The sequence below is a fragment of the Amborella trichopoda genome, chromosome 1 (assembly GCF_054954075.1).
Source record: "Amborella trichopoda isolate Santa Cruz 75 chromosome 1, AtrichopodaSantaCruz75HAP2 v2.0, whole genome shotgun sequence".
NCBI lineage: Eukaryota > Viridiplantae > Streptophyta > Magnoliopsida > Amborellales > Amborellaceae > Amborella > Amborella trichopoda.
The window spans coordinates 43,898,471-43,970,559 of record NC_142336.1 but is presented as its reverse complement, the minus strand read 5'-3'; the positions used below and the strand labels follow the sequence as shown (position 1 = coordinate 43,970,559).

The 72,089-nt window shown below is 34.0% G+C and overlaps 1 protein-coding gene and 1 pseudogene across 2 annotated transcripts in view; both read left to right on the top strand.

Annotated features, from left to right (window-relative positions):
- LOC18442150 (ketol-acid reductoisomerase, chloroplastic) overlaps nt 1–1,718 on the top strand; it is an 8,838-nt gene extending 7,120 nt beyond the window's left edge. Inside the window, exons 9-11 of the mRNA XM_006852374.4 lie at nt 658–813; nt 918–1,109; nt 1,290–1,718. Of these exons, the coding sequence (XP_006852436.1) occupies nt 658–813; nt 918–1,109; nt 1,290–1,466 (525 nt within the window). The 3' untranslated portion in view covers nt 1,467–1,718. The remainder of the gene's footprint in view (nt 1–657; nt 814–917; nt 1,110–1,289) is intronic.
- A 43,386-nt stretch (nt 1,719–45,104) lies between these two features.
- On the top strand, nt 45,105–49,167 carry LOC105421270 (ketol-acid reductoisomerase, chloroplastic-like; annotated as a pseudogene). The gene is made up of 5 exons (XR_016055560.1): nt 45,105–45,240; nt 45,386–45,553; nt 47,899–48,054; nt 48,159–48,347; nt 48,535–49,167. The product of XR_016055560.1 is annotated as a ketol-acid reductoisomerase, chloroplastic-like (transcript).
- The last annotated feature ends 22,922 nt before the right edge of the window (nt 49,168–72,089 follow it).

Genomic DNA, 72,089 nt, shown 5'->3' with positions numbered 1-72,089 from the left:
TTTGGCCTTGAAGTTTGGTTTAGTGAAATTGGTTTGATTTCATTTAGTTAAAGTTTCATATTCTATTTTTTTTGGATCTTACAATGTTTCCTACTTTTTGGGGGTATCTCATGGGCATCTTGCCCAACTCAGACTGGAGCCGGGGAGTCCACTTAGGACTCACCCAGTCAATCCTTTTTGTGCCCTGGCTGAGTCACCAGGAGTAAATTTAGAAAATGAGCAAACTTTTAGTTTTGGGAAAGATCCAAGAAACTTCTTTTATATAATACAAGTACTTTTCTTGATAAAATATAATCAACATACTCGTACTTATGCAGTTAACAAGAAGGTACCTAGATATCCTAGATATAATCTATGAAGCATTTGCTTATTTCGAACAGTCCGCTTTTGCTTTGATGCAAGATTTCCATGCTATACCTGTATATGTTTCAAGAATGAACAAGTTGGCTTCTAGCTTATCTAAGTTGGATCATATAAGGTCTTTGATGTTATGTAGGAACCAAAATATAAGGGTTACAAAAAGAAAAATTTCGTCTATGATGAACTACACTGTTTGCTTCTCTTTAAAAAGAAGTTTCAAAAGCTGTGGAGTGTATCTGAGATCTGCAATGGGGTTGACATCTCAAGTGACTTGAATTTGTTGGGCTTTCTTATCAGGAAAAGGATGGACTACCAGCCTTCCCCATGGGTAAAATTGATCAAACTCGAATGTGGAAAGTCGGGGAACGAGTGCGATCAGCCCGGCCTGCAGGTGACTTGGGTGCCCTCTACCCCTTCACTGCAGGCGTTTATGTGGCATTAATGATGGCACAGGTGAGAACTCTTTGGGATGCCTCTTCACAAATTTAGGCAAATGCCAATGTATTATAATTTGGTCGAAAGCTATAATTGAGGCCACTGGCTGTTCTCTTCCTCAGATTGAAGTTCTGAGAAAGAAGGGGCACTCGTACTCGGAGATCATCAACGAGAGTGTTATTGAGGCAGTGGATTCTTTGAACCCTTTCATGCATGCACGTGGGGTCTCATTCATGGTTGATAACTGTTCAACAACAGCACGTTTGGGAGCTAGGAAGTGGGCTCCTCGCTTTGACTATATCCTCACTCAGCAGGTCTCCCACTCTCTCTCAAACACACACATTCTTGTTACCCATTGTCTTTTATATCCTCACATTCCTACCACCCACTTGTCTCTCTTTTGCATAATTTCCAATTACCCACGCATTCTCACATTCCACCCATCACCCAAAAAACCAATCATCTCTCATCTATATTGCAAATGTAATTTTCAGACTTTTGTGGCTGCGGACAAGGAAACTCCCATCAATCAAGATCTCATCAGCAATTTCTTGTCTGACCCTGTACATGGGGCCATTGATGCCTGTGCACAGTTGAGGCCCACTGTTGACATATCTGTGACAGCAGATGCAGATTTCGTGCGCCCTGAACTACGCCAGTCAGGTAACTAAGACTTGGGTGTCACCAGTCAGGTAATTAAGATTTGGGTATCTGTGGTGACAGAAGTGTGGAGAGGTACAGAGCATTTTGTGATGAAAAAGCCTCTCGTACGTTATAGAGTTTACTACGATCCGGTAATGTATGTGATGATTGGGTAGGTAGAAGAATTGATCCTAATGGGACAGATCTGTGTTGTTCCTTGAGCTATTTGTATTGATTGGAATTATCTATATGCAGTAACTATTAGTTCATTCGAAGCAAAACATATGCATGAGTTCGAATGTCGATAAAAGGGAAATGGAGATGCGAACCTTTCAATGACTAACAAGACCTTGTAATAAGTGCGGAAATGAGTTAGTTTTAAGAAGACAAGGATATTGAATAAATTATTGTATTATTCACGATAAGTACTAGTATTTTATTTTATTTTTCTGAATTAAGAGAACATGAAGCTTAAACCTTAGTTGGGGCACAAGTGCTGCTGCCACCACGACCCCCACCCCATTCTCGGTGGATCTTTGCTTGGGCAAGAATGATCACATGTTGATAGTTGCCTTCACAGAAAGGTGGGACTCTAAGACCAAAAGGCCCTACCCTCCCAATAACATTGGCCAAATGACACCCGCATTCTATGACTTGCAGAGGATTCTAGGTTTGAATGTGATGGGAGATCCTGCCACAATTGAAAATTGCCAGCCCTATCTATGAGTGGCAGAGAGATTATCCCTAGGGAGTCAATTACAAATGGTTGAAGAAGAAAATTTACCAAACAATGTTCAAAAAATTTACTCGGCCAAGGTACTCGGCTCTTGGAGGGCTCTTGGCCTAGCCGATCTACTCGGGTGAGTCCGAGTAGCTCGGGTGAGTCCGAGTAGCTCGCTTGAGTAGAGTTTGAGTTTTAAAAATACAAAATCAACATATAAATTAGATATATATAATATGGAAAAAGTTGACATAAGGATGTAGAACTATGGATGCTCCTAAAAAATCCGTCGGAAAAGGTGGTTTTAATGTTGAAAAACCCTTTAATTGTTCATCTTGACATCAAGATGTATGACTATGAAAAATAAAAAGATTTTAAGTTTCATAAATAATACATTTTACAACATATTATCTATGCTGTCTATGTTTTAGTTTTTCATAGGTTTATAAATCTATTTGATTTTTAACTATTTTTGAAATTTAAAATTTTATAATTAGATATAAAAATAGATTTTGAGATAATTCAAATAACATTTTACATCAAAGTTATATATCATGATAAAATTTAAATGTGTAACCGTACCTCTATACCTACATAGGCGTCCATATGCTACCTATATAATATATATTTCACTTTTTATAACACTAAACATCGAATGTCATGATGGTTAGTGCTCATGCATGATACGTCTTATGTTTAAATCCTTGTTTCATCTAATTTTTGTTTTTTGTTAAAGAAATAAGATAATGTAACAATACATATATGACTCGCCTTGCACTTTTGTTGATAAATTATTTGGTGATGTGTTGGGTATGGCACGTACTCATTGAGTAAAAGGTGTTGGGTATGGCACTTTTGCGCACTACTGGTTGTTTGAAGCAACCGAGAGTACCATCAGGATATTCAACTGTATTTTTGCTCCCATAAAAATTAGTGTGGAACCATTTTTTTATTTTTTGTGAGAGTCAGTGGGGAGAGGGTCCCGACCTTTAATAGGAATTGAATTTAGGATGTAGTGTTGTAAAAATATTATTTTGAAATATATTAATATGGTACTTGGAATTTATAAATTTAGTATTTAAATCATAATTTCTTGACCTACTCTACCAATTTGATTCGCTTAGCCGTGTTATCAACATATTGTTCATATTTCTGGATCCAGTTTTATAATAAGGAAATTCAATGTGATATGAAACATGAGATGGGAAAAGTATCAAAAGAAAAAAAAAAATAAAGTTCCCAATTTTTGGTTCAACAAAAGTGAAAGTCATTTATCCTTCAAGTGTTAATTAAAACACGCAAGCACCACTTTGGCCAAGCATTGGACCATAAAAAAAAAGCAAAAAAGATAGTATGAGGTCCCCTTTTTCTTGAGATTTTACTATTTTGATTTTACTCCATATTTTTATTTTTTCAATTTTATTATATTTTAGGGCTGCTCGAAGTACCGAACTGCCCAAATCCTAGGTTGGTCCGATGTTAGAAACATCGGACTATGGTAAAATTAGATATTGAGGTCACATTGGCCTAGTTAGATATTTCAAATATCGGATAGCTCCTCAGTACTAATTCCTTTTTGAAGTTCTAAGTAGTCAAATATTTGTGATACTGCACTGTATTAAGCACAATTTTTTCGACTTCTTACACGATCTAATATTGTCGATATTGAACTTCTTCATGTGATAAAAAGCCGGTCTTATATTTGAAGGGTTATGTTAGGGTTCTCACATTATGGAGTAATTTATCATTGTATTCAATAAATTTTGGACACGTCTACCCTTGTTTTGTACATGGAGCATGTTTTTAATAAGGGTATTTTTGGTAATTAGGAAGGATGTGACATCATCTACATGAAGTGCAATATCACCCATATAAAGTACACTAGTGGCATTTAATGCTTTATGTGGGTGATGATACAACCCATATAGATGACGTCACACGTCTCCTAATAACAAAAAATAACCCTACTACAAAAAGCTCTGTGTACAAAACAAAAGTATATAAGTGTCTAAATTTATTGAACACAATGATAAATTACTTCATAGTATCAATATCCTATCATAACCATATTTGAAACATCATATAAGTATTTTTTCAAAAAAAAGAACAATATGATGTGTCAATCATGGAAACAAAACAAAAACATAGTGCTTGTCTGATGTTTCAACCAGCGTTTTAAAAAACGCCGAGTCGAACCGGACTCGCCCGGTTCGACTCGGAAATAGTGAAAAGGGACCGGATCGCCCAAAAAATCGGAAATCGTCCGGTTCTAGAGAGAACCAGACGATTCTGTACAGTGAATCGCCGATTCACTGTACGGAATCGGCGAGTCCGAACAGTGAATCGGCGATTCCGTATGGAATATTTTTTTTTTTTTTTTTTTTTTTTTTTTCTTGTAATCCATGATAGATTTTTTTGTAATACTTGATCGATTTTTTTGTAATCCATGATCGAATTGTTTTTGTTTTTTTATAATCCATGATCGATTTTTTTGGTTTTTTGTAACCCATAATAGAATTTTTTGTAATCCATGATCGAAATGTTTGTTTTCTTTTCTTGTAATCCATGATCGATTTTTTTGTTTTTTTGTTTTTTTTTGTAACCCATGATAGAATTTTTTGGAATCCATGATCGAATGTTTTGTAATACATGATCGAAATGTTTGTTTTTTTTTGTAATCCATGATCGAAATGTTTGTTTTTTTTTTTGTAATCCATGATTGAATTTTTTGTTTTTTGCTTTTTTTGTAACCCATGATAGAGTTTTTTGTAATTCATGATTGAATTTTTTGTAATCCATGATCGAACTATTTTTTTCTTTTTTTGTAATCCACGATTGAATTTTTTGTTTTTTTTTGTTTGTTTTTTTTGTTTGTTTTTTTTTGTAATCCATGATCGAATTTTATGTAATCCATGATCGAATTTTATGTAATCCATGATTGAATTTTTTGAAAATTTGTGATTTTTTTTGTTTAATCCATGATCGAATTTTTTTTTGTAATCCATGATAGAATTTTTTGAAAATTTGTGACTTTTTTTTAATCCATGATCGATTTTTTTGAAAATTTGTTTTTTTTTTTTTTAATCCATATTATTCAAAGAGAAAACGAGAGAGATGATGATTCTGAGGCCACCCTATCCCAACCATATTATTCACATATCGAGTCCCAACAGCAACAGTGTAGGGATGAGCACGAAATACTGTAAATTAAATGCTGAATGGCGGTTCATGCAGGGAAAGAACATATCAATATTCGCATATTTATTCAAAAACATGAAAATTCTTAATGGAGTACCCTCATTTTTTTATTGAATTCCTAAAAAACAATATTTATAATGAATTTTAATAATTTTTTTGAATTTTTTTTAAGCTTTATTCTGACCGATTCACCCGATTCCCTATCCGAATCGCCGATTCGCCGATCCGGAATGATTTTTTGGAAGCCCGATCCGGGTCACCGATCCGTTTTTTAAACCATTGGTTTCAACTAGTTAACCCACCCAAATATTTAACCAACCCAATATTTAACCACCCCACGATGGGGATGTATGATGTTTGGGACATCAAAGAACCCGACTTTAGGACAGTCCCATCACATCTTGCCCATCGCTTTTTCTTTTTTTGGTCCCTCCTCCATGTAAATTTAGTAAAAATATAGCCCATGGTGCCAGAAAATTTTCTGGTCTGTACGTAAATTTCCCTACCACCAGAAGATCATTTTACAAACATAATGGTTCAGTAGGGCTAGACGTGAAACAGAATACGCAATAAAACGTTTGGAAGACCCCGCCAAAACCAGATTGAAACGAGCTGGTTGAAACAGTTCAACCGGTGAACAACCAGTTCCAATCAATTCTTTAAAATTTTCAGTTCGATGGCATTCAAGCAGTTGGATCGGCCAGTCCAGTCATGATGACATTGTTAACAAAACTTCCTTGGCCTAAGCCTCTAGAATCAGAGAGAGCATTATCAATTTCTGAAAGAACTCTGCAGTTCCCAACAGCAAAAAGTACAACCCTACTCTTGCAGGGTACCACCGTGTTTAGAAGCAATGTGGATGTCTCAAGTACATAATGCTTCTGCTGGAAATGCGAAAAATCAAGTAGAATGCTTCCCCCCCAAAAGGCCCATGAATATTGGGTCCACCTAAATCGCAACAGTGCGATACAGATGTATCAATTTTTTTGTGAGCAAAATTCTACTTATTTCTTCAGCTTTTCAGGAATTTTACATAATCCATAACACGATTGTTGAGACAACCTGAGAATGGAAAAATTTGTGTGAATAAATTCTAATCTATTCTTCTGAGGCCAGAGTTGGAGTCTCGATGGAGCTCTTCATGCTGTGTAGAGTCAACATTTTCTCCTCTGGTCTGCAGAGTCCTGCAAACAGATAACAACCATCAGTTTAAGCAATCAACCATTGTTTATTGAACATCATGTCAATTAAGGAAAAAAAAGAAGTTGACCAAGTTCGACGTCATAAGCGAGGATCTTTTTTCGTAATCAATGTAATAACCATGATTAAAACCTATTGTATAACTTATTGATAAAAATGACTAGTGAATACACCATTTGTAACCACTAACTATTAGATAGGGCCAGACCGGCTGGTTCGAGCAGGAAACTAGTGAACCGCCAACCGGTGGTATGTCAAGTCTAGTCTACCATGCTGGACTGGATGGTCAAATACCAAACTCGCAAAACCTAATGGGCCTTGAAAGGAAATGAAAATACCCATTTTTCAAACATAGGTTCTTTTAGCTATTATTTTTTTTAAAGTTGTCTAGGGGCATTTTGATCATTTTCATCATAAAAGAATGCTTTGGATTTGGGGGGCGGGGGAGGGGAAAGAGAGAGACCTTTGCCTGAATTAATCTGCCTCTTTTGAAGCCCAAGTAAGCATATTCAACCCTTTTTTTTATGGGTGCGGTTTGTATAGAGCCTAGGCCATAAACAATCAAATTAGAGCCTACCTTCAAATAGTGTCAAGAAATGTTGTTTCAATATTGGAAATCTTTGTGATAGCCTTAAAATATATTTTCATACTTATGTATAAAGTTTAAGGCATCAAAAATAGTGTAGATTGAGAAAATCTATGAAAACTTGCAAATCTTGAAAATTGACGGTACAAAAATGCATTACAAAATCCACTATTTCCAAAACATGAAATCCATTTTTTTCTCATGTTCATGCATCTTGATGTCGAGATGATCGATTTGAAGATATTTGGGTATCAAAACAACCTATTTTAGTTAAATTTTTGAGGTACGTTCAAATTTGACTGTTTAGAGCCTCGGCTCTATATAAACTTTTCCCTTTTTTAATTGTTTGATTTATTTTGGAAAAATTAAAAAAATTTTGGAATTTTAAAATTCATACAAGAAATTATATTTTACTTTGTTCTTTCAAAACAAAGAAATAGATTGTGTCTATTATTTATGTTAAGGGTTGCTTTTTACTTAATAAGTTCAATCATGTTAGTTTTGCTTCAATGGTAGCTTATTGCATTCTTTGTGTATAAAAATCAGCTTTTTCATGGTTTTGTGTGTTCATTTGCTTTTCTTTTTTTGACAAAATTATCAATAAATACCCAACAAGTTATGGTAGCTTTTGCTTATATAAGTTTAATCTATTGCTAATTTACATGGTATCTTATTGCATTAAATGCCAGTCTTTGCTAATATGGTAGCTTATTGTATTCTTTTGTGTATAAATGAAAACACAATGTTGTTTTCATTGTAGCTTTTGCTTATACGACCTAGAAGTTAGATACATTGTTTCAAAAAGCGCTAGGCGACACCCTAGTACCTAGGCAGGTGCCCAGAATTAGAGTGGCCTGGTAGAAAGAAAAATGTAGTTTAAGTATCTAAGTCTAACAATATAATTATATAAAACAATACATAATCCATCTTTCCGTGAATAAGGAGATTTAGATAGTCCATAATCCATATTTTCATACAATGCTAGAACCATACAAGCATTCACAAAAGAGTTAGATAATAGAATCTAGGATCTAAAAAAAAAAAAAAAAGAAAATACACAAAAATTCAAAAAGTATACAATCTAAGACTAAATAGTCCACACCAAGAGTCAAGCGTCTTCAACTCTTTATTCTTCAGTTATTATCATCCTCATCTGAAGGAGTAGGGTAAGCATCATCATATACATCAGATTTGAGATCATCATTATCAGATTCATCTCCCTCTTCAACATAACATTTGTCCTCCTCAGTTGCTTCTGAATCTGCCTCTTCTTCCTCTTCTTCTACCTCCCTCTTACACTGTGCAGATGAGGTCCTAGGAGTCTTGGATGCTTTACTTGGTGTCTCTTGACCATTTTCTTTCTTTATGTACTTCCTTGAATTCAAATATTGTATAATCTCCTCACTGATAGCCTCAGGAATATTTTTACACAGGGCAACATCCCTTTTAATACCGGCGAGGTGTTTTTGAACCGATAAATAGCCCTATTAGTATCATTTCCAGAATAATTACACCTAATATGATATTTGTTATTCGGATTCTGGTTATGACCATACTTCAAACCTGGATCACCACTTCTAGAAGAACCTGGAGAAGATATTTCCATAGAACAAGGCTCATTTTCATTATTTTCTGGATCTATTAAATTCAAACATCCCGAATAGCTTCAAGAATCTTTTTACAAGAAGCAGCATTCCCTTTAATACCGGTAATGTGTTTCTTGAATCGGTTAATACCCCCATTGGTATCTTTTTCACAAAAAGTACACTTTATACAATTTTTATTATTTGGTTTCGGGTTATAACTATACTTCCAACCCGGATCACTTCTTTTAGCAGAACCAGAAAGAGACCTATCCAAATGACAAGGATTTTGTTCCTGTTTGTGTTTTACTGAACTCATATATTAGTTAATCTCCTACTTGATAGCTTCACGAATATTTTTACAAGGGGCAACATTCCCCTTAATACTGACAAGATGTTTTTTAAACCAGTTTATGCCCCCTTTTCTATCTTTTTCACAATAATTATATCTTATATATTTTTTGTCATTCGGATTCAGGTTATATCCATATTTCCAGCCTAGATCACCACTTCGACTAGATTTTGAAAAAGACATCTCAAAATAATACAAGCAATCTAAAAGATAAAGTTTTACACTTACTTTGATTGCTCGAACTCCAAACTTCCACCTCTGAGATGTTTTATGGTGCTAAAATATTCATAAGCACCCTCTAATAGGCCTAAACATATTTCAAAACTAAATCTAATCTTAATGGGTGATGTTTGTATCAATTTCCCGTAAATTTGATAAACACTTCGATCCAATGAAAATAACAAATTCTATTTTTTTTTAGATTTCTCTCTCACTAAAATGGGATCTAGTGGGTTTAGATTTCAAATGAACTTAAAACCAACCTTTAAAAACAATTTTTTTTTCAAAAAAATCAACAAATGGTATTTCCGTTCCTGGGTGCTAGGCGGCTGCCTAGGCGGGCGCCATACCACCGGCGGCCGCCTAGGGACCACCCGCTTAGTTTGGCAGCCTAGGCCTGGGCACATTGCCCAGGGCTTCTGGACCGCCTAGGCAGAAGCCAAGGCGCTTGGTAGTCAGTTTTTTAAATCGTTGGTTAGATCAAGACTTATTTGATTTACCTTGATCATGTCGTTTTTACCAAATCATTGAAAACATATATGGAACTAAAAACAATTTTCATTTTAAGTTAAGAATATGAACGTGGTACATTATTCCAAAAGGTGGACCACCTAGCACCTAGGCGGCTGCTTGGGTGAGGAACCCTGCCCAGGGGCGGAATGCCCCTCATTGAGGGGTATTTTTGGGTTCTTTTAGAAAAATAAGAAGGGAAAACAGTAGGTTTTAGGTTCATTTTAAACCTAAACCCCATTAGATTGTAGGGGTTCTACTAGGCCGAGGTTCTGGGAGCCCGCTTAGACACGGGGCGGCCTAGACCCATAGGCCGCCTATGTACCACTCGACGGTTTTTTGAACATTGATAGGGTACTTTCAGTTTTTTTTTTATATGAGAAAAAACTCATATCATGATACTAGGTATTTTCATTTATTTTTTTGTGGATGTCGGATATTTTCATTCATTATTAGTTTTTTCTAGCAAATGAAAACATCGTACTTCTTAATTTGTAATGCATGCCAAATTCACACAACAAATTTCATGTCCAACGTTCATGTCTTTAGAGGCATTTTTGGGCCCCGAATGGTCAAGAAAATCACGAAACGGGTTTTCACCTCATGGGATTATGCCACGGTTTCCAAAAAGGGATAATAATAGCGATTTAAACATTAGAATGAAAAGTTACGTATATACAAAGTTGGGATATTGTTTTACAAATGTTTATGTAGGATGGTTTTGTCTTATTTTATTTTTCCAAGGTTAAAAGTGTCTAATATGGATTCTATTTTTAATTAGCAGTTTTAATTATACTAGAACTGGTATTAGGGGTCAAATAAAGTGTATAACTTAGGGGTTTCATTTAGAGTTGATTATTTCCTTCAACAACAATGTTTCTTTGGAGTTCTATTAAATTTGGAGAGCCATTGAAGCTAGACTTGTTAGCTTCCAGTTCTTTTTTTTCTTTTGGGAAGTAGTTAACTGTTAGCTTCCTATTCTTGTCAATCAAATTATCAGAGTTTCTTTTTTATTCTTCTTTGTTTATTCGAACTTCCACCAATCATCTCCAAAAGCATCATAAGATCTGCTACAAATTTGAGCAATGGCTAGAGGCGCTTGGACCAACACAGGAAGATGGCTAGAGGCGCTTGGACCAACACAGGAAGAATTCCAAGACTTGATGAGGAGATTTGAGGATTTGGTGCTAGAAGTGTGCCACGACTACTATGAATAACAATCTATCATTCATGACAATGAAGTGTCTGAAACTGAGGAGTTGAACCCATTCTATAACCAGGGGAGAAAAATCACGTTAGAAAATCTTACAGTTTGTGCTCTTTGAGGGTCAAAACAAGGAATTCGGTTTGATATTCCTAAATTTTCAGAAAGATTACATTAGCAGATTTCACAGATTGGATTGCCAGTGTAGAATATCTTCTACGAGTGGAAATAATTAACAGAAGAAGAGAAGGTAAAATTTGTGGAGTGCCATGCCCTAATCTGCTGGCAGTAGTTGCAAGCAAGTCAAGTTTGTAAAGTCAAGTCTAAAATTGTGACTTGGAGGAATATGAAATCATGAAAGGAGAAGGTTGTTCCCTCTAATAATGCAGAAGCCCTATATAAGAGATTCTATCATCTTCATCAAAAGTAGTTGATCATGCAAGAATACACATACGAGTTCTAGTTATTGATGATCGAAAACGAGATGAATGATAATAATGCTTAGCTCGTTGTAAGGTATGGAACTCGACCGAAAAGTTCAAATTCAAGACGAGTCAATTTTGCTTAGAACTTTAGTCTTAAGAAGGATATAAGAAAAAAGTTGAAACAAAGTTGAGGAGGGGCTCTGTAAATCATTCTTTTGATTGAAGGAACATCTTTGGTTAAAAAGGGTCGTGTTGCAAATCAAAACTCAGAGATGTCATTGGCTCAAGTTCAAGGACAAGTGGTGCATCTAAAGCAGTATTTTAAATGCGGCGAGCTTGGGCATTGATCCTTTTAAATGCCCCAAAAGGCAGTACACAGTTACATGACGGGGATGAAGGTTATAAAGGAGATATTGGTGCGAGGTCTATTCATGACAAGGAGCTCGATGAAGAACCTGAAGGCAGTGATGTTGTTATGTATCTAGATGAGAGAAAATTTATTGTCATCATGCATGCAGTTATTAATAGCCTTAAAGATGATTGAGGAGCCTTGACTTTACACCAATATCTGCACAAGGTGTACTGCCCAGGTCGCACCATCATTTTGATAGCAGGAGGTGGCAGCAAAATGGCATCACACAGGATTATGGACAAGTTATAAAGTATAAGAAGCATTCACGGCTATGTAAAATTTTATGGTTCAAATGAGGAAATGAAATCCATGTTAATTCTCATTGTTTCGTTGATATTTCAATTGGGAAAACCTATTCGGAATCTTTATGTTGTGATGTGTTGTCACTAGATGCGTGTCATATGTTATTGGGTCACCGATGGTAGTACGATTGTTTTGTTATACACCATAAGAAACACAATACATAATACAATCTGGACCAAAGTTCCAAAAAACACCGGGCGGCGTCTAAGCGGCTGAGGGGGTCCAGGCCTCCTAGGTTTCTAGGCGGCTCAGGTGGAAGAATAGGGGTGGGAGATGTTCAAAAAGACATTTTTAGGTCCAAATTGTATGTAAAAAATGCAAATTGACGCATTTTTAATGCAATTTTTTATGTTTAATCAATCCAAGTTCCAACAACTTTAAAAGGAATAAACTTTATTCTATTTGATGGATAGAACTATCAATTATCTTTTGTTTAGTCCTTATTTGTCCTATGTTTCTAAATAAAGGCAGTATTGTCCACAAATTGTTATTAGGGTTATTACTTAAGTTATAAGAGGGGTAGAGGTCACAAGTGGCTTCTAAGCAACCAACTTTCCCTTTCTACATGTGATCTCTAAGCTATTTACTTTCCCTCTTTCTCTCTACCTATAACACGTCTCTCTCTCTCTCTCTCTCTTTCTCTCTCTCTCCCTAGTTCTTCATCATCATATTTATTTTCTTTCCTCTCTTTCTCTCTAGATCCTACCAAACTCTTTTCTTCTCAACTTTAATTCAACTCGGTATCAGAGTCAAGCAATCAATAAAGATGGTACTATAGCACGGTGCTGTAGCAGGGGTCAATATTAACAAAGATGTATATGAATTGTGTCTAGGGCTGCCATCATCCTTTGGGTTAGATGACATCATCGTGCCTTAAAACCTCAACTTTTTTTTTCAACAATATCAGAGCCAAACGATCATTTTTTTTTTTTTTGTCTAACAATATTTCCTCTCTATAAATATTCTCTATAGGGGGTGTGCTCTCTACATTTGTGGACAAAGTTGACCTCCCTCTCCCTCATAGGCAGGTACACCCAATCTCTCTCTCTATCTTATTTATTTTATTTTATGGGTTTTGAATTATATAGAGCCTAAAGAAATCCTAAGGGGTACGCCCTAGCTTTGTGGTGGTACTTGTGCTTGTGTTTATGCATGGTATTTTGCTTGCATCTCATGTCATGTTCACAATAGGTTTTGCCTAGGCTTCTTGAATTAAGAGACAAGGTTAGGACCAAGATTTTGTGTGTTATTGGTGATGGCGATCCGATGTGGGCTGTATGAAGTCCTTGGGGGTAACCTAAGGTAAGGTATTTGGTAGTGTCTTCTTCCATGTTTTCTTGAACTCATTGAATGTCATATGCAATTTTCAGTTTAATGTATTGAATGAAATTGTGTTTTGATGGCATGCAAATGAGAATCCTTGACATCTTTGTTATTCTCTTGATTTAAAAGTTGTATTTGGACACGTGTAAGTAATCTGGGCGGTAGAATAAAAGAAAAGAAAGAAATTTTAATAGGCACATATTTGTCTAGCTCACATAATCGTACTTTTAACTCCTAGTATAAACTCTTACCAAGACACTTCTGCACTTGCGGCCAAGTTGAACGTTGTGAGCAACATTCTTTCACTAGCTGCGAATAAATCGTGGCTACTCCATCAGCTAGATGTTAAGAATGTATTCTTGCATGGAGACATCCAAGAAGAAATTTATATGACCATGCCCTCCTGGTTTTCAGATTAAAGGGGAGATAGGAAAGTTTTGCAAATTAAAGAAGACAATATGCGGACTTAAACAATCTCCTAGAACATGGTTTACATTTTTTTTGAGGAAAACATGGTTTAAAAAATTCAGTAAGGCACTGATGAAATTTGGGCTCAAAAGGAGTCAAGCTTATCATAAACTCTCTATGAAGAAGGATATCGCTGGAATTGCTGCCCTTATTGTGCATGTTGATGATATTGTTGTGACAGGGGATATTGTGAAGGGCATTGAGGATCTTAAATCTTATTTATCCACAGTGTTTGAGATCAAAGATTTGGGAAATAAAGTGGCAAGATTAATGAAAGGGATAGCCATCTCCCAAAGAAAATACATGTTGGACTTGTTACAACAAACATGGATGTTAGGATCTAGACTTGCAGATACTCTTCTAAAATTCAATCATATAAACTTCATGATAAAAGTGGAGAGTTACTTAAAGATCCTAATTAGTGTTAACGAATAGGGGGTAAGCTTATATATCTCACAATAACTCAACTAGACATTTCTGATGCAGTTAGCTTGGTCAGCCAATTTATGCATGCACCACTAAGACCCACTTCAATGTTGTGTACAAAATATTAAGATATCTCATGCACGAGGGAAATGAATATTTTTCTTAAATCAAGGACATCCTGCAATTTACATAGATGTTGATTAGATTGGTTGCCAAACTGATAGAAGATCCACAATGGCTATTGTAGCTTCGCTTTGGGAAACCTGATTACTTCAAAAAGCAAGAAGGAAAATGTAGTGGCAAGATCAAGTGTTGAAGCAAAATACAAAGCAATGGCTCATACAACATGTTAAGTAATGTGGATCAAAAGTGCTATTCTTTATTTGGGTCTCAGAGTTAAGGTTCCCATGCTGCCATTCATATTGCAAAAAATCTTACTTTTCATGAAAGGACAAAACACATTGAAGTAGATTGTCACTTTATCACAAAGAATGTTGCTGCCAAGATCATTCATACTCTTCATGTGAAGTTTAAAGATCAACTAGCAGATCTTTACCAATGCTGTTGGACTGGACATATTATATGACATCACAAGCAAGCTAGGCATTATTGATATCGATGCACCAACTTGGGACGAAGTGTTGGAAATAAAAAGAATAGGTTTTATGGTATTTAATGGACAGAACTGTCATTTGTCTTTTTTTAGTCCTTAACTGTCTTATGTCTTTAAATAAGCGCAATATTGTCCATAAGTTGTAATTAGGGTTACTTAATATTATAAGAGGGGTAGATGTCACATGTGACCTCTAAGCCACTCACTTTCCCTCCCTATCTCTCTATCTCTCACACGTCTCTCTCTGTCCCTCCGTCATCATCTTTATTTTCTTTCCTCTCTAGAACCAACCAAACTATTTTATTGGGAAATTATTGCTAATATACCTAAATTTTAATAAAATCAGAAAAAAAAAACCCAACTTCTCAAAACCTCGCCCACACCATTGTTTCCAATTTTTGGCTCTTTTTGGATGAAAATACCCTTTACGATAGTCTTTTTACAGTAAAAAATATTACAATAATTTAAATACTGTAATGTTTAGAAAAGTCGATGCAGTAATATATATACCGTAATAATAAGGAGCGTTTGTACGGTTATTTAATTGCCGTATTATGTTTACATGAAATTACGGTACTCGTAGTACCATAATACTTCCACAAATTATACGGTATTAAAATTACCACAATTATTTCCCGTTTTTTTTTTATACCAATTATTTCATAAAACCCTATTTTGACGATTTGTTTAGCACTTTCACCCATTTTTTATCTCTCTCATCCATTTTTTATCTCTCTCATTTATTTTCTATCATATCATCTATTATTTATCAATATTTGAACGAGGTCTCTGAAAGCATTAAATATGCATACCAACACTAATGTTTAGGTATGTCATCAAAATATTATGTTGTTTTTAGCATCTAAAAAAAAAATAATATGTTGTTTTTCTATAGTACTTGATGTAATTTGATTAAAATATTACATAAATAAGTTTTAGATTTATTTATATTATTGCATAAATAAGTTTTAGATTTTTTTAATGGTTGACTATGAAAATAGTGTTTTTCTATAATACTTGATGTAGTTGGGTTGGCCATTGTATATATATTTTTTATATTATGGCATATGTATTGCAATCTAATGTCCCTCATGCAACCTCCTCACTATTTGTAAGTATTTTGAACTTCTTATAAGTATTTTGTATATGTTTCCATTTGAAATTTCTATGCGGTGATTCAGCTTATACGCAACAATAATAGGCGAGAACAGAGTGAAAATCGTTTTACATTATGATGTTTTTTTTAAGAGGAAATCTAATGATGGAAGTATTTTTTATGATGGTGGGGATGTAAAGGTTATAGTTTTTAAGGGGATCCCATCATTTGAACAAGTCAATGATCACATGTCAAAAGTATCAAATTATGTCCCAAGTAGCATGAGTATTAGGTATATTGACCCAGGGTTACTAAGTAACAGTAATATGATACGCATTGATGATGATGACGACATTGCCAATATGATGGAAGGGTCTTCTCCCATCGCTATGTACATATCAAACAGACATATTGAGTTTGGCTGCACTGAATATCGACCACCAACAATGCCCGATAATGGTCTATCAAGATTGGTAATGTAATAAGTTTGCAATGAAAATCATTAATTTTCTTATTTGTCAATTTTTTGTTATGAGTTAGGATCATTCTGACTTGTCTTGATTTTTTTTTTCTTTCCACAACACATCCTGACAAGAGCAAATAGGTCACAGTGAATGTGCTGCTGGCATAAGCATACAAAATAAGCATGAATCAGAAATCGAGCGGCATATCAATGACATCGATCCGATAGAAAGCCCCTTACGGATTAACCGTTATGAAGTTGTACTTTGAGAGGGTCAGGAATTTGATGATGTACAGGCACGCCGTAATCACCTTATTGATTATGTCATATCACAAATTTCAATATGAAGTTTATAAAAAGCGAGTTGAGACGTGTATGAGTGAGGTGTACTGCAGATAGGTATTTATGGCTAATGCGTTGTTAGGGTTTAGTACAACAAACTTCTTCAGGGTGAAGAAGTTTGTAACGTGCACTCATGTGCCAGCGGAATAGATAGAGTTCATCAGCCACTTACTCGAAGCCATTGGGTGACAAGCAAAATCAAAGACCGGTTGAATGATATGCCCAATCTTGCACCTAGAGATGTGGTTAATGATATACAACGTGATCACAATATCATTTTATCTTACCAACAAGTATGGCGGGGCAAAGAGGTTGCACAACAGATAAATGAGGGTTCCTATGTAAAGTCATACGAGGATCTCGCTAAATATCTTCATAAGATCCGAGTCACTAACCCTGGAACCTTAACAATTATTCAAACAGATGATCATGATAGGTTTGACCGTGTGTTTATAGGCAATCGTCTATGTTTATATGGTTTTATGTTTGGTTGTAGGCTGCTAATAGGACTAGATGATACAGTTTTGAAGGGAAGATACAAAGGGATATTATTGGATGCAGTTGGTAGATGCGAATGAAAATATATTTCCTATAGCATATGCAGTGGTTGAGAATGAAAATACACCAAGTTGAACTTGGTTTCTAGAGCCTGAATGTGCAGTTTGTGAGAGGCCTGTTTTGCCAGCATTGACTATTATCTCAGAACGTTAGAAACGTTACAAGCCGCAATTGAAACAATAGTTTTAACCAGTGAACAAGGCTATTGTATAAATCACCTTGCTGATAACTTCATAAAGGCATATAGAAATTCGGCGCTCACAAAGCTTTATTGAAAAGCTGCACGTGTATTGACTATATCGTACTTCGATGAGTACATGACAAAGCTTAAGAGTACAAATGCTAAGACCTATGACTGGATCATGTTACATCATCCTAAATATTTGGCAAATGCATATTTTTAGGGGTGTAGATATAATCATTTGATATCGAATATCTCTGAATCATTTAACCGGTGGATATTACAGGCTCGAGAGAAGCCCCTTATTAAACTCTTTGAATGCCTAAGGGTTAAGCTCATGGCAGAACTTTCAAAAAAGATAGTCATGTCCCTAGAATGAAGCGGCGTGCTTACACCGAAGGCCCAAAAGGTAATATACCTGAGGAGGGATAAGTCCAGATTCCTTCATACAGTCACATGGGCACATGATGGTATGTATGAGATCAATGCGGATAAGAAATATGCTGTTAATTTAGCGATTCACACATGCAATTGTCAGGTGTGGCAGGTTAATGGGTTGCGGTGCAGTCATCCAATCGCCGCTATAGATCATAGGCATGAAGATGTTATAGAGTTTTGTGGCGTTTATTTCACAGTTCAAATGTACCGTAGAGCATATTCTCTTCCCTTTAACCTAATGCCTGATGTACTAAAGTTACCAGATATTGTCTATACAAAGTAATGCCGTCAGTTGCAAGGCGAACCGCGGGTCGGCCAAAGAAACGTCGCAGGTAAACAAAGTACAAAGAGATTAAGCCTCATAAGCGTAGCCGATGCAGGGTTGTGGGCCATAATCAGAAGATATGTAAATCAAGTATATAAAATGATGTAAAGAGGTCATTAGTGTCCGTTGATCTTTTATTGATATGTCATTTTGTTTATGAATTTGTAAAGAGGCCAGTGCCTTGTTGATTTTGATGAGTGCCTTGTTCAATTTTTATGGTATTATTTTAACCATCTTTATATCCCATATTTACGGTAATTTTATGGGAAATTTTACAATGGTAATTTTATAGACTTTTACAAACGTTCCAATGGACTTTCAAGCATTACGGTCTTTTGATGATCGTAATACTGTTAAGAGTATTTATGGTAATTTTATTACTGTATTACAGTAAGCGTAAAGGACTTTACAAACATAATGGTCATCAAAAGATTGTAATGCTCGAAAGTCCATTGGAATTCCAATGGACTTTTCAGCATTACGGTCTTTTGATGACCGTAATGCTGTTAAAAGTCTTTACGGTAATTTCATTATCGTAATGATCCGTAAAGGAATTTACGAACATTACGGTCATCAAAAGATCGTAATGCTCGAAAGTCCAATGGACTTTTCAGCATTACAGTCTTTTGATGACCGTAATGCTGTTAAAAGTCTTTACGGTAATTTTTTTACCGTAATAGCCATTACAGTTTAAAATTATTGTAAAGGTCTTTACGAACATTACGGTCATCAAAAGACTGTAATGTTTGAAAGTCCACTGGAATTCCAGTGGATTTTTCAGCATTACGGTCTTTTGATGACCGTAAAGCTGTTAAAAGGCTTTTCGATAATTTTTTTACTGTAATAGCCATTATGGTAATAAAATTACTGTAAAGGTCTTTACGAACATTACAGTCATCAAAAAACCGTAATGCTCGAGAGTCATTGGAATTTCAGTGGACTTTTCAGCATTACGGTCTTTTGATGACCGTAATGCTGTTAGAAGGCTTTACGGTAATTTTATTACCGTAATAACCACTACGGTCATAAAATTACTGTAAAGGTCTTTACGAACATTACGGTCATTAAAAGACCTTAATGCTCGAAAGTCTTTGTATGTTTTACCTCTGCATGTCTTAATTGTGACCTGTTGGAAAAAGAACTAGGAAGTTCAACCTATTGTGACCTGTTGGTCTTTGTATGTTAGTTTATCCTGATCATGTACAAAGAATATCTATATTTGAACTATTCAGTCATGCATCCATCCATGTACCAAAAAGTATTTATATATCAACTTCATAAAACAGTATAAGCTCTAGTGGCCTAATGGCACTAATGGTCTAATATTTGAACTTCTCAGCCATGTACAAAGAATATTGATATTTCAAATTTTCAGTCATGCATCTAGCCATGTACCAAAAGATATTTATATATCAACGTTTCATAAAACAGTATAGGCACTAATGGCCTAATATCACCTATATCACAAAAAAACAGTATAGGCACTAATGGCCTCTTTACAATAAATAAATATATGATCATGAACACTTTCATCGTACTGGCAATTTCTCAACCCATTGTAGTAACTGCAACTTTGTATTTGAACTGCTCTCCTCCCATCTTGCAACAAGAGGACATAACTGCCATCTGGGCTCCTCTGGTTGAATTGGTATGGGGATGGGTTGTGTATTTTTTGGCCGAACGTCTGGAGAAGGAAGCTATACTGGCACGTTGTCATCCATCTCATCAACCAACTCCAATTCTTCAGATTCTTCTTCCCCTTCAACTTTTGGGTCATAAATTTTAAGCACTTCTAATGCTTCCCCAATTAGGTCCCAATTTCTTGAATTGTAACCTTTACGTACAAGTTCAGTTCCATGGCTGATGACCCTAGGCTGCATCAAGTCATATGAAATTAGATTATTGAGACTTCTAAATTGCATCAAGTCATATGAAATATGAAAATAAATTATTATCATTCTATCTTCATTAGTTTAACCTCGAGGTACGCATTTGGAGAGACGTTTCTTAAATGGATTATGAATCAGGGATCTAGTCCTTAACCTGTACCACTCGATGTATTCTTGTTTTGGTTTCCCATTGAACATATCTTCATCTGCCTGATAAATATAATCTAACATATTCGTCCACATATCAATTTCTGCTTGAAGCTCATCTCCCCAGTTATCAGTCATCTTCCCATTTCTCTTCCTCCTCTCCCACTGTAAGGGATCTGCTGATATCCCTTAGTGAAGTCCAAATTGCTGAAGCATGCAATCTGACATATACCCCTCATAAATGTGTCCACATATGTGGTATATGCGAAACAAAGTTGTCTGACGGACAAGAAGCCCATAATCTCTATCCTCTACAATTTCATGTCCTATATTAGGATAATCATTTTATGGGGTCCATATGACCTATGACAAAAATAAGACAAATTTTTTAAATAACCTGCACCTAAAATTAATTAAATTATAAATAAGCAAAATAAATTATAAATATACTATACTAACATCATTTATAAGCGCGTTATCATTCTCTTGTCGTCCCACGAGATCGAAGTTGTGCACGTTATCACATTCTTTAGGAGCGGCCCACCTGAGGGATCTAGGTTGCCCTGCCTTTATTTCTTTGGGAATTGAGCGCAACAATTTGAAATGCTCGTACACACAACACTAAAATGCATGTATAAAAAAATAAAAATCACAACAACAAATATCTATCGCATTTTATAAAAAATATGAAAGCATTAATATACTAGCATTACCAACAAAAAGAGTGGATGATCCACTTAGGTGTTAATGATCCGGATGAACAACATTTGACAAGGCTCGAAACAAAAAAGCTAAGGCAGTTGCACCCCATGCATACTGACCAACTACATCTATATCCTTGAAAAACTGTAAATTGTAGGAACCGTTCCATCTGTGAAATCTGTAAATATTGTGCAGTCGACTAGATATAAGAGGTAGGCTCACGTGTATCGTAGAAGAGTGGTGCGGTTATAGTTATGTGGTAGCCTCTTAAATGTATTCCTCAGCCATGTCAGCCGGATCATGAAATGGCTACGACCAGGTGGCAGCTGTCCTTTCATACAGACTACATAATCCTCGTAGTTCTCCACTCTCCTCAAAGTTGCAGCTACACCAGTCACATTTAACCGGAGAATTTTCCATGTATCTCCAAGAGTACGCATCATCTCTCAGATGTCTACATTGAAGTGCCTCATGTTCGTCTATACGCTTTACCTCTCAATAATATTAGAAAATGTGTCACGATCATGGTGAGTCATCGGTACTATGGTCAGAGGATACAATCCTGATCTCTTGACCATATCAATTTGATCATTGTTTGTTAACGGCCATAAAGAATTTGCATTGAGTTTCTCATCAATCATGAGGGTATTTTCCCAATCCTGAAATAGAATTTGTGATTTCAGATACTAAAATAAATATATTGATTAACTAACATGATTAACAATAAATATATTTTTAAATACTTATACAAGTATTCCTTAAGTCCCTGATAAAAAACACAACACGATAATATCCTGATAAATCTCCAAACAATAATTCTCCATATGCTTGTGATAAACAAATTGGGGCACAAATGACTGAAAAACATAATTTTGCAATCATAAATTTACAGATGAGGAGACAGAAATCAATGATCAATGTTTTATACATTAGTTACTAAACATTGAATCCAACCTGATGGACTACTGTCTTCTAGGTGACACAAAGTAAAAGAGATCTCAACCATCACAAATCGACAAAAAAAAAACTTCAAATAAAATTTTGATGATACAACTTCAAATAAAATTTCACATATTCAAGAACAATTATCTGAATGTTGAAATCATGGCTAATACAATTTTCTGAATGTCCATTGAAATCATGGCTAATAAAATTATCTCAATTATTTGAACAACTTCAAATAAAATTTTGATACCTATTTGTAGATCGCTACCAATATAGTATAAAAGCGAATGTCCAATGAAATCATGGCTAAAAACTCAATAAATCCATACATTCAAGAACAATTTTTCCAAAAAAAAAAAAAAACCAAATCCAAATATCTCAATTTCATCCAAAATCTATTTAAATCGATTTTATATAACAGAACTAACAATTTTATATAACTCGGAATAATTCCATATTGTAAGAAATTCTATATAAAGAGTTATTTGGATGTAGTTCTTGTCACTGATAATTCATTAATAATTCATTGTTTCGTTTTTTTTTATGGCATTTATCATAAAGCCAAAAAAAATAAAAACAAACCCAAATTTTGATCTCTCAATTTCATCCAAAATCTATTTAAATCGATTTTATATCATAAAACTAACAATTTTATATAACTCGGAAACGTGGACTCCAAAACTAGCAATTTTATATAAATCCAGACAAATATTTCTTCCTCAAATATTTGATGACGGACAGACATTGAGCTCTATAACGGCAGAATGAAAACCATAATCAGCCTTCGACTCAAGTTTTCATGGCACAATAGAACCGTAATGGGGGTTCCACAGACCGTAATGAAAGAATGGGGTTTCGATTTAGGGTTATAGGTGCCAAACAATTACAACAATTCGATTGCTGTAGTGAAACTTGAAGACATTATATTAAGAATACCGTAAAAAGTAGATTAGTTATTATGGTACTCGATGTACCGTAATATAACTTCAAACTATTATGATATTTTTTATACCATAATACTATCTCAATTTGTAACGGTATTTAGATTACCGTAAAGATCAAAATATATTACGGTAGAAAGACTATCGTAAATGGTATTTTCATCCAAAAAAAGGAAAAAATTGGGGAAAAGGGTGTGATGAGGTTTTGGGAAGTTGCGTTATTTTTTTTTTTTTTTTTTTTTCAATTTTATTAAAATTTAGGTATATAAGTGATAATTTCCCTATTTTCTTCTCTACTTTAATATCAACTAAGACAAATCGAAGTATTTGAGATCTGGACAATTAGTTAATACCACATTAAGAAACACAAGAAATATAATCCAATACTCCATAATCTATAACAATGTTTAAAAAAACGAATCGGCGACCTAGATTGTCGACCATAGAAACCGTGTCGGATTGGTGAATTGGCGTGTAGGATTGGAGAATCGGCCGAATTGGTAAGTTTCATCCCAAATGTTTTTTAAAAAATCACTATAAATCTCTAAAAATAGCGTTATTTAGTTTCTAAAAGAAATTAGGAGTGAAGTATTATGTACTTTCATTATTTTGTAAAATAGGTGAATATTGCTATATTGTTTTTCTGTTTGGATGTCTGTATAATTATTAATTATAATATAATATTATATTATTGTAGCAAAAGAGTTTAAAAATATTAAAAAACACTTTCATATTATAAGATTAAAAAAAAAATCCCATATAAAGTGAAATCAGTACACATCAAATGTTTATTAATTCGCTTTACACGTCCATATCACAACCTAACTAATTACAATATTATACATTGAAATTGAAATTATTGGTTTGTATTTTATAATCATTTTACTATACAAAAAAATAAATTTGAAATTTGTCTTATAATATCATCTAATTTAAGAAAAATCTAATTTACAACTATAACAAAAAGTAATACATTATATACTTTATAATATAAATATATTGATAGATAACATATAAGATTGCTCATCAATGTAATTAGTATAGTTATTAATTATAATATTATAATAAACGTGAATCTAAAAACAAGATGGCTCTTGCATGTATATTTTGAATTGCTTGTATATTTTGCTAATAAACGTAATTAGTTTAAAAAGTACTTTAAATTGTTAGGATATTTTTTAAGCAATATTTGGTTTGCTAGTATACTTTAAAAAACAAGCAATGCTCTTGCATATATATTTTCAGTGGCCACCCAAATTAATTTTGTATTTTGGTTGAGCAGGACGCATGGTTCCTTTGCACGCATAAAGCAGTTGGAGAATTGTCCCACTTCGACAATTCTATGGAGCATCGAGTTTCATAAAGGCTTGAGGCATGTGCTTTTAATTGCTCTTGGTTGAGCGAGACACGTGATCAGCGTGCAGTTAGGCCTAATTATTGTTTGTGGGGCCTGTCTATTGAAACAAATTTTAGACAATAAAAAACGTCCGTCTATTGAAACAAATTTTAGACAATAAAAAAACATGACATATTTCAAAAATTAAAAACCCTTTCTATGAAACAAATTTTAGACAATAAAAAAACATGACATGTTTCAAAAATTTAAAACCAAAAAATTTTGGACAATAAAAAAACATGACATGTTTCAAAAATTAAAAACCAATAAAAAAACGTCTGTCTATTGAAACAAATTTTATACAATAAAAAAACATGACATGTTTCAAAAATTAAAAACCAATAAAAAGACATGTTTCAAAAATTAAAAACCAATAAAAAAACGTCCGTCTATTGAAATAAATTTTAGACAATAAAAAAACATGGCATGTTACAAAAATTAAAAACCAATAAAAAAACGTTCGTCTATTGAAACAAATTTTAGACAATAAAAAAACATCACATGTTTCAAAAATTAAAAACCAATAAAAAAAAACATGAAATGTTTCAAAAATTAAAAACCAATAAAAAAATTAAACAAATGTTAGACAATAAGAAAACATGACATGTTTCAAAAATTAAAAACCAATAAAAAAACATTCATCTATTGAAACAAATTTTAGAAAATAAAAAAACATGACATGTTTCAAAAATTAAAAACATCGAACATTAAAAGAAATTTGAAAAATAATTAAAGTATATTGGGCCATTACAAAGACTAGATTCGACTATTTCTAATAAAGAATCAGTGAATCTTTTGTGTCGGCTATCCCTTAAACAGAGCAGAACAAAACTAAACCACTCAAAAAGGTTTTTAGATGGATCAGATATCTGATCCCAAATAAAAGAGACCTTCTGGATAGACTGGCTAACGCCTGTATCTTCTTAAAATTTGATCTCAAATCAGGTTACTGGCAAATCCAGATTGCTGAAAAAGACAAATATAAAACTGCTTTTAAGGTCCCATTTGGACAATTTGAATGGAATGTCATGCTCTTTGGATTAAAAAATGCACCATCAGAATTTCAAAATATCATGAATGAAATTTGTAATCAATATACTAAATTTATGATTGTTTATATTGATGATGTACTTGTTTTTTTAGAATTTATTGATCAACATTGGAAACATTTAAGTACATTTATAAAAGCAATAAAAAATGCCGGCCTAGTAGTTTCAGCAAAAAAGATAAATCTATGCCAAACAAAAATAAGATTCTAGGACAATATTTTTCAAGGAAGAATCATTCACATTGATAGAGCAATAGAATTCGCATCTAAATTTCTAGATGTAATAAAAGGAAAAACTGAATTGCAAAGATTCTTTGGATGTTTAAATTATATTTCTGATTTTTATAAAGATCTGACCCTGGATGCAAAACCTTTATTTCAAAAACTGAAAAAGAATCCTCCAGAATGGAATAAGTCTTCTGGTATACCATAAAGCTTGTTTATTTGAAGATTGTTTTTTCAATCTTCTGGTATATCATAAAGCTTGTTTATTTGTAATGGCCTATTTTGCCACAATTATAACAAACATGAATTTTTCTTTTTCCCTTACTTGTAAAGGATGGTTTGTCTTGTAGAAATTTCATGGAAAATTTTTCTCTTTTCTTTGAAGATTGTTTAAATTTTTTTTTTCTAAAATTTCCATGCTTTTCTTTACGAAAGGGTTTTGATGGGGGTAGGATATTATAACCAAACTGTTCACAGAAATCTCCTCACTCCTTTCTCCCCGTTATTCTCTGTTTTTCCAATTGTCTTCGAAATTTAGGTCTGAACATAATGCTAGACCTTCAGCTCAGATTTCGGCTGATAGTTCTCCCAAGGTATACAGAGAATAAGGAATAATTCCACCATGCTTATTTTTAAGCCTTGTTTTTATCTTTTCTGCAAAAAGGTGTGGTAGTCCAGTTATAAGCTTTTTCTTTCCAATGGTTTGATTTACTATCCTCTCTTGATAGTAATCTTAAGAAAAATACATCTTTATAACATTTATAATGAGAGAGTGTAGCATATTTTAGATATTGTGTCCAAGAAATTTTATTTTTGTTTGGCATAGATTTATTTTTTTTGCTGAAACTACTAGGCCGGCATTTTTTATTACTTTTATAAATGTACTTAAATGTTTCTAATGTTGATCAATAGATTATGAGAAAACAAGTACATCATCAATATAGACAATCATAAATTTAGTATATGGATTAAAAATTTCATTCATGATATTTTGAAATTTTGATGGTGTATTTGTTAATCCAAAGGGCATGACATTCCATTCAAATTGTCCAAATGGGACATTAAAAGCAGTTTTGTATTTGTCCGTTTCAGCAATCTGGATTTGCTAGTAACCTGATTTGGGATCAAATTTTGAGAAGATACAGGCGTTAGCCAATCTATCCAGAAGGTCTCTTTTATTTGGGCTCAGATATCTAATCTATCTAAAAACTTTGTTGAGTAGTTTATAATTTATGATCAACCTAGGAGCTCCGCTTTCTATTTCTAAGGCCTTTTCAACATAAAAAGCTGAGCAACTCCAGGGTGATGAACTTTTTCTTATAAGTTTTTTATCTAGTAATTCTTTTATTTCCTTTTTACAAATCTCAAGTAGCCTATTCTTCATTTGAATAGGCCTTGCTTTAGTAGGAAATTTTCTTTACTTTGAAAAAAATTCAACGCCTGCACAGTCATCACTGTTTATTGGACTGTAGTCTTCTTATTCATCACTCTGAGTAGAGGTGGACATTTTTTCATTGTCTTTTATAGTACTCCAGTGCTTCCTTGTGAGCTCTTCTTTAGATAGTTTATGGTTTTGTTGCTGTAATATTGCAATATATTCTGCTATTTCTATTTTTGCTTTTTGAGATGAAACTGAAGGTATAAGTTTCTTTTTTTTTTTATCTGAACTTAGGGATTCATTTTTATAACTGTCCCACTATTTGATGTATATTTGTCTCCTTAATTCGGGAATATAATCCCACTTATCCATAGGATCTTTCGAGATTTGATAATCCTATTTTAAAATCCACGGGACTTGATATAAGGCCATGAAATATATATGATAGTCTCTTTTAAGACTTTGACTATTGTAATCAGAGAATTCTCTGTGAAATTTGTAGATTTGTAGGTAGAATTTGGCTTGATGATCCCCATTTAGAGAACCAATTTTTAAACCAATTGGGAACTCTTTTGGCTCTGTTAATTTAAACTGAATATACCAGCTATATGAATTTTTTGTATTTTGGTATGCAAAAACTTCATCCCAAGCTATTATGTGTTCAAAGAAGTAATAGAATTTGATTTTAAGTCATTTCGTATTGGTGATCTTTGGTTTTAAAGGATCTAGTCTCCATTCTTGGTAAGAGATAACCCTTTTGATTTGGAATTTGGAGTATGTTATTTCTATATCATTGTTTCGGTAATGGTGTATTATAAATACCGAACCTGTTTTCATAAGGATATTTTCATACCATTCCCTGCATCTTTCATTCATATTGAGATGCATATGTTGCCTTAAATATATGACGGCTATTTTAGTTGGGTTTTCGACTGGTGATTATTTTCTATAATCAGCAAAGGAATATATGCTGTTTTCAAATATGTGGTTTTAGTACTAGGAGTTTGAGTACTTATTGGTATTTGAAGGGGAGATATATCAATATCTTGTATTTGCCTTCTTATTAAAACGTTTGATGTTGATGGTGATGCCAGGGTTTTCCTCGGGCTAGGGATTATTTCCATCGATCACTTTTGTTGATTCCTTATGCCCTCCCTGCAATTCAGGTCAGCTCTTGAGTTTGCCAGGGCAGTAGTTTGAAACTGTATTCCTTTTGTATTACAATTTTGATGTTAGTAAACCAATTTTGGGTTATTATTTTGTCGACCAGGTTTACAAACTTGCAATTCTGCACCTTTTCTAACATGTTCATATTAGCTTTAGAGGTCTCAGATTCTTCCTTTGTTTTAGGAAAGGTATCCTCCACTTCGAGTGGTAAAGGAATATCATATTTAGTTATCAGATTATCGAATAATAATTCTATGTTTTCATCTTCAATTTCTTCTTTAGGAGGTTTCTGGGTTAATTCTAGGATTTGAACCCTTGTTTTTAGAGTTATTAACTCGTTTCTTACCTCATTTATCTCATGTTTTAATTCAGAGATTGAGGGTTCTGTATCAACCTGGGTTTTGTTTTGCACTCTTCTAAGGATATCATGAAAACTATAATCTTCTTTTGCTGAAACAAGAGAAGATCTTGCCTTTTCAGATGGAGTTTTGGACATGTTGATTTATTGAACTAAGGCTTCCCTTTTAGCCTCTGAATCTGTTATTTTGTCAATACGATCTATAGTCAGATCTTCTTCTTTTGTAAGGGTGTTGATACTTAACCCATTCATATCAATGACTGCCTTGTAAAAATTACATTGGCAATTTTCTTCTTTTGGATTATTTTCATCATCAGAGTCTGAATCAGAACTACTAATGATAATATCTTCATCATCATTAATTTCTTCAATTAACATTTCATTTTTTGAATCAGAAGCATCAGAAGTTTCTTCTTTTATTTGGAGTATCTCAAATAATTGGGTTTTAAGACTATTATCTATTTTTAGAGAGTTAATTTTCTTTTTTACTCTACATTTATTTTTTTAATGGCCTACTTTGCCACAATTATAACAAACATGAATTTTTCTTTTTCCCTTACTTTTAAAGGATGGTTTGTATTATAGAAATTTCCTGGAAAATTTTCTCTTTTCTTTGAAGATTGTTTATATTTTTTCTTTCTGAAATTTTCATGCATTTCTTTACGAAAGGGTTTTGAAGGGGGTAGGGTATTATAGCCAAGCCGTTCACATAAATCTCCTAACTCCTTTCTCCCTGTTATTATCTGTTTTTCCAATTGTCTTCAAAGCTTTTGGTCTGTACATAATGCTAGACCTTCAGCACAGATTTTGGCTGATAGTTCTCTTAAGGTATACAGAAAATAAAGAATAATTCCACCATGCTTATTTTTAAGCCTTGTTTTTACCTTTTCTGTAAAAAGGTGTGGTAGTCTAGCTACAAACTTTTATTTCCAATGGTCTGATTTACTATCATCTCTTGATAGTAATCTTGAGAAAATACATCTTTATACCATTTATAATGAGAGAGTGTAGGACATCTTAGATTTGATAACAAATCTTCAGACCTCGCTGCCAACAAAGCAGTGCTTCCTACAAAATGGAAGGTGATTATATATATTAGTGTATTGACTGCATCTCCTTCTTGGATTCTATTGTCTTGGCCAGTTTCATTCTTGACTAGCCATTGTCTTGAGGCATTCAATATTTGATTTTTTTATTCTTCATCCATATGAAAATCCCACCAACCTCTTAGCCATCCTGTAAATCCACATATTATGGCCTTGGCTATCTCGTGGTCTTGATTTCCACTTGCCTTGCAGGCAGTGGTATACATAATCATGTGTTTCATAAGATCTAAGATTTGATTTTCAGTCATGCCGTCTATATTCCAGTTTACTATGGATTTTCCTGAATAGGAGACGAGGTAGAAATTAGGTCTTCTTCTATTTGAAGATCTACTAGGGTTGGTCTAGGATAGTACATTCTGGTTTGGGATACTGGTCTAATTTTTCTCCCATAATCAATTCTATTAACTTCTAAGCTTTCTGTTTTAAAAGCCTTTTCTATATCTGAAATTTCTTGGTCAGGTTCCTTTTGTAGGACTTGAATATCTCCTTCCTTCGTTTTAGAGGACGGACCTTTCTCCCTTTCATTGATTTTAATTTTTCCAATCTTTTAACCAATTCATTGACTAATTCCCTATTGTCTTCTTTTTTCTTTATTCCTTGTAAGCTAAACTTTTATGTTTCAATAGTTGGAGGAGGTTTAAACAGAACATCTTCTTTTAGCTTACGAATTTTTTTATCTTCTGCAGTTGGTTTTAAATTATTAACTGCATTTTCTATTCTTGTAGCTTGCTTTCGTATTGTTTGGAGGAAAACATTTGTATAATTATTTTGTTCAATAATATGTGGTATTCCTTCAAGCTTGGTCATATTATGGTCAGCTTCTTTAGGTCCTATTTTAAAGGGTGAGGCTTTAACTTTAATTTTCTCTTTGAACTTTTCTCTCTTAAGTTATAAGCTAGTCTCAGGGGGATGAATAGACTCAATTGTCTCTCCTTTCGTGGTTTGAAAAGTCTGAAAAGATTTTTCGACCGTATTTATTTCAAATTTTGGAATTTTTATTCCATAGTCTTTAGCTATGTATTTTAACCATTTTAAAAATTTGACATTTGCCTTATGTTTTATCATGAACTTGTTAAATTTTAAATGGAAGACATCTCGAATAGGTTTTTTAAAATCTTTGAAGAACTATTATCTTATTTGTCTATTTTCTTCAGAAAAGAAATCCTTTTTAATCCATTCTTTATCAATTTTGAATTCTTCTTCCTTCTGTACCATATATATATCAAAATCAAAGATCAGAACGTGTCGGTTCTCCTAATTCAGAAGATTCTGGAGTATCTACTCTGTGGACTAGTTGTTGAACTTGGTTTGGAGTTCTATTGAGTCTTTCAATAATAGTTCTCCTATGAGTGAGTATTCTTTCATATTTAGATTGTGGAACTGAAGAGGTTGAACTTCTAAGAAGATCTCTAATATTTGAATTATCAATCCTTAAAACTGTCATAAACTTAAAACTATAAACAAATATAACATGAACAAACTTTAAATATATAAGCACAATGAATAACTATAAAAACTTACATAGAGGTTCGACGCGAATATGCAATAATAACTACTTGAACTCCAAGAGGAATCACACATATACTAAAGCACTCATCAATCTCTCACACACTTAATGACTTCAGAAAAGAAACTGGATGGTTGGATACACCACCAGATATATCAACTAAGAGAGAGAGAGAGAGAGAGAGAGAGAGAGAGAGAGAGAGAGAGAGAAAAGGACACAAAAGAATATTACAGATTGGAAGTAAACAAGTCAGCTCTTCAAGGCTCCAACTCTGCTTCAAATGGGAGAGGGTTTCTTTTTCTTATAACCAGAGGAGTTAAGCAGATTTGAAATCTCTTTGAAATCCACACCGATAATCTTTTTCAAGATGCTTATCTGCTTTAGTCAGCTTTTTGTAGTGGCTACAGTAAAAAGTAGATTCTTTTGTAGTGGCTACAGTAAAAAGTAGATTCTGTCGGTGGTGGCTACAATAAAAAGTTGGTTTTGTCGATGAAGGGACACGTGTCCAACATATGGGTGGAGTCGTCCAAGTCCCTCTGTGAATTTTCTTTACTTTAAAGAAAATTCAATGCCTGCACAATCATCACCTTTCATTGGACTGTAGTCTTCTTGTTCATCACACTGAGTAAAGGTGGACATTTTTTCATTGTCTTCTATATCACTCTAGAGCTTCCTTTTGAGCTCTTCTTTAGATAGTTTAGGGTTTTGTTGCTGTAATATTGCAACATATTCTGCTATTTCTATTTTTTCTTTTTGAGATGAAACTGAAGGTATAAGTTTCATTTTTATTTTGTCTGGACTTAGGGATTCATTTTTATAACTGTCTCACCATTTGATGTATATTTGTCTCCATAATTCGAGAATATAATCCCATCTATCCATAGGATCTTCCGAGATTTGATAATCCCATTTTAAAATCCATGGGACTTGATATAATGCCATAAAATATATATGATAGTCTCTTTTAAGACTTTGACTGTTGTAATCAGACGATTTTCTCTGAGAAATTTGTAGATTTGTAGGTAGAATTTGGCTTGATGATCCCTAATTTTTAAACCAATTGGGAAACTCATTTAGCTCAGTTAATTTAAACTGAATATACCAGCTATGTGAATTTTTTATATTCTGGTATGCAAAACCTTCATCCCAAGCTTTTATGTATTCAAAGTAGTGATAGGATTTGATTTTAAATCCTTTCGTATTGGTGATCGTTGGTTTTAAAGGATCTAGTCTCCATTCTTGGTAAGAAATAACCCTTTTGATTTGGAATTTGGAGTATGCTATTTCTGTATCATTGTTTCGGTAATAGTGTACTATAAATACCGAACCTGTTTCCATAAGGATATTTTCATACGATGCCCTGCATCTTTCATTCATATTGGGATGTTGCCTTAAATATATGACAGCTATTTCAGTCGGGTTTTTTGACTGGTGATTATTTTCTATAATCAGCAAAGGAATATATGCTGTTTCCAAATATGTGATTTTAGTACTAGGAGTTTGAGTACTTATTGGTGTTTGAAGGGGAGATATATCAATATCTTGTATTTGCCTTCTTATTAAAGCGTTTGATGTTGATGGTGATGCTAGGGTTTTCCTCGGGCTAGGGATTATTTCTATCGATCGCTTTTGTTGATTCCTTCTGCCCTCCTTGCAAAAATTCTCGTGTTAAAAAGTCAGGCAAATAATTAGTATTACTATTAATATGTTCTATAGTAAATTCAAAAGCAGAGAGAATACCTTGGCATCTTGCGAAGATTTGTTTTGTAACGAAATTTTTTACATCTTTCTGAAGAATATCCTTGGCTGCTTTACAGTCAGCTCGTATAAGGAATGATTGGTTAAGCAGATCACTCTGGAATTTTGTGATGGAATGAACAATAGCAAGTATCTCTGTTTTCATTTTTGAATAATTTTGTTGGGCCGGGTTCTAAGTTCTAGAAGTAAACCGGACCAATTGTTCTTAATTATTTATTTTCTGTTTTAATATAGCACCAAGTCCTTGTTCTAAGGCGTCTGTTTCTATGATTTTAAACGCTGTAGGACTGGATAGTGCTAAACATGGTAATTCTTTAGGTTTTGTTTTAATCTTATTTACTGCCTTAGTATGTTCATTAGTCCATTCTGGAGGATTCTTTTTCAGTCTTTGAAATAAAGGTTTTGCATCCAAGGCCATATCTTTATAGAAATCAGAAATATAATTTAAACATCCAAGGAATCTTTGCAATTCAAATTTTCCTTTTATTACATCTGGAAATTTAGATGCGAATTCTATTGCTCTATCAATGGGAATGATTCTTTCTTGAAAAATATTGTGTCCTAGAAATCTTATTTTTGTTTGGCATAGATTTATCTTTTTTGCTGAAACTACTAGGCTAGTATTTTTTATTGCTTTTATAAATGTACTTAAATGTTTCCAATGTTGATCAATAGATTATGAGAAAACAAGTACATCATCAATATAGACAATCATAAATTTAGTATATGGATTACAAATTTCATTCATGATATTTTGAAATTCTGATGGTGCATTTTTTAATTCAAAAGGCATGACATTCCTTTCAAATTGTCCAAATGGGACATTAAAAGCAGTTTTGTATTTGTCTTTTTCAGCAATCTGGATTTGCCAGTAACCTGAATTGAGATCAAATTTTGAAAAGATACAGGCGTTAGCCAGTCTATCCAGAAGGTATCTTTTATTTGGGATCGGATATCTGATCTATTTAAGAACTTTGTTGCGTGGTTTATAATTTATGACCAACCTAGGAGCTCCTTTTTCTATTTCTGAGGCCTTTTCAACATAAAAGGCTGAACAACTCCAGGGTGATGAACTTTTTCTTATAAGCTTTTTGTCTAGTGATTCTTTTATTTCCTTTTTATAGATCTCAAGTAGCCTATTGTTCATTTGAATAGGCCTTGCTTTTGTAGGAATTTTCTGCTCTCGAAAATCTGGTTCATAAGGAAGTTCAACAGTATGTTGTTTTCTATCCCAGAAAGCATTAGGGATATCGGCGCATATGTTCTTTTCAATATTTATTTTTAGAGATTTAATTTTATTTTGTATCTCTGGAAGTAGTAATATTTCTTTTATAGTTTTATATTTTATTTTTTCTTTTAGATGGTAAAGAATTTTTCTTTAAAAGAAATCTTATCCCTGATATTATTAATCTCATGGATTCTAGGCTTGTCAATAAAGGTGAATTTATGTCCTTCAATATTAGCTTCTATCCCTGTGTCATCAATTTTAATTGGATAGAGCATGTTTAAAAAGGGGGTTCCTAAAATAACAGGTTGACTTAAACCTTTTACCATTATGAAGGGGAATCTGAAACAAGCACCATTATTGCATACTGCAGCATCTGATAACTTGTAATTAATAAGCATTTTACTACCGTCGACAGTATTTAGTACTTGGATAGTTTTGCTAAAGTATTTTGTTGGTACTAACCCATCATTTATGCAATTCAGGTAAGCTCCTGAGTCTATCAGGGCAGTAGTTTGAAAATTGTATTCCTTTTGTACTACAATTTTGATGTTAGTAAACCATTTTTGGGTTATTATTTTATCAACCAGGTTTCCAAAGTTGCAATTCTGCACCTTTCCTAACATATTCATATTAGCTTTAGAGGTCTCAGATTCTACCTTTGTTTTAGGAAGGGTATCCTCCACTTCGGGTGGTAAAGGAATATCATATTCAGTTACCTGATTATCGAATTCTAATTCTATGTTTTCATCTTCAATTTCTTCTTTAGGAGGTTTCTGGGTTAATTCTAGGATTTGAACCCTTGTTTTTAGAGTTATTAACTCGTTTCTTACCTCATTTATCTCATGTTTTAATTCAGAGATTGAGGGTTCTGTATCAACCTGGGTTTTGTTTTGCACTCTTCTAAGGATATCATGAAAACTATAATCTTCTTTTGTCGGAACAAGAGAAGATCTTGCCTTTCAGATGGAGTTTTGGACATGTTGATATATTGGACTAAGGCTTTCCTTTTAGCCTTTGGATCCGTTATTTTGTCTATAAGATCTATAATAAGATCTTCTTCTTTTGTAAGAGTGTTGATATTTAACGCATTCATATCAATGACTGCCTTGTAAATTTACATTGGCAATTTTCTTCTTTTGAATTATTTTCATCATCAGAGTCTGAATCAGAACTACTACTGATAATATCTTCATAGTCATTGATTTCTCCAATTAACATTTCATTTTCTGAATCAGAAGTTTCTTCTTTTATTTGGAGTATCTCAAATAATTGGGTTTTAAGACTATTATCTGTTTCTAGAGAGTTAATTTTCTTTTTAACTCTACATTTATTTTTGTAATGGCCTACTTTGCCACAAATACAACAAACAAGAATTTTTCTTTTTCCCTTACTTTTAAAGGATGGTTTGTCTTGTAGAAATTTCTTGAAAATTTTTTTTCTTTTCTTTGAAGATTGTTTAAATTTTTTCTTTCTAAAATTTTCATGCATTTCTTTACGAAAGGGTTTTGAAGGGGGCAGGGTATTATTACCAAAGGGTTTTGAAGGGGGTAAGGTATCAGAGCCTGAATTTACTTTAAAGAAAATTCAATGCCTGCATAGTCGTCACCGTTCATTGGACTGTAGTTTTCTTGTTCATCACTCTGAGTATAGGTGGACATTTTTTCATTGTCTTCTATAGCACTTTAGAGCTTCGTTTTGAGCTCTTCTTTAGATACTTTAGGGTTTTGTTGCTGTAATATTGCAACATATTCTGCTATTTCCATTTTTTCTTTTTGAGATGAAACTGAAGATATAAATTTCATTTTTATTTTGTTTGGACGTAGGGATTCATTTTTATAACTGTCCCACCATTTGATGTATATTTGTCTCCTTAATTCAAGAATATAATCCCACCTATCCAAAGGATCTTTCGAGATTTGATAATCCCATTTTAAAATCCACGGGACCTGATATAAGGCCATAATATATATATGATAGTCTCTTTTAAGACTTTGACTATTGTAATCAGAGAATTTTCCTTGTGAAACTCATTTCACAGAGAATTTTCTCTGTGAAACTCATTTCTGTATCATTTGTTTTGGTAATGGTGTACTATAAATACCGAACCTGTTTCCATAAGGATATTTTCATACCATTCCCTACATCTTTCATTCATATTCGGATGCATATGTTGCCTTAAATATGTGACAGCTATTTCAGTCGGGTTTTTCCATTGGTGATTATTTTCTATAATCAGCAATATATATATATATATATATATATATATATATATATATATATATATATATATAGGAAAAGTTTATATAAGGTTGCAACCTTAAAATGTAGAATCACAGATGCACCTCAAAAATCTATCGGAAATGTTGTTTTAATGTGGAGATCATCTCGACATCGAGATGCATGAATATTGAAAAAAAAAGTTTTTGAGTCCCGAAAATAGTGCATCTTGCAACACATTATCTAGACCGTCCATTTTCAAAATTGTCATATATTTATAGATCTACTTGATTTTAACCATTTTTGGAATTTAAAATTTTCTAATTTGGTATGAAAATAGATTTTAAGATAATACTAAGTATTTTTTACAACAAAATTACATGTTATAATAAAATTTTAAGGTGCGCTTTAATTGGATTGTTTAAGGTTGCAACCTTATAGAAACCGCACCCTATATATATATATATATATATATATATATATATATATATATATATATATATATATATATATAAAATAAAATGTCTAGCATTTATCTTAAAAACGTAAATAGAGCAGAGTTATAAATTATTAATTGTTGTAATTCAGTTTTGTCTAGAATTTTATCAGGAAATTTATCAGCAAATAAAATCGATCTATCAATGGGGATAATTGTACCTTGATTAATATTATGTCCTAGAAATCGGATTTTGGTTTGAAACAGGTTAAGTTTTCTTGTAGAAACAACTAAACCAGCATGTTTGATTGTAGTGATAAAAGTATGAAGATGTTTGAAATGTTGATCTAGAGAGTCAGAATAAACTAATACATCATCGATATAAACAATCATAAATTTATAGTGAGGATTGAAGACATCATTAATAATTTTTTGAAATTCGGATGGAGCATTTTTAAGGCCAAAACGCATTACATTCCATTCATATTGTCCGAATGGAACATTAAAAGCAGTTTTATATTTATCTTCTTCTTTTATCAGTATTTGCCAGAATCCTGATTTTAAATCAAATTTTGAGAAGATAACAGCATGTACTAATCTATCGAGTAAATCCTTTTTATTGGGAATAGGATATCGAATCCATTGTAAGACTTTATTGAGAGGTTTATAATTAATGACTAATCGTGGAACTCCTCTTTCTTGTTCTGCATTTTTATTGACATAAAACGCAGAACAGCTCCATGGAGATAGGCTTGGGCGAATAAGTTTCTTTTGAAGGAGATCTTTGATTTTTGTATGGCATGTTTGGAGTAATTCAGTATTCATTTGAATAGGGCGAGCTTTTGTTAGGATTTTTGTTTCATTAAAATCGGGTTCATATGGTAATCCAACAATATGCTGTTTTCTATTCCAGAAAGCAGTTGGTAATTCATGACATATTTCTTATTCAATAATACTTTTTAGTTGTTGTATTTTGTGTATCATATCTTCAGTTTGTAGTTTTTCAGTAACAACTTTGTGTTTGATTTCAAGTTGTAATGATCCTACAAAATTTTCTTTTTGTTTAATATGATTTTTGACTGTATTGATTTCTTTGATTTTTGGTTTGTCAAGAAAATCAAATTTAATGTGAGTGTCATGAACACTTATTTCAATTCCTGATTGAGTAATTTTCATTGGATATAAAAGGCTAAGAAAAGGTACTCCAAGGATTACAGCTTGGCTGAGTCCTTTGACCATTATGAAAGTCGTTGAGAAGCAATGGCCTTCATTGTAGATTTTTGCATTTGAAAGTTTGTATTTGATAAACAATCTGCTTCCATCAACAGTATTCAGGATTTGGGTTGTTTTATCAAAATATTTTGTAGGAACTAAGCCTTCATTTAGGCAGTTGAGATCTGCCCCTGAATCTACTAATGCTAAAGATTGAAATTCATATTCATCACTTATGACTATTGTTACTAGGATAAACCATTTTTGTGTAATGACTTTCTTCAAAACATTTACAGATTTACTTGTTGATGTTTCTCTATGTTTTGGATGAGATGTTCTGATTAGGTGATCAAATCCAATAGAATCTGTATCAGTATCTATTCTTGGGGTTTCATTTTGGAGTTCTAGAATTTGTATTCGATGTTTTAGTTGAGCAACTTCTGTTTTTACAATATTTACTTCTTGCTTGAGATCAGCAATGGTTGGTTCTTTTTGATAGGCTTCATGCTGACTTATACGTTTCATTATATCAGAAAAATTATATTCATCTGGAGGTTTGATTAATGGAATAGGTTTTGATTTTGTTTTAGCAAGATTAATAAACTGAGAAATTACTTCTCGTTTTTCATCAAGGTCAGAAATTTTCTCTATTAAATCTAAGATGAGATTGTCTTCTTTGTCAAAGTATGAATACTAGAAGTAGGAATAGAACATTTACATATGTCTTCATCGTTTTCGGAACTACTAGATGTATTTGACCAATAAAGGTCTTCATTGGATAAAGTAGTCTTTGAATCTGAACTAGATGGAGAATCGTAGATTTGGATAATCTCATATATTTTATTTCTTATTTGTTCATCTAAGATTACAGCAGCAATCTTCTTTTTGACTTTACATTGGCTTTTGTAATGGCCAACTTTTCCACATTTATAATAGACAGGCAATTTTTTATCCTTTCTTTGGGATGATTTATTAGAAGCAAATATTTTTGTAAATTTCATTTAGAGGTTTATCTTGCTTTTGTTTAGATTTAAATTTATGTTTATGTTTATGGAATTTATGTAAATCATGGGGTTTATTTTTATCAATGTGATAACCAAACTGTTCACAGAAATCTCCTAATTCCTTTTTATCACTTATATTTTGTTTATCGATTTGTTTCTTTAATTTCATATCTGTGCATAAGGCTAATCCTTCCACACATATTTCTGCCGATAATTCTCCTAAGGTGTATTGGGAATAGATGATTGTACCACCATGCTTACCTTTCAATCGTTCTTTCACTTTTTCAGCAAATAAATAGGGTAAGCCGGCTACGAATTTTTCTTTCCAATGATCTAAATGGCTATCTTCTCGTATAAGTAAACGAGAAAAGAAAACGTCTTTATACCATTTATAATGGGATAATGTACGACATCTAAGGTTTGATAAAAGATCAGCAGATCTTGCTGCTAAGATAATGGTATTACCTATAAAATGTAGGGCGATGGTATATATTAAAGTATTAACAGCATCACTTTCAGTGTATAGGACATCTTGGTTATGTTCATTCTTAGCTGTCCAATTTCGAGTATTTGTTAGAATTTGTTGTTTTGTTTGATCAATGAGATGGAAGTCCCATCATTCTCTAAGCCAATCAGTAAATCCAGATACGATGGCTTTTGCTATTTCCTGGTCATGATTACCAGCCATTTTACATGCTGATGCATTCATTGTCATATGTCGCATAGTATCTAATATTTGGTGATCTGAAATTCCATCAATACTCCAATTACTGATGGTCCTACCAGTATAAGTTGATGTATGGCTAACTAGATCTTCTTCTAATTGTATATCAACAGGAGGTGGTCTCTTATAATATGGTTTAGCATTTATTGGCTGCCAATTTTTGCTATAATTTATTCGATAAATATTGTCTGAAGAAATATTATGTTCTGTGAATGCCTTTTGCATATTTGACAGAGTATTTTTAATTGGAGGTTCATGGTCTTCTTCTTGAAGAGTCATATTATCATGGATGAGAATTTTAGCTTTTCCTCTGTCTTCGGAATTAGCTCCAGGGCTTGTTTCAATAATTGTTCTCTTGGGTTCTTTGAGTTCTAATTTGGATATTAACTGATCCATGAGAGTTTTATTATCGTCTCCTATAAAGAATTTGTCTTTATTTATTTCAGGAGGAGGTTTAAAGAGAATTTTCTTTGGTTCATTTTGTCGTGTGGGAGTTAATAAATTCTCGATTCTAACCGTTTGTTTTCCAAGAGTTTGAAGATAAAGGTTTGTATAATTGTTTTGTTCAATTATATGGAGAAGTAATTCAATACGAGACATATTTGCATTGTTTAATTTATAAGGAGTAGCTACAGTTTCATAAAAGACCATTTGGTTTTGAGAGGTTGATTCTTCGTCCTCATTGTCTGTTTCTGTGGGAGTTTTTGATGGTGCTTCCTTGATTTTGAGGCTTTTCTCAGGAGGATGGATTGAAGAAATCGGTTTTCCCTCTGTTGTATTAAATACAGTATATTGATATTCAAGTGTTTGAAGATGAAATTCTGGTATAGGAATAGAGTATTGGTGTAAAATATCTTTTAACCGTGTGAAGAAACAAGTACTTTTGTTTCCTTGTTTTCGGTATTTGTTATATTTTTTATGAAATAAAGATATTAATTTGGTTCAAATGTATCTAGATACCATTCTCTTATATCTGTATTTTTAATAGATAAATAGTCATTTTCGATATATTGATTATCGAATTGTTCTTGAAGTTGTAAGACTTGAAGGAAGTCAGATTCTTTAGGTTCTTGTTGAGCTTGTTTATATTGTGGAATAATAATATTATCTGGTGTTCTTCTTAATCCATCAATTTGTTGTCTCTGAGGAGTATTACTTGTGGAAGAAGGAGTCCTTAGATGTGGACTTTGGGTATATGTAGTAACAGATTGTCTTGATGGTTCAATTTTGGGAGAAAATTGAGGAACAACGATAGAATCTACTATGGTAGTAGGAATAGTAGTTTTATTATTAGTAAATTGGATTTCGATATTTCCATCTGTATGTTCTATAATTTTATCTGGAATATTTGTATAGATGTTTGGGATGGTTGGTTTTCATTATGAATAGACCATGATTCTAGTAAGATAATGTCTGACCAGGATATTGTTTTTGGTATGATGGTATTGGATTTTTCTATATTGGTTTGGAAAAATATAGTCTGTCCTCGGGTGTCTACTTGAAGTACATTAGTTCATAACGTATTCATTACTTTGTAATAAATGCGATAGACAATGGCTATATTTTGGGAACCTAACATCATGTCAAATCCTTGAGTTTTCAAGTTTAGAATTAAAACATTTAAGATATTTGGATCTGTAATTGATACAGAATAATTAGGAAAACAATTAAAATAAATTAGTCCACTACATATGCTAGATTCAATCATTCCGAGTAATGAGTCAGAAAATCTATTATGTCTAGTGTCACGTAGACATACCAGGATAGAATTATTAAGTCCTAAACGTGTTAAAGGTTTAACTGCTATTTGTATTAAACCTATATGGAGATATTTATAATTTTTTGTTTTATGGACTTGTAATATTTTATGAGATAATAATTGGAAATCCTCTTGGTTACTTGTAACAGATAGAGTCTGTTCTTCTGTTTTGATAGCATATCCCATTTTAAGATCAAAAGTACCTTTTTTATAAACATCAGATATTGGAACCTTTGGTATGTTCCAATTTTGAATTTGGGCTTCTATAGCATTTATGATAATTTCTTCTTTATTTTTAATTCTTAGAGTACTACTAGTTGAACTAATTGCTTTATCTGATAGATTCTTAATAAATTTTTCCATTATTAGGTTGCGGTTGAGTGTTATCTGGACAGTCCTCTGTAACTACTTCTTATGTCTCTTTCGACCTCAGCGGCTCTTCTGGCCTTAACGGTCTTTAGACTGGGTGTCTGAGCGTCTCTAACCTCAATGCTCGGACCAACTTTCTCTAATGGATTAATTTAATAAGTTTCATTAGATACAGTAATTAGTGACAACTATTAATTCTCTAAACAGGGTGTTGCTCTGATACCAATTTTTGCGCAAGATCTACCTTAATAAAATGTCTAGCATTTATCTTAAAAACGTAAATAGAGCAGAGTTATAAATTATTAATTGTTGTAAAATCGAAACATAATACAAGAAAACACATATGAGAATTAAAGCAGAAATCCAAGATATATCAAGAATAATCCAAGACGTATGAGTGAGATTGTGAAGTTTAAAAGTAAATACAAATTTCAACTGCATCATATATTAGGAAAGAAACAGTCTAACTTACTGTTTGTATATACATAAACTGGCAAAGTATTTCCACTCGGAAGGATAGTAAGAAGGTAGAGAGAAAATATTACAATCACACATTTACGAAAGTATAAAGAGGTTACCGACTTTGATGTACAGACGGTTGAAGAGAATAAACCTACTATCTACAGAAAATAGAAAAGCAAAGGAGAAGAAAGAAGATGAGAGAAGAAAGATGAGAAAGTAATATGAGTCATTATGCTTGCTATTGATGCTTCCTAATCCCTACGAAGCCTTCCGTTTCCAAAGGTGAGAAGGAGTATTTATAGGCAGAAGGAGAGGCTCAGTGCCTTCGTTCTGAAGGAAAAGATGTGGCTGAGGAAGGTGCCGTATCGAAGACGGTAGCTGAGGTGAGACACTTGGCTGGGAGAGATGACGTGGTGTAGAGGGTAACTTGAAGTGGGACACGTGGCTGGCGTTTGGTGAAGGTTGCGTGTCGGTGAGGGGACACGTGGACGATTGTGCGTCGGTGAGGGTGACAGGTCATCTTACTGTGGTGGCGGTGGCGTACTTGCGAAGGGAAAAGAGGTCATGTGGAAGACACGTGGGCAGGAAAAGAGATCTGATGTGACCCCAAATTAGTCACATAGGGATATTACTGTGCAAGGGTCTTGTCTCGGCTGCTTTATACTGTGCAGTGGCATCTTCTTTTGGAGCGAAGGGGACAAAGGGAATCATTTGCTGAGTGAAGTCATATCGAGGGAAAATGGAATCTTTCTTTTATAGGGATGCCGATATGGTCGTTGTCGACTTGGGCCTATCGGGTCGGGTTATGCGTTTGGATCTTGACTAAAATCTTCGAGAAGAGGGTTTCCTGATTGCACTGTTTCTTCTGATGTAGTTGGTCCTGGATTTGAAGAGGCAAAGATCTGCAAGAGATTTTCTTCGAGCTCTTCGAGCTCTTCGAGCTCTTCGAGAGTGGTATTTGGATGGGATAGTCTCATTTTTTTAAGATATGCAAAAAATGTGGGAAGGCTGACAGTATTATTTTCCTGGGTTTGAATTATGTCAACTTGAGGAGGCATACGTTTGAGTGTCAAAGAAGAGGGTTTAGTACTGTAAATATCCCACCATTTGATTTTGATGGTTTTACCAAGGCGAGGGACATATTCAAAATTATTGGTATTATTTTCAGAAAGAGTGTAATCCCATTTTAGAATCCATGGGATTTGATAGATAGCCATAAAGTATAGGTGATAATCATCTTGGGGAGTGCATGTATTTTGAATGGCAAATTTTTCTTGAAAAGCTTGAAATTCATCTGGTAATATTTGAGTATGTGATCCCCATATCAGGAACCAATGTCGGAACCAGCTAGGAAACCGTTCTAAGATAGGGAATTTAAATTGGACATACCAAGAATGAGTATTATTTGGATTTTGATATGCAAAGACCTTATGCCAGGCCTCAATATACTCAGCATATTTATAATATTTGTATTGAAATTCAAGATTGGCTAACTTTTTACCTTGCATAGGGTTGTTACCCAAATCTTCATAAGATAATAGTTTTTTAATTTGTAACTTAGAATATGCATATAGTTTAGTATTACCTTGATAGAAATGTACGATGGATACTGAACCAGTTTCCATGAGTACAGCCTCGTACCATTCACGAGTCTTGGCTCCATTGGTAAGGTTCAAGTGATTAGTGAGCTATAAGGGGGCTAATTTATTTGGGTCAATATTGATATGCTTATCGCATATGGGTATATCAGCCAGAAATGCGGTTTCAACATATACTGACTTAGAAGCAGAGGGAGTTTGTCTATTTGGGTATGCGGCTGGAGTGAATGCCGGATTAGGAGTTGGACTTTGAGGAGGAGTTTGGATAAAATGTTCAAGCACATTTGTTGATCTCATAGGTGACATGGGTGTAAGTGGTAAAGAAGCGCTGGGCATAAGAGGCCCAGGTATGGGATAAGGTACTAAGTCCATTCGTTGTTTGCCATGATTATGACTTTGAGATGTATTCATATTTGTATGAGTATTTTGAAAGAATAACTATAAACCGTAGGGAATAGTGTCTTCTTCAGGTAGTGGTGGTAATGTACGGCCCCCCCCTACAAAAATTCACAGGTAAGAAAGTTAGGCAAGGAATTAGAAGAGCCGTGAAGATGTTCAATCGAAAAATCGAAAGCAGATAAAATAGCTTGCCAGCTGGCAAAGATTTGTTTGGAAACAAGATTTTGAATATCCTTTTGCAGGATATCCTTTGCAGCTTTACAATCAGTCCGTATAAGAAAATGCTGATTGAGAATATCACTTTGAAATTTACTAACACAATATATAATGGCAAGTAATTCTTTCTTGACAGTAGAATAATTCTTTTGTGTAGGATTCTATGCTTTTGAAGTAAAACGAATTAGTTGTTCATTGGAATCACATCGTTGCTTTAGTATACCACCAATGCCTAATTCTGATGCATCACATTCAATGATTTTGAATGCAACAGAATCATGTAGTGTTAAGCATGGTAATTCTTTGGCTTTAAATTTAAGACGTTGATCAGCCAAAGTATGGATTTCAGTCCATGGTGGAGGATTTTTCTTTAACCTATCATATAAAGGTTTGGTTTCAATGGCAAGATATATATATATATATATATATATATATATATATATATATATATATATATATATATATATATATATATATATATATATATATATATATATATATATATAAGTTTCAATACAATTTGTAGGCATCTTATTAGGAGCGGTACATGGAATCGTGGAGTCTTTGTTCAGAAGGTACACTGAATTTGGCATGAATGACGAACTGGCTTACAAAAATACTGTTGAGAGCATAACGGGAATCATATCAAAGACTATCTCGACAAAAGTCAGTCCTTGGTGCTTTTGTAATACTGCCAACCATTTGCTTTCCTTTCATTTTATTCTTATTTTTGTTCTTTTGTTTCTTAAGTCTTGGTTAGTTGGGATTGGTTGGTAAGTATAATGTACTTATGTTGTGATACCTTTCTCAGGGTATGCTATCTATATATAACTCCCTCATCGCAGACGGAAAGAAGGAATTTGAGACTTCATACAGTGCTTCATATTATCCATGTATGGACATCTTGTATGAATGCTATGAAGATGTTGCTAGTTGCAGTGAAATCAGGAGCGTGGTATTGGCTGGACGACGTTTCTATGTAAGTTAGGACCCCAAAACTTCGTACGCGCATTCTGCAATTGGGACTAATTTGGGCGATTCTTGGAATTTATTTTCTTTTTGAAGATTCTTAGAATTTTAAGCCTACTTCCTGACACTTTTGGGTTGTTGTGCTCTTTATAGTCTTCTTGCAAGATGATTTTGGGATTTTAAAAAGGGTGCAGTTTGTATAAAGCCAAGGCTCTAAACAATCAAAGTAAAGCGCACCTTCAAATAGTGTCGAGAAATGCGATTTCAATACTGGAAATCTTTGTGTTAGCCTTAAAATATATTTTCATCTCTAATAATCTAATTATAAAATTTAAAGCTTAAAAAATAGTGTAGATCGAGCAGAACTATGAAAACTTGAAAATCTTGAAAATTGACGATCCAAAAATGCATTACAAGATGCAATATTACGAAAACTTGAAATCCATTTTTTTCTTATGTCCATACATCTTGAGGTCGAGATGATCAATTTGAGGATATTTGGGCATCAAAACAACCTCTTCTAGTAATACAATGAGGCGAAGTAGAATTAACATAGGCACAAAACTTAAGGGGAAAGGGGCAAAAGCTAAAGAAGTTGATGGATGATGATGATGATCTCATTTTCCTTTTATTTCATTTCATGTTGTTTCTTTAATCTCTCTAATTAGTTTTACAAATTATAAAAGTCTTGAAAACGAGATCACCATCGTCAGAGCCTTATCCCAACTATTTGGGATCTGCTACACAAATCTTGTTCTGCCATTCTGCTCTATCAAGGGTCATACCCTCAGTAAGATCATAAGTCCCCGTATCTTTTCACACTGCCTCCATCCATATCCTTTTGGGGTTTCTCTTGCTCTTTTAGGGCTTCTATGTGAACCAAATCATACCTCCTAATGGTGTTGTATTGGGTATGCACTGTGCATGGCTAGCCTTCTTATGTCTACTTTCCCTCATCTTGTCGCCTATTGGACACTCCTAAGTTCCCTCTGATATATTTTATCATTTATTGTTGAAAATGAGAGATGAAAAGAGAAGTGTTGAAAATGAGAGAAGAAAAAAGAAGTGTTGAAAAACTCAAGAAGTTCATTTGGACTTGCCCGAGTCACTCAGGCTCGGCGAGGAACTTCCATGCTCAAGTAGGGAAGGCTATTGTCTACAAACTCGCTTGAGTTACTGTAGTATCTTAGGCTAGTAGATGAAAATCCCATGAGTTTCTAATACTTCGTCAAGTTGGTTAGGACTGGTGGAGTCCTACCTGTCTTTTTTTTTTTACAGATAAAAGGGTAGAGGAAAGCCAAACCCTTTTTATACTATTGCTCTTCAACTAAGCATCCGTTACTCTGAAATTAGGGTTGGGACATTTTTGCATCCTCTAACTATTGGAAGAATCCGATTGGAGAGAATAAACAACAAATTTGACGGATAGCTCGATCTTGGTTGAAATGCGTTACTGATGCTTATTCTTTAGTTAATTATAAGTCATAGTCTTGTCTTCGAACATAAACCACTCAAAATCTTGGATTTGCGAGATTATCACAATCGAAACAGTATTTGGCCAAAAATTTCTTGAGCTTGCATCCACTAGATCTGAACTTGAATCTCAAATCTGGTTCAGGGGTTCCAATTTCAGGTATTTGGGGACCCTTCGACAAAGCTTTGAGGCTTCATTGGCACCGAATGCAAAGATTGAAGGTTTGGCCTCAAAGTTTGGTTTAGTGAAATTGGTTTGATTTCATTTAGTTAAAGTTTCATATTCTATTTTTTTTTGGATCTTACAATGTTTCTTACTTTTTGGGGGTATCTCATGGGCATCTTGCCCAACTCAGACTGGACCCGGGGAGTCCACTCTGGACTCACCTAGTCGACTCTTTTGTGCCCTTGCTGAGTCACTAGGAGTAAATTTAGAAAATGGGCAAACTTTTATTTTTTGGGAAGATCCAAGAAACTTCTTTTATATAATACAAGTACTCTTTCTTGATAAAATATAAGCAACATACTGTTACTTATGCAGTGAACATACTCGTACCTAGATATATTCTATCAAGCATTTGCTTATTTTGAACAGTCGCTTTTTCTTTGATGCAAGATTTCCATGCTATACCCTTATATGTTTCAAGAATGAACTAGTTGGCTTCTAGCTTATCTAAGTTGGATTATATAAAGTCTTTGATGTTATGTAGGAACCAAAATATGAGGGTTACAATATGATGAACTACACTGTTTTCTTCTCTTTAAAAAGAAGTGGAGGTTAACTGGCAACACATTCAGGCAACCAAAAAAAACTTGTGTATCTGAGATCTGCAATGGGGTTGGCATCTCAAGTGACTTGAATTTGTTGGGCTTTCTTATCAGGAAAAGGATGGACTACCAGCCTTCCCCATGGGTAAAATTGATCAAACTAGAATGTGGAAAGTCGGGGAACGAGTGCGATCAGCCCGGGCTGCAGGTGACTTGGGTCCCCTCTACCCCTTCACTGCAGGGGTTTATGTGGCATTAATGATGGCACAGGTGAGAACTCTTTGGGATGCCTCTTCACAAATTTAGGCAAATGCCAATGTATTATGATTTGGTCGAAAGCTATAATTGAGGCCACTGGCTGTTCTATTCCTCAGATTGAAATTCTGAGAAAGAAGGGGCACTCATACTAGATCATCAACGAGAGTGTTATTGAGGCGGTGGATTCTTTGGACCCTTTCATGCATGCACGCGGGGTCTCATTCATGGTTGATAACTGTTCAACAACAGCACGTTTGGGAGCTAGGAAGTGGGCTCCTTGCTTTGACTATATCCTCAATCAGCAGGTCTCTCTTTCTCTCTCTCTCTCTCTCTCTCAAACACACCCACACACATTCTTGCCACCCATTGTCTATCCTCACACTCCTACCACCCACTTTTCTCTTTTGCATAATTTCCAATTACCCATGCTTTCTCGCATTCCACGCATCACCCAAAAAACCAATCATCTCTCATCTATAATGTAATTTGCAGACTTTTGTGGCAGTGGACAAGGAAACTCCCATCAATCAAGATCTCATCAGCAATTACTTGTCTGTGCACAGTGGAGGCCCACTGTCGACATATCTGTGACAGCAGATGCAGATTTCGTGCACCCTGAACTGCGCCAGTCAGGTAACTAAGACTTGGGTGTCACCAGTCAGGTAACTGTGATGACGGAAGTGTGGAGAGGTACAGAACATTTTGTGATGAAAAAGCCTCTCCAACATTATAGAGTTTACTACGATCTGGTAATGTATGTGATGATTGGGTAGGTAGAAGAATTGATCCTAATGGGACAGATATCTGTGTTGTTCCTTGTGCTATTTGTATTGACCGGAATTACTAGTTCATTCGAAGCAAAACATATGTATGAGTTTGAATGTCGATAACAGGGAAATGGAGATGCGAAAAACCTTTCAAAGACTAACAAGACCTTGTAATAAGTGCGGTAATGAGTTAGTTTTAAGAAAACCAGGATCGTGAATAAATTATTGTATTATTCACGATAAGTACTAGTATTTTATTTTATTTTTCTGAATTAGGAGAACATGAAATCTTTCATAAAAATGTTTTTTTTTTGTTGAAATCAATCTTTGAATAAAAATGTTGTATTGAATTTCTCTAGATGCCTTGTAGGAGTTTGCTATGGAATTGTGATCTGTATGCAAAATATTTTAAATTGTATGTCGTCTCTTTGGACTTGGTGGGTTATGATGTCGTCTCTTTGGACTTGGTGGGTTATGACTGGTATTTGTTATGTTTTCATTTTGGATTATATAGTATGAGATGAATTATTTTTGGTACAAGTAGTTGACAAATATTTTTTTTTAAGTCATTGGATGTGTAATCTAATAAATTGAAGAGTGCCATAAAGTTTATTTTGGATTTTGTACCCAGTCAAGTGTGCATTCCCCTATTTTATTTCGCATCCAACAGTCAAGAATGGTTGTCCCTATACAAAAAATAAGTGCTCCTATTGTATGTATTTCCTTTAAAAATTTAATTGGAAGAGTGCCTCTTTTACTTGGGCAATAAGAAATTTAATTGGAAGAGTGCCTCTTTAACTTGGGCAATAAGGACAGCTGCGCTGCCAAGAAGGCTGCTTTGAATTTTATAGTAAGCATTGCATGTATTATGCAGGATGAACTGCTGATTCATACCAAAAGCTAGAGTGCGCTCATCAATGATCCTTGATTCAGAAACGATTTCCGATTCAGATCTGTCACTTTTAGATACCGCTATTAATGGAAGCTGTCAGGAGATACACAAAGTTTAACATATATATTGTACCATGTAAAGGGGTGTCCTGTGTTTAGCCGTCACGGGCTCATGGGTTTCAACATCATTCCATTTATCATGGTCATGGGAACTTCTTTCCACCACCGAACTTAATGATCGGACGGTGATGGACTTCTTATTCCCTGTTCATAAGGATTATCCTCTGTAATCATGAGGAATGTTGCATTTCCCTGCATTAATTAAACGAGATTACCAATTGTAAATACGATGTGGCCTATACTTGCAGGCCATTTTCCGTTATTTATGGACGTATTTTTTATAAGGGTGCGGTTTGTATGGAGCCTAGGCTCTAAACAATCAAATTAGAGCCTGCCTTCAAATACTATTGAGAAATGTGGTTTCAATAGAGGAAATTTTGGTGATAGCCTTAAAATATATTTTAATCTTTATTTATAAAAGTTTAATACTTCTAAAGTAGTGTAGATCGACAGATCTAAAAAAACTTGAAAATCTTGAAAATTGACGGTCCAAAAATGCGTTATAAAATACATTATTTCCAGAACTTGATATCCGTTTTTTTCTCATGTCCATACATCTTGATGTTGAGATGATCAATTTGAGGATATTTGGATATCAAAACAACCTCTTCTAATGAAATTTTTGAGGTAGACTCAAATTTGATTATTTAGAGCCTCGGCTCTATATAAACTTTTTCCTTTCTATAATGCGTAAGCTTTATTAAAAAAAAATTAAAGTCTCATCTAGAAACCTCCTCCGGTAAGTACTTTGAACATGGGAAATCTCAATGATGGCTCTAAAATCAATTTTCACAGTTGATTATGAAATTTGTAACTCAAAAAATGGTACAAAATATGTGGATCCATGAATACTTATTTGTATGGCGAAATGGACGGTGGAGATAATGTATTATGATATACACTATTTTTAAAGCTTGACATTCTAATTTTATTGCACAAGAATAATCCAAGGCCGAAATGATGGATTGAAGGTTTTTCAAAGCCATAACCGCAATTTTCTGTGAGTTTTGAAGTAAGGTATTATTTTTTGCCCTATCAAAATATTTTTCCTTTACTATTGGTTAAAAAAATATTTTCCTTTATTTATTGATTTATAGGGAAGTGTCACATGCATGAGGATGCATTCCTACATTTGTGTCTCCGAGGCATAAACCATCCATTCCAAAGATGGATATAAATGGTGGTCCCTTCATACAAGATTAAAACCAATGGCCTTTTATTATATATTAATAATCTCCCTATTATAGATTATATATTTCTTAAAAAATTAGGGCTATGTGAAAGCCGGTGACACATTTCAACCTATTAAATTTCATATCTAATGGCAAAAACTGGTTGTGGCCCCTTTGTATCAAATGTAAATGTATACAATCCCATTGTAAATGTGGCTTTCACATTTTTGGAAAAATCCCATATGTTGTTTCCTTTTTGCAGTACCAAAAAATAACAAGTGAACTTTACGTGCTTTGCACGAGTGCTTGAGAGTATTAGCTTATGAAAATCACTGAACTTCTGTTCAATTTAAAGATTGAAAAATTAACAAATAATTATAGAGGGGCCATGAAGGTCACCGGCAATTGTATAATTTCAAGTCAAATACTTCACAAAAAGTTATCCTCAAAATAAGATTGTAAATCAATAAAATATCCTCAAAATCAAAATAAATTTGTGAACTGATATTGATATAAAATAGATGCTTATAAAATTCTAACGAAATAGTTACATACAAGCACAGGCAATGTCTCTAAATGTAAAGTTACTACTATTATTAATTTTTCTTCCGAGTCAAAACGGTTTCCTATTTTTGTAGTCGTATTTTTCTTGTTTTGTGCATGAATACTCCATGTTAACTTTGAGGTATCCATTTATGTCGATGAGGCGTTTACATAGCTTGATAGATGGCATCGGACCGTAGAGCAGAGGGAATTGGTTGATTAAGCCGGGTTTAGGTCGTTGGTGGATTTTTGTTTTTTGGGTAAATTTTTTAAATTGTTAGTTTTTAATGCGTTAGGTGAGAATGGAAGCCTAGATCTTAGCTGGGGCACAAGGATTGCTACCACCATGACCCCGACCCCAACCCCATTCTCGTTTGGTGGATCTTTGCTTGGGCAAGAACGATCACCTGTTGATGATTGCCTTCACCGAAAGGCAGGACTCTAAGACCAACAGTCCCTACCCTCCTAATAACATTGGCCAAATGACACCCGCACTTTACGACTTGCAGAGGATTCTAGGATTGAATGTGATGAGAGATCCTGCCACAATTGAAAATTGCCAGCCCTATCTATGAGTGGCAGAGAGGTTGTCCCTAGGAAGTCAATTACAAATGGTTGAAGAAAAAAATTGGTATATTACCAAACAATGTTAAACAAATCAACTCAGCCAAAGTACTCGGCCCTTGTTCAAACCAATCTACTTGGGCAAGTTCGAGTAGCTCGCCCAAGTAGAGTTCGAGTTTTAAAAACACAAAATCAACATATAAATTAGAAGATATATAATATATCCTTCACTTTTTATAACACTAAGTGTCGAATAGCGTGATGGGTAGTGCTCATGTATGATACGTCTTTTGTTTAAATCCTTGTTTTCATCTATTGTTTTCTTTTTGTTAAAAGAAATAGGGTAATATAACAATAAATAAATAAATAAATAAATAAATAAATATATATATATATATATATATATATATATATATATATATATATATATATATACATTTTATTCCCGATCTGGCCGGCAGTAACCCCGGACCCGGCTCAGGCAGCCAACAAAAGGTACCTATTAAAAGCAACAGGGTCCCAGCACACAGGTAACCTTACACTAGTGGACGGAGAGTCTTGCTTCGGCCAACCACACCCAAAGGTCACAAACGAGAGTTCCCACTAGTGCTCTGCCTGATCTGCTCAGGGCAATGGCTCTGATACCATTACCAACCAAGATATATTTTGAACAACTATATTCAAGTATTACCATAAAATCTATGATTTATACACAAATTTTACGAGTAAATAAACAACTAAGCAGATAAGCAATAAAGAGGGAGATATATCAATAATGAACCTATGTATCGTTCCTAATTTTTAAACAGAATACTAATTTAACTTGCATAAGGTAAAACAATATACTCACATAAGACACTTGCAATAACTAGAAAAGATCTTCCACTCTTTTGGCCAGTAGCTCGGTAGAGTGTTCAGGTTACAATCACACATTAACAAACTTTACAACCTCTTAAATAGAAACTCGGTGTGGCTAGACACACACCCGATATACAGTAGAAAGAAATAAAGAAATACAGTAGAGTAACAGCAGAGATTAGATAGTAAGATTTCAGAGTAGCGGAAAGTGAATAGTAAACTAGCAGAGAGTGAATAGTAAGATTACTGAGAGAGTAGCAGAGAGTGAATAGTAAAGTAGCAGAGAGTAAATAGTAAGATTACAGAGAGCTGACTGGGTCTATGTGGTTGTAGACAAAGTGAGAAAACTTAGAGAGAACTGAGATATATCTGTGGAAGGGAAAGAAAGATTTTAGAAAGAAGAGATCAGATAGATGGTTGAAGAATACCTGGGAAGTCTGAGATATTAGAGAGAGAGAGTTCTAAGAGAACTTTAAAGAGCAGAGCAGAGAGGGTCGTAGAGTGGAGCTATGCTTGCAGAGAGTGAGATCTGAGAAAGCTTTAAGAGCAGGGAGATATTTGAGAGAGCTGTGAGATCTGAGAGCTTTGAGAGCAGAGAGAGATATTTGAGAGAGCTGTCATATTATTGACTCCTGTTTCGGAGGTGAGATTGGTACCCTTTTCATTTTTATATTATCTGGATCAATGGATTTTCGTATACATACCACCATTTTATGTATACTTGTCTTCCCAGATTGGGAATGTATTCCCAATTATGAGTATAGCCATCAAATATTTGGTAGGACCATTTCATGATCCAAGGTAATGGTATCAGAGCCATAGAATTACTGTGGTGCAATGTAGGATTTAGGACTGTTCTAAAGGTCAAAGACTTGATAAAATTCCCATTAAGATAATCAGATTGGAACTAAAAGTCGTCATGACCTGTACTGCAGACAAATAGCCAGGAAGAGCCGCGAAAAAGGCACAGGGACTGTTTCCGATTGACTCAGTATCCAACTATTATCCTAAATAGAAAATTTTATCAGAACTATATCCAGCAGAACAACGTCTTCATCCAATAGTACACTACGAGTAAAAAATAAAGAGGAAGTAACCATAGATAATATAGAGAGACAAATACATAATTGGAATATTCTTAAAGTTCCTATCACTAATATTTATAAAAAAGGATCTTTGGAATTTAAGTCTAGTTTCGCTATTAAAACAGTAGAACAAAGTATGTCGATAACTAGTAATCAGGAGCTTCAAGTTACTCTCTAATAGACTAATCCAAAATCATAAAGCTAAGGAATATAGATACCTACACATAGGTCTTATACAAATTGCAATTAAACCCTTAACCAAATTAGGACTAAATAACTCAGTCTTGTTATGTCTTAGGGATGATCGCCATAATAATTTACAGATTCCCTTTTAGGAATATTAGAGTCTAGTCTATGTAATGGTCCTCTATATTTCAACTGTTTTCCGAATTTCTCTGTCTCTTTAACAGACCCTAACCTTCTAAAAGTTCTCACTTTAAAATTAAAAACCCAAGGATTTGACATGAATCCTGGATCACAAAATATAGCATTGGTATATAGAATATGCTATAAGGTAATGAACACTTTATGTCCAAATGCCCTGCATGTGGATACTAAGGGACAAACAGTATTTTCCAGACAAATGTAGAAAAATCAAATACAATCATACCCAAATCTATAAGCTGGTCCCAAATAACTTTTCCAGAAACCTGGTCCCTACATAATGAGAACCAACAGTCCAGAGTCCCAGTTAATAGAGAACCTGACCAAATCATTGAATACCCAGATGGAGATATCAAACTACAATTTAATACAAATAGATGCACCGGAATAAATTTATCAGAAGAACCTGTTCGATTACCCTCTAGACAAACTGTGCCTTCAAGACATTCTACATCATCCATACCACAAAAACCTATACTAGATGGGCTAACAAGAACAAATAATAATATCCAAAGACCTGTTTACAGAGCTTATGAACCCCGTTCATCTGATAATGAACCCGCACCTTCTGATCTAGATTTTAATATACCGCACCTTCTGATCTAGATTTTAATATACTTACTCTTCAGAAAGAAAAAAAATTCAGAATAGATATAGAAGAACTTAAGAATGACTTCCTATCGGAAGAAAATAGAGAGATAAGAAATTGGTATTTAGCAGAATTCCTTCAAGAATTGCTTGATGCCTTTCATAAAAGATTTAATAAATTTATAAAGAAAAATAAACAAAACATAGGATTTTTTGATTGGCTAAGACATACCCTGAAAGAAAAAGATATACCAATACCAGATTTTGGTATTAATGCAATAGAAAGCCAATATCAACCCTTTTATACAAATGAAGGGGAAGAAATACAAAGCATCCATCCCCTTGGGAAAAGCCTCCAGTTGAAAGGGGCATTAAAAGAAAAACCAGAAACCAAAGCCTCTCCTTATAAAATAATTCCTAAAAAAACTGAACATCATACTCATAAAATAGATGTAATACCTTACATAATCAAACAAACTAACTATACCAATCTTTGCCTACAAACCATTGGGAAACAAACAACAAGAATTGAAAATATGATAGGAAAATCCCCAAATAAGACTCAAGAGAAAATAAATATAGATAAGAAAAAGGCTGTATTATTTAAACCTCCTCCAGAGCTCAGCAAGGAACAATTTAGCTTGGATGGCATGAAAAAGAAGGAAGATAATAAAGAGTTGATAGGTGAATTAGTAAAAAAGTTAGCCAAGCTAAGCATCAAAGGAAAGGAAAAAGTTACTAAGCAGGAAGCTATGGTATTACAAGAAGAAGAATTAACCAATATAGAGATTCCACAACCCTTGATGTAAATAGAATAGACTACGAAATAAAGATTAGGCCAACTTCCCAAACCAGAATGTACTACCCAAGGCCTACCCCTGTAGACATTCAATTTGAAGAAGATCTAATAACCAGCACAGTATAATATTCAGGAAGGACAATTATCAATTGGAATATAGATGGTATGTTCGAAAATCAAATACTTGATGCTATGAAACATATAACTATGTACGCAACAGCGTGCAAAATAAGTGGAAACAACGATCAGGAAATAGCAAAGGCCATCATCTGTGGCTTTACTGGATGGCTAAGAGGATGGTGGGATTTTCATATAGATGAAAATACAAAAAGAGAGATACTGGGCGCTACAAGGCAATGGACAATAAAAAATGAGTTTGGCTAAGATATAGTTAATAGTGAAAGTGATGCAGTAAATACTCTGATATATACGATTACCCTTCATTTTGTAGGAAGTACTTCACTACTTGATGCTAGGTCAGAAGACCTCCTTTCCAACCTTAGATGCCCAACATTATCTCATTATAAATGGTATAATGATGTATTTTTTTCTCGGCTTCTTTCCAGAGAAGATAGTAAATCAGACCACTGGAAAGAGAAATTCATTGTTGGTTTACCCCATCTTTTTGCCGAGAGAGTCAAAACAAGATTAAAGAATAAACATGGAGGAATAATTCCATATGCTTTATATACATTGGGAGAATTGTCTGCAGAGATATGTGCAGAAGGTCTTGCCCTATGTACAGATTTAAAACTAAAAAAACAGTTAGAAAAACAGAAGATGACCGGCAGGAAAGAATTAGGAGACTTCTGTGAACAATTTGGATATAATACTCTGCCCATGACTAAAGATACGGATAGAAGGAAACATAGGTATAAGAAATACAAATCAAAACCCAATAGAACAATTGTTAAAGACAAATTCTCTAAAAAATTCTCTCCCAAAGATAGATTTAAGAAATACTAAGGGAAGAGAAAAATACATGTCTATTATAACTGTGGAAAGGTAGGACATTTCAAAAATAAATGCCAAATAAAAAAGAAACTAAATACCTTACAAATAGAAGACAATATTAAAAGCCATTTATTTCACATATTACAAATAGATGAAGAATCCTCTGATAATCTATCTGATTCTGACACAGATCATCTGGTTGGAGAAATAGAAGACGAAAATTTAATCCTTAGTAGTTCAGATTCAGATAATGACAGTAGCAATTGCTTCTGTATTATGCTCTCTAAAGAAGAAAATTTAATGATTGATATTATAGATAAAATAACAGATCCTGAAGCTAAGAAAGAAGCCCTAATACAAGACATTAATATAACAAAAGCAAATAAGAAGCCTCCTCCACTTGTTCGCACACAAGAAGATTATAATTTTGCCAAAATCCTAAGGACGGTTGTAGATAAAAATAATATTCAAAGAGAACCATCCATTTCCAAACTAAAGCAAGAAATAAATGAAGTAAAAAACGAATTAATAAGTTTAAAGAATAGGATACGAATTTTAGATCTAGCCTCTAACCATCAAGAAAATAGTCCTGAAAATTATGATGAAGAATTAGAATTTGATAATATCATAAATAAATATAAAAAACCTTTATCCCCTGTGAAGAACCAAAATCTTCAAGCACCATACAAACTGGTAACTATATAAACCTACTCGATAAAGTGGTTACCAAAAAATGGTTTACGCTAGTAAAAATAATAATACATAAGGAATACAGCTTTCAAACCCTAGCGCTAATAGACTCAGGGGCTGATCTAAATTGTATAAGTGAAGGATTAGTTCCCACTAAATATTTCAGTAAAACAACCCAGATCTTGAATACAGCAAATGGAAGTAGACTTATCATAAATTATAAACTTTCTGATACCACAGTATGCAATAATGGGAATTGCTTCGAATTCCCTTTCATCATGGTCAAAGGATTGAGCCAATCCGTAATATTAAGAACTCCATTCCTAAATATGTTATATCCAATAAGAATAGATAGTTCAAGAATTGAAGCCAATATTGAAGGACATAAGGTAAAATTTGAGTTTATTGAAAAACTTAAAGTCCGAGAGGTAAATAACATCAAAGAAACAATTTCTAATAAAGAAAAATTTTTATATCACCTCAAAGAAAAACTAAAATATAAAATAGTTGATGATAAACTATTAACTCCTGAAAATAAAAGTTTGATTGAAAATATTAAAAATAAAATAGAAAGAGAAATTTGTGCTGACTTGCCAAACGCTTTTTGGAATAGAAAAAAGCACATTGTAAGCCTACCTTATGAAGGTGATTTTCATGAAAACAAAATACCAACAAAGGCTAGGCCAATACAAATGACCCGATTATTAGAAATATGTAAAAAAGAAATTGATGATCTGCTGTAGAAAAATCTTATCAGAAAAAGCTCTTCTCCTTGGAGTTGTTCAGCATTCTATGTGGAGAAAGCATCAGAAAAGGAAAGAGGGGTTCCTCGCCTAGTAATAAACTATAAACCTCTCAATAAAGTGTTACGATGGATAAGGTATCGTATTCCCAATAAAAAGGATCTGCTGGATAGACTAGTAAATGCTTGTATATTTTCTAAATTTGATCTGAAGCCTGGATACTGGCAAATCCAGATTGCAGAAAGGATAAATACAAAACTGCCTTCAATGTCCCCTTTGGACAATATGAATGGAACGTAATGCCCTTTGGGCTGAAAATCCTCCATCAGAATTCCAAAATATTATGAATGATATTTTTAATCCTTATATGAAATTCATGATAGTTTATATTGATGATGTCTTAATATTTTATGAAAGTATTGAGCAGCATTTCAAACATTTAAATATTTTTATCAAAGCAATAAAAGCGGCAGGACTGGTGGTCTCAGCTAGAAAGATTAGCCTTTGCCAAACTAAAATACTATTTTTAGGACATAATATCTTCCAAGGCAGTATAATCCCTATTGATAGGGCCATTGAATTCTCTGATAAATTCCTAGATGTTATTCTAGACAAAACTGAGCTTCAACAATTTCTGGGGTGCCTTAATTATATTGCAGATTTTTATAAAAATTTGGCCATTGATGCTAAACCTTTATTTCAATGGTTAAAAACGAATCCACCAAAGTGGACAGATGAGCATACTCTGGCCGTAAAGAAAATAAAAATAAAAGCCAAAGAACTACCTTGTCTTACACTCTCAAATCCTATTGCTTTTAAAATAATCGTGTGTGATGCCTCTGAAATAGGATTGGGAGGAATACTGAAACAAAAGCTTTCAAATAAAGAAGAATTGGTTTGTTTTACTTCCCGTATATGGAACCAGACACAGCAAAACTACTCCACGGTTAAAAAAGAGCTTTTAGCTATTGTTCACTGTGTTACCAAGTTTCAAAGTAATTTACTCAATCAAAAGTTTCTTATACGAACGGATTGCAAAGCAGCCAAGGATATCCTCCATAAAGATATTAAAAACCTTGTCTCTAAACAAATTTTTGTAAGATGGCAAGGCATTTTATCCTCTTTTGAATTTGATATTGAACATATTAAAGGAAATACAAATTATCTACGTGACTTTTTAACCCTTGAGTTTTTGCAGAGGGGACATGAGAGAGGATAGGAGAATAATATCAAACAAGAGAAAGGGGAAAATGGACATAGTTCCAGTATTAGAAAAAACCCTAATGACCTCACCACAAATCAGCTAGTTAGAAAGCAGACGCAAGAAATAACTTTCTCACCTGAGGCAATGCCAATATCCAATAGCTCGGGTGGAGAAAGGACGAGGTTCATAGAAACCTCCTTTATAGCTACAATAATAATAGAGGATATTCATTAAAATAAAGATCCATATGAAATAGCAAATATTTATCTGAATAATCACCTCCATCCATCCAATAATGACAAAACCCAAGAATCGTTCTAAGCCATGCTTTTAGAAACATGATCGTCCATTTCTATAGAAAAAATACTAATATAATTGCCTACTCCAAGTTTCAAATACAAAAAATAATATCATATGAGGAGTGGGGCATGGACCCAATAAAACTCAGAAGGTTACAGACTGAAGGCTTTAATAATAAATATTTCAGATATTCTAATTATATAAAAGCATGGCATGAGGTCTTTTATTTCCAAAATAACAATAACTCACATACATGGTTCCTTCAAATAAAGATACCGTTAATAGGGGAATTCCCCAATTGGTTCAAAAATTGGTTCCAACTTTGGGGATCAGGGACAGAAATATTGCCCCCAAAGATACAGGCTTCTCAAATAAAATTTATTGAATATAATAATAATAATACAAAAATAGATATACATATGTACTTTATGGCCCTATACCAGATACCTTGGATCATGAAATGGTCCTACCAAATATCTCATGACTATACTCAATTTGGGAAGACAAGTATACATAAAATGGTGGGATGTATACGAAAATAAAGCCCTTGATCCAGATAATATAAAAATGAAAAGGGTACCAATCTCACCTCCCGAGGAGTCAATAATATGTCAGACTATATAAACAAGATGAATATATAGATATATATATATATATAATTCACCTCGTCTTTTGACTGTGTTATATTATGTCATAATGTTAAGACTTAAAGAGTATTTTGTCGCATTGTGTTTTGTTCACACATGTGGCGTGTTTGGCATATGTGAAGTTATAGGATTTTGAGAATTTATTTGATTTAAAATATTATTATACACATATGATTCATGACATGTGTGTTCATTTTATGTGGCATTATCTTATGGGCTTGACTCATGTGAAACTGTAATATTGTTGAAATCCTATTGGTGGTGTCATAAGATATTTTATTCACATGTGTGGATGTCTCATATTACCTTTATTCCCATGCCCTTTCATTCTTAATAAGTCTCACAAATTATTGAAAAACCAAGGGCATAATTATAAACATGAATTTGAACCAATGTTCACAAAATCGAACCGGAATGGTCAACCTGACTTGGGCCTAGAAGTGGTTTAACCGGCCTAACCGGTAAACCAGCTGATTCAATCGTTCTATCCGGGCAAGTTCTGGACGCTCAAAAAAGTGTTAAAAAAATACAAAAAAAAAAAAATCTACTAAAATATGAAAAGCATATAAAGAATTATTAAAACAAAACACATTCAAATGAAGTTGAAAAATAATGAAAAAAATGGATTTTAACCCATTTATATTTTTCAATGCCTATTTTTTAAAATTTTAAAAAATATGGGAAAATATAAAAGAGTACTAATGACCAAAACAATTTTTAATATTTATCATAATTTAAATAATATTTAAAAATGCATTACAAATCAAATTCCTTATTTTAAAGAATTTATATACATTTTAAAATTATTTTTTTAAAAAATATAGGTTGATCACCCTAATCGCCCAAAATTGGAACCAGACAGTGGCTGGTTATGATCTAACCGGGTGGTTAGCGGTTAGATTGGGCAATTTTACGAACAATGATTTGGACTTAATGAGAAATAAAACATGGAGCTATGGGCCTTAAGGTAAAATGACTGTAGCCAAGTTTTAATGGTGTGAAGGGTGTCAAAATCTTATCCATTGAACTTGGTGATAAGATATGAGTGAGTTGCATGGATAAATGCGTCTCATGTGCCATAGATCATAGGGCATCAAGGATCAAGATCAAATACACACTTACGATCTAGTATAAAAGTAACGTATGGAATCATTTCACACCCTAAATTGAAGATTTATTTCAAAAAGAGAGAGAGAGAGAGAGAGAGAGAGAGAGAGAGAGAGAGAGAGAGAGAGAGAGAGAGTCCCTCCTTAAGTTCAACGTTGCCATCATGGCCATTTGAGATCCATGTCCCACATTGGTTATCTCCTTCCTTGTGCTTTGAATTCATATCCTTCCATGGTGTGGTCTTTCATGAGCCCATATTATTGTATCTTCAAAGTATTGATTTATGTTCTTCCATTTGATTTCCCACTTCTTTTAGATCATTAAAGTTTTGTAATTTTTGATTTACAGTAGCTTTCTTCTTCCATTTATCATAAATATTTCGTTTTTAAAGAATCTCAAAGCAATAGTATAGTCTATACACATGGTATGTGTAGACTCTCTTGATTACTCCATAATCTTGAGTAGTTTCACCTTGAGTTTCTTGATCAATTGTTTTTGGAATTTCCATTGAGAATATACATCTAATCAGAGGTTTATGAATTCATATTTGAGCATACGAGATAATATCGTGAGCCCCCGTTTGCATAATGACAATTTTTGTGGTCCCTCTTGGATCATATTTAGTTTCACTATATCTTCTTTTTTTAGTATGGTATCTCTCTCAAAATTCGAAATTTTTTTTTGATACATGTATTTCTCGTGATTTGATCCCCATTAAGTGATATAAAATGATCATATGCTTCCCATGTTGAATTGATCCCATGAAGTTATTATTATCACTTGTGCCTTAGACAATGGGACAAAATTAAGTCATCAAAAGGCCTGATCGTGGCTCGGGCACAGCGGATTAAAACCATGGCTTTCCCCATGTTTGTTTGCATATTAATTGATGTATTTATAGTTGTTGATTGATTCATGATTAATTGTATCGAATATGTTATATGAAAATTCAGATTGTTTTATGATCTTGTAGTATATGCTTTAAAGCTATGCTATATTATTTATGTGAATTGAACCATCACTGGATTATCATGATCAAGTATATGATGTGTATAAACATCACGGAATATGATGAGGATGTAGATTGAAGAAGAAATTATCTTGTAATTTCGATAAAAAGAAGAAATTTGAGTATATATGTTATGTAATATGTTGTAGAGATAAATATTACAAGTATTTGGACATTGTATTGAGTGTAATTTTATTTTTAAGTAAGTGTTTTGTAAGGGACCTATTAAAGAATAAGTTTCGATTATTCAATATATGTATAAGTCTAGCTTATAGGCTAAAATTAATTCTCTATGATATTTATGAAGGTTTAGTCAATTTTAAACATCATGTTTTTCAAAATAATATATATTTTTTTAAGTTGTATTTCTAGCCCCTAGGTCTTACACCACCTACAATCCCTTTCTCTGATGATGGTTTTGATGTATCTAGAACCTCACGTATTCCTCCTACAGATGGTCCAGATGTAGAACACTCAACTACTGTTGAACCACTTCAGGCACCTGCACCAGCAGCTCCTATACGGACACCTTCTGTCTGTCGTAGTAATAGTATATTTGTCTTACCTGTTCGTTTTATTGATTATGAGACTTTTTTACTAAACAATTAAGCCTTTATTGCTTCTATTCATTCTTACTCTGAGCCACAGACTTATGAGGAAACTACCACACAGCATGAGTGACATCATGCCATGGTAGTAGAGTAACCTTCCTTGATAGAATGCATGCTTGGGATCTTGTCTATCTTCCTTAAGATAAAAGTGTTATTGGCTGCCGGTGGGTGCACAAAATCAAAACTAAAGCCCATGGCAGTATCGAGCGTTATAAGGTACGGCTTGTGGAGGAAGATTATAATCAACAATTTGGAATTGATTTTACTGGAACCATTCATATTACCCACATGACTACAATTTGCACTCTAATTTATGTGGCTTTTGCAAGCCAATGGTGGTTATATCAACTCAAAGTCAAAAATGCATTTTTTTTAATAGAGATCTTGCGGAAGAAGTTTGTATGAAGTTATTTCCGAAGGATTCAAATCCTGACAATAAAGTCTGTCAACTGTGGCATGCACTCTATGGGCTTAAACAAAGACCTCGTGCTTAGTTTTGTTGTTGTCTCCGCAGGTTTTCAACAGAGCTATTGCGACCCTACCATGTTTGTCTTAGTCACACCCAAAGGACGTGTAACTCTCTTACTCTATTTTGATGATTATATCTGGTGACGATGAGGCCACTATTCATCTGATCAAGCGACAACTTAGTCAGCTTCTCGGGATGACTGATTTGGGATTCATAAAATATTTTTTGGGCCTAAAAGTTGCTTATTCTTCTCGTGGGTATTTTCTATCTCAACTTATGTACGCCTTAGATATTGTTTCTCAAGCTCGTTTGGATGATGATAAAAAGCATGTTGATACATCTATTGAACCAAATTTCAAACTTTATTCTACAGATGATGAACTCCTTCGTAATCCTACATTCTCTAACAAATTATTGGAGGCTTGATTCATCTTAATTTCTCTCGGTCGCGCAAACTGTTGGAAGCTTGATTCTTGAGTGCTCGTTGTTTTGTACACTAGGCGGTCGTTTCACGTATTATTCATTATGTTCGAGACACGCTTGATCATGCTCTGTTGTTCTCTTCATCTTCCACTCTTGAGTTTCGTGCTTACAGTGATTTTGATTTTATAGGGACACTACCGATCAGAAGTCCACTACAGGTATTTGTACCCTTCTTGGTGACTCCCTTATTTCTTGGAAGAGCAAGAAGTAAAAACGTATTGTTGAGTCCACAATTAAAACTAGGTATCGAGCCATGGCTCAAACAACGACAAAGGTTGTCTGGCTTCGCTAGTTCTTAGCTGACTTGGGTGTTAAACCTTCTACTTCTAGTCCCTTATAATGTGATAACAAAAGTGCCATTTATATTACTAAGAATCTATATTTTCATGAGCGCACCAAGCGTATTGAACTAGATTGTCATTTTGTTCGACAGGAATATTTAGTTAGGACAATCTCTTTGCCATATATCTTTTCCGCACAATTTGCTGATTTTTTTTATGAAATCCGATAATGCTCATCATTTCTCAAGCCTTGTTTTCAAACTCCCGACCATTACGGGTTTGAGGGGGAGTGTAAAATTATATATACTTTATTTACTTATTTTGTAGATAGGATAATTTTTTTTTTTATCAAGCAAGCTGTAATAGGATATTTCTTAGCCTTTTTATATATCATACATGCTGTATAATTTTTTTTCCTTTTTTGTATACCACCTCTGTATACATATATGGGGTTTTCTCCCACACATTTAATACTAAAAAATAGAGATTTCTCTGATTTCTCACAAGATAAACCTTTCTTAAGAATCACACTCTGACTAAATTGGTTAGTAGTAGACTCTAGCAATATTACATCTCAAGTTCAATATTTACCCTTGAACCATTAATGCAGCTATTCATGTGTAAGAGATAATGTCAAGTAGCAAATAATACATTGCACGATGAAATTTATGCTCATTTCCATCATTGTACTTTTCATGCATGCTTACTGTAACAATTTGTATTTTTATATGGTAAATTGTTTTATGTGGGTATGTAACCAAGTTGGACAGTGGAGATTGAAGTATCAATTGTATATTCATGGCCTTTTTTTTATCTTCTTTTCGTACCCAATATATCTCCAGTTTGGACTTTGAAGATCTAATGCGACAACAACTTTGGATTGAAATCATGAAGAATTTTTTTGTACTCTTAACTCCAAACCATTAAGTTCTGAAATGAACTTCGGATATTGAGTTTAGACTTTAAAGATCCAAAGCTAGGACTTTCGAGAGATGACATCAGATCGTGAAGATCCAAAATCAATATTTTTGATGTCATTTTGGACCTTAAAAAAATTCTTGGGTTTGGACCTTGTGGATCCGAAGTCTGCACTTTTGATTTAACTTCAGGTCTTGAAGATCTGAAGTATGGAATTTCCTTGCCACTTTTGAACTTGAAGGTCTAAAGTAGGTTCACTATGGAAAAAATGTAAAACAAGGAGTAAAAATAGACATTTTTAGGGGGGAAATAATAATAACGGATATCCAGGAAAGTATGAGCATGAATTTTGTCCATTATGTGAAAACACTCAAGGTGTGCCATGTATTGTGTCTTTTTAATACCTAATCATCATACAAAATTCATAAAACCATTTAATCATTTCTAAAATTTTAAGAAAGAAAGTTTAGGGCAATACTTGAAACCAAGAAACATAATATGCATAGGCCTTTCATAATCAAAGAAGGGGAATGGTGTATATATATATGATTTTTCACTATCCATTCTAATATGTGAAAAAATCTCAAAACCGATTCATAGGAGAATGGAGTAGGATATGTCTAAAGTCTCAAATAAAATGGACTTAATTTTTGGATTGGTTTTAGGTTTCTTAGTTGATAGGGGTGTTTCCTATTTCTTTAGGCTTCATTACTAACTAATTTATTATTATCTAGAAGTTAGTTTTCAAGTAGTTTTTTAGCTTATTTTTGCATGTTTTTCCATGTTTTATGTGCCTTATCCATGCTTTTTCCATGCTTCTTTGTGCTTGCTCATGCAATCTTGTTAGAACAGGGCTTTTCTAAGGGGCATTCTATTTGGGCATGTCCTGTAGTATAACAGCCCATGAATTCTCCAGGGTGACTCCGATGAGCCAAGCGCCATTTATGTCATCAGATCTCCATTTTTTTGGGAGATGCTGCTGAAATTTTGCTAGCTTTGGTCAAGCTTTCTTCTTTTGTAATGTCAATAGTATAATATAATCATACTTATGTCACTTCCATTGCATTTTGTAGACAATATTCCTTGTTGAAAGAATCTTCCTAAGCCTGAGGAGGTCAAGGTCAACAAATTTACTAGGGTTAGTCTTGCAAGGGGCCAGCCTATTCGACTTACTAACCCTACCTTTAAGCTGTTGAGTCACTTTTGTAAGTGATGGAACCCGGTTTCATCTTCTTGAGACTGAAGATAAGGAATATGTAATTCAAGATGATGGAGTAGTCATGTTTCAATTTCTTCTTCGTGATTATGACACCAGCTTGAATCGTCTTATCCTTGGAAGAGAATGATGAATACCCAAGGGCTAGCATGGTCCTCACACAGGCTTTGGATACAGGGTGAGCACCAGTATCTAAGAGGTTATAGTTCTTGGACTTTTGACATGCTTCATCTTAATGAGGAGCGGCTCAAGATGACTTCCTTGCTGTTAGGTCTTCAATGTTCAACAGGGTACAATGACCTATGCTCGAACACGATGAGGGGCCTCCTAAAGACATGGAGTTATGTAAGTAACTTGTGGCTCTTTGATCATAGGGAAGCTGAGATCTCCCTTCGCGATATTCATTTCATAAGGGACCTGCTGATGCTAGGTGAGATATATGACGAGTTCGTTCTTAGAAATGATGTGATCTTTGGCAATTGTTCAGTAGTCCACGAAGCACTAGACACTCCGAAATATGGATGCTTAAAACTGAAATGGGAATGTTTAGACAAACATTAGACTCCAAATAGAAAACTAGAGGATATCACATCCGGAGCCAAATTCACTCGTGCACTTCATAGTAGAAACACAGGCTCTATATTTATACTGGAAACTGAACAATTCTAGATGTTTAGTCCTCTATTACAATTTATATCGACTAAAGAAAAAAAAAAGCCGAAAACCTATACATTCGCTTCTAAAGGAAGAAAATGCACAAAAATATCAAAAGGTAAAAGATAACATTGAGGGCATATCGGCCCATATACCTGTGGATGTACGTAGAGGTGTTATCCTTCGAGTCTGGTCTTCCTAAGAGAACGGGTCTCAAATGAATCGTAGGAAACAATTATCTTTCTTCATGTCTTGAATATTCCACTCTCTTTTCCAATCTTAATTCTTAAGAAGGTAAAACATTGTAAGAACACTTATCTCTACTGAACTGTGTTTATCAAAATGTGTGACCACCCTTCAATTGAGAAGTGCCCCTTTTATATTGCTAAATTATGGTTTTTCTAGGGCTAACCACACGTTTTCCATCTTCGAATCTTCACCCTACATCTTCATCTTAGTTTTATCCATTCATTTGAATCATAGAGTTTCCAAGGCATAGTTCTTATCTTTATAATGTTGTTTACCTCTTGTATTTATCTTTTCATGTTGTTGATCTCACTGCTAGGTTGTTCACGTAGAGCCGATCGCTGGCGTTTGTCTTTGAATTTCAAACATTCAAATCTTATGACCTCGCGGGAGTAAAATCAAGGACTTGCAATGCTGTCAGTGGGTTGCAACTACTTCTGTTGTTCAACTCAATCCATGCTACACCTTAAATGGTGATAAAGTAGGGAGTCAAGAGTTTAACGGTGCCAATCTTATGAGAGAATTACTTGTACTGAGGAAGCAATTTCCCCTTGTGGTAACTGAACGTCACACAACCCGTAATGCTTTGAAGGCCTTAATTGCAGGGCGATGAGGATGATGGGATAAGTCATCTTTGAGCAGCTTGAGATTGTTGTTGAGGCGATGATGGGTTAAGTCATCCCTGGGCAGCTTGAGATCGTTGTTGAGGCGATGATGGGTTAAGTCATCCTTGGGCAGCTTGAGACTGTCGTTGATACTGAGATGGGTTCTCACCATTTATTTCCAAACTCTCAATGATCTCTCTCAAACCATCTTGCATTTGAAGGGGAGTGTAAGAACATATAAAAACTATTTATTGGTCTATGTGAGCTCATATTGAAATTGTATATTGTATGAGGACACATGGAGAAACCGTGTAGTTGTGTATTACATGTGCACTTTTTTTAATATGCCTCTTCAATTGTATATAAATCATGTCCGACAATACCAATTTCATAGTGTACCTTAGCAATTTCATCATAATTAGAGAATCGAAGGCCTTATGGTTCAAATTTTGTAATCAAATATAATCAATGCAGCATTTACGGGTGCTTTGGAATTGATGTATAGAGATTATATGAATAATGGAAAAGTTTATATAGAGCCGGGACTCTAAGCAATCAAATTAGAGCCCACCTCAAAAACTTCACTAGAAGAGATTGCTTTGATGTCCAAATATCTTCAAATTGATCATCTCGATATCAAGATGATGGACATGAAAAATTAATGGATTTAAAGTTTTATAAATAGTGCATCTTGTAACACATTTTTGGACCGTCAATTTTTAAAGTTTTCAATTTTTCATAGATCTACTCGATCTACACTGTTTTTGAAGCTTTACATTTTATAAATAAAGATTAAAATATATTTTAAGACTATCACAAAGATTTTCAGTATTGAAACCACATTTCTCGACAGTATTTGAAGGTAGGCTCTAATTTGATTGTTTAGAGGCGAGGCTCTATACAAACCCCACCCTATGAATAAAATGATCAAAAGGAATAAATTTAGTCTGTTTTACATTTTTGCTCTCTCTGTTATTTTAAAGTTAAAAGACAACTTCCAAGCAAACAGATAGTTGGGTTTTCTTTAGGTGGAGTAAAAGCTAGAATTTTGGTGCTTTGTATTGCAATCTTTAGTAAATATACTTTCTAATTTTTTGGCCATGAAGAGAAAAAAAATTAATTTTTTACAAATAAAATATTCATTCTAACTTCAAGTTCTTTCCCTCTAATTTATGTTTGAAATACTAAAGCTGCCATACCCCTGCTAGTTATATGGGTTTTGCAAGGGCTTATTTATAGAATTCTATTCGTATTTGATGAAAAACACGAGTCAAAGTTTTCAATATGGAAGAAAAATTGGGAAGAAAGTCATCGATACATACTATTTATAGGTATTCGGCCATAGCCAGTTTTATCAGATTCTTTGGAGAGCTCTTTGTTTAGGATAGAAAAGGGAAGTAGCACAGTTCTTTGGAGGATTTGGGAAACCTCTTCGGTTGTTATTTTAAAACTAAAAAAATAAAAGATATCTATGACTAAGCCACTTTTGTCAAACCTTCTAATATAAAGGTATTTCTCATAAACTTATGAATATTAGAAGTTATCTTGTTAAGATTTTATATATTATGTGGACACTTTTATGTATTTGCAAAATTGTATTAATGTATTCATTTTTAGTGGATGAGTGATTTGCTTCGCTTTGGTTTAGGGTTTGAAGTCGAAAACTTTGACCGTTTCAGAAAAAAGAAGAGAATCTAGTCATATTAGCCTGAAGATTGTTTTATTTGGCATTTGGGCAATTAAGTTGGACTTATCTTTTCTCAGATAATTGAAAATTATTTGGCATTTGGGCAATTAAGTTGGACTCATCTTTTCTCAGATAATTGAAGATTTTTCATAAGCTAGAAGACATGTGGCATTTAAGGTTCTTAAAATAGGAGGTACCTTCTTAATATAATGGGGTGTAATTTCCTGCTCTTCTCAGCTAGTTTATGGTCTTTTCTGTGAAACCCTAAGAGAGAATCCATCTAAGGAAGATCAAGGCAAGGCAGAGAGAGGGGACTCCTGCTCAATCAAAGCAAAGTAGGTAATTGATAATTCTTATGTAACTTTTCTATTATTTAGAATGTCAATAACTTCTGATAGTGAACTTCAATTAACAATTTCCATGTTACATTTCAAATAACAATTTGCATGTTAGATTTTGGAATTTCGTTTAAGAGATCCGCCCCTCCTCCCCTTCTCTCTCTCTCCCTCAAAACTAACAATTTGCATGTCAGATTTAATGATTTCAGCATAGCAGATCTCTTTCACTCCCTTCCCCCCTTATTTGGGCATTTTGGGACAAACTTCAATAGTTTGAATCCTTGAGCTCCCTTGCCAAGAGCGATATGTCTGCCATGAAGCCTTTGTGTTGAAAGTATTAACTTAGTACAGTTGACTTCTATGATCTTAAGAACCATGGCCATAAGCTCCTTTATTATAGTAAGGTCATTGCCTTGAGACTCTGTGGTGCTTAGGGGTGGCAATGGATCTGGACCCAACCTGGGACCCGAGGGGTAGACCTGATCTAGGTTCGGGTACGGGTCTAAAAATTGGATCCCCACGGGTGTCTGGTCCAGGTCTAAATCTTGGATCCGAACAATATTTGGGTCCTGCTACGGCCACCCCTACTGGTGTTGAGTTTGTGTTAGGTCTTTTTGATTGTAGGCTTCATCTCTATGGTACATATCGGTTTGGATGAAACACGCTAAGGGTTTTAAAATGCCTGAACATGCTTATTCTTTTTAAGAAATTTATCAAAATGCACATAATAGATCATATATTTAATATTTTACCCACGGTTTTGAAAAACGCCGAGTCGAGCCGGACTCGCCCGATTCGACTCGGGAATCGCCACAGAACGAGCCGGTTCCACACATAAAACGGGAACCGCCCGTATTTAGAGAGAACCGAGCGGTTTTAAACAGTTAACCGCCCAATGACATCATCAACCGGTTTTAAACAATAAACTTAAAACCGTCCGATGACGTTAAAACCGGTTGATGATGTCATCGGGCGGTTCTGACGTCATCAACACCCATGTTTAGAAAGAGCTGAGCAGTTTTAAACAGTAAACCGCCCGATGACATTATCAACCGGCTGTGCTGACGTCATCAACCGGCGGTTCTGACGTCATCAACCGGCGGTTCTATCGAAGTGGTCAACCGGCGGTTCTAACGTCATTAACCGGCGGTTCTGATGTCACCACTCCGACACGTGCAACAAGCGGACACGTGCACACGGACACGGACACCGACACGTGCAACAAGCGGACACACACACACGGACACGGACACCGACACGTGCAACAAGCGGACACACACACACGGACACGAACATGTGCGACAAGCGGACACGAGCGACAAAATCAAGTGTGAGGTTGCCCCACGCGCAAATACCTTAATTCATATTATATAGGTATTTATATACCAAAGTTGAATATCCATCTTTCGATGTGGGATAATTCCCAAACATCATTAAACGAAAACAGAATGTAAATTTATTCTATTAATCAGCCACTTATAATCACATGCGGTGAGACAGCGGGATGGTTATGACCTTTGTTAATTCACTTGATGTCCCAAGGTCGAATCAAGTGACCTAACAAAGGTCATAACCTTGGGACATCAAGTGACCTAACAAAGGTCATAACCATCCCGCTGTCTCTTACTACCGTAATATATATCATTTTATATGGTATTTAAAATAGCGTAGTAACTTCAAGTAATATTACGATACTTTAAGTACCGTAAAGCTCTGGCCATGACCGTGAAGCCAATTATGGTAGTACCGTAAAAAATAAAACACACTATACGATTTGTTAAGTACTATAAAAACTAACCCATCTTATAGGGCACTTAAAATGCCATATATCATTTTCTCATTATGTTTATCTTTTTCATCTCTAATTTTTTTTTATGTTTATCCCTTCTTTTTCTCTCTAATTCTTTTTAATATTTATCTTTTATTTCTCTCTCTAATTATTTTTTATCTCTTCTTTCTCTCTCTATAATCTTATCATCGTTTCCTTAGATAGATCGTGTCCTCTGTTTTGTATAGCCAAAGTCAGTGTTTGAGTACTGTCTCTAAGGAAACGATGATGATATTGTAGAGAAAAAAAAAAGAGATAAAAAAGAATTAAAGAGAGAAAGATGAGG